This window comes from Ctenocephalides felis, unplaced genomic scaffold (assembly GCF_003426905.1).
Source record: "Ctenocephalides felis isolate EL2017-DRISC unplaced genomic scaffold, ASM342690v1 CF-g0.4_SCAFFOLD_03571, whole genome shotgun sequence".
Lineage (NCBI taxonomy): Eukaryota > Metazoa > Arthropoda > Insecta > Siphonaptera > Pulicidae > Ctenocephalides > Ctenocephalides felis.
The window spans coordinates 1,986,330-2,058,418 of NW_020539725.1; the positions used below are offsets into that span (position 1 = coordinate 1,986,330).

Genomic DNA, 72,089 nt, shown 5'->3' on the forward strand with positions numbered 1-72,089 from the left:
ATGGATTTTTCTCGACTCCATCCAGAAGTTCTTTACAGCACCTAACTTTACTATCTTTGATAGCTTTATTTAGTTGCCGACGTGCCTGTTTGTATTCCACTACTAGTTGTGCAGAATTTGTGAGGCTATATCTTCGCTGAGAGATCCTTCTTTTCTTGTGGCACTCTTTACGAAGAGAGGTGATTTCTTCAGTCCACCAGTGCACAGATTGTCTTTGATTTATGCCATGCTTACGAATCATACTGATATCACAGGCTTCGGTTATTCTCTCCATCAACTCTCTAGTATGCTCATCTGCGTATTCTGAAATTATAGGTTTGCAATTTAAGACGACGCTCGGGAAAAGTGTTGATTTGTCTTTGGCAAAGGTCCAGCCGTTTCGGAGATATCGAGTTAAATGTGCAAAAAATGGCAGTTTTTGTAAGAAATAATCATCCGATTTGAATTATTCAAAAAACTCTCTATTTGTGTTCACGAAACGATTGCTTCTAGGAAAACAAACATTTTATTTTTTTTTTTTTAATTTCCAAAAAAAAATTTTTTTGAATATCGAAAATAATTCGGATTTTAATCTTATTTCTGGCTAAAGTTCTAAAGCTCGCTAATATACTTAAAATAAATAATTTTAACTTTGCAATTCAGTTTATTTAATTCTTATAAATATTAGACAAATTTTCATTTTAAATTCGATTGGTTAAGATATGTTTAATTAGTTTTCTGTAAACATATATAAGTTACACTATTTGAAAATATAATAAAATATTTCATTGCGGTGCGGAAAGTTTCAGCAATTTGCCTTAAGGCACGATGCCATTCACTACTAGCGCGTAATCGCTGCGTCGCCGTCTAACGGATAAACGATGTTACGGAACCCATAGAAATGTAAACAAAATTGATACACATTAGTAAAGCCTCCATAAAATCTGATAATTTGAAGTGCATATGTCTAATATGGAAGGCAACGAAGAGATTAAAAAGGCACCTCCAGTGCGTCAACTTGATGGTTCCTGGGCAAGAAGTTCAGAAGAAAAATCGGAAGAATTTTTAGAACACTTGAAAAATACATTTCAGCCTCATCGCCGCAGTTGCAACGGAAATGATGAAAGATCCTCATTTATTGTCTTCCTATAGACCAATAAGCCTACTTCCTTGTATTTCGGAGGTATTTGAAAAATTATTACTCCAACGCATTAAGTCAGAATTGTTGAATCAAAACCTAATTCCAAATCACCAATTTGGCTTTAGAGAACAACACTCAACCATAGAACAGGTTCATCGCCTAGTAAATATAATTAACGAATCGTTCCATGCAAAAAAATATTGTTTGGCTGTATTTTTAGACGTTGCGCAAGCATTTGACAAAGTATGGCACACTGGTTTGTTGTACAAACTAAAACTCTGTTTATCAGAACCGATATTTTTAATAATAAAATCGTTCCTTGAAAATAGGGAGTTTTTCGTCAGCATTAACGACGAAGAGTCGACCAAAAGAAAGATCCTCTCTGGGGTGCCTCAGGGAAGCGTCCTTTCTCCAACTCTATTTCTTATATTCACAGCGGATTTTTCTTTATACTCCGGAACAAGCGTGTCGACATTTGCTGACGATACAAGTATCATTGCCTCCAATAAAGATCCCGCAATAGCTTCGCAACTATTACAAGAACATCTAGATATTGCTACAAAATGGCTTTTTTTATGGAGAATTATGACAAACGGCTCAAAATCTACGCATATCACTTTCACGCTGCGTACTGGTATATGCCCTACAATTAAGTTAAATGGACAGGAAATTCCAGTAAAAGATAGCGTAAAATATCTCGGAATACACCTAGACAAAAAATTGAAGTGGAGAGTTCACATTAACAAGAAAAAAAAGCAGATTGATGAACTATTTAAAAAACATTACTGGCTACTGAATAAACGTTCCGAACTGTCGACAAACAACAAACTAATTATTTACAAATGTATTTTTAAACCAGTGTGGTTTGAACTTGGGATTCAACTATGAGGCACCGCCAAAAAAAAAACAATCTACAGATTATTCAGCAGAATGCAGTGCAGAACAAGATCATACGGCAGGCACTGAACGCACCTAGGTACGTTCCCAACTGGTTGATTCACCAGGACAGCAACATGATGACAGTAAATGAAGAAATTTAACAAAAAACAAACAACTACAAAAGAAGAATAGAAAAATACCCAAATTACTTGGCACACAAAGTATTCTCAGAAGCGCGCCCAACAAGACTAAAACGAAAATTTTCCAATGATCTCATAAATTTGTGAACGCTAACATTATTATTATTATTATTATTATTGTTATTATTATCTTACTATTTCTATTATTATTATTTTGTTATTTTTCTAGTATTATTTTATTATTCAGAAATTTTATTTATATTATTTATTAATTTTATTTTTATTATTATTTGCTTATATTTTATATCAAATCATATTACGGATATTATTTTCATGTAAATTTTATCCTTTGCACTTTTATTTATTTAAATTTATGTTATTATTTAACAATATTACTAGATGTTAATAATTTAACAGTTGTAATACTTATTGAAATTAAAAAAAAAAAATGACCGCCAAATGGAATTTTTTTACTTTTATTACTAGATCCCCGAAACTGCTAGACCTGCTTTCCCTAAAAATTAATCAGTTCTCCATCTTCTCAATACAAGTAGTTTTTTTTTATTTATTAAAATCGAACGCTCCGTTCTCTCAAAAACTGAGTAACCGTTTTTGGCACTTTTTGTCCCGTATCTTCGGAACGACTAGATTTGCCTTTGCCAAAAACTAATCAGCACGTCTCCTTACCAATACGAATCGAATGTTTTTCAATTATTCAAATATTCCCGAAATTGTCGACGAAAATCTATATCGGCACACACATACACACACACACATACAGAACGGCCGTGTTACCGAAGGGTTTACTGTATATATGTACAGTCAACCCTTCGTTAACACGGCACTCTGGGTGCACGGTTCCCATACTACGCAGAGCTAAAAATCTTTCTATTAAACGGTTTTTGTTCAACAGCCCATAAGTTCATTGCGCAACCTATGAGTGATTCTATGAACGTGATATCATAAGGATATTAATGTAAGTTTTGTTATCGACTTTCATCTTTTAGATATGCCTGATTATATAATAGTTTTCTAAGAACACGTTTGAACTGATTACTGCCTCGCGCCAATTTTTAAATAAGGTATCTATATCATTTTGTCCGTACTACTTCCACTTCAAGTTGTATTTCTTGGTCTCCATACAGCGCTATAAAAATGGTGCGATTTGTACTAACTCTGAGTCTCTCATAGCACGGTTCCTATCATAGATAAATAAGCATAAATAAAGGTTCCCATACTGCGCTGCAGTGGCGTCGGAACCAAATTTTTGATGGGTGGGCCCGTTTTTTGAGAGATATTAGCCCATATAATTTTTTGAAATTGATGAGTGGGCTGAGCCCCCCCCCCCATCAAAATTCATGGGTGGGCTCAAGCCCACACAGCCCACACGGTTCCGACGCCACTGCTGCGCTATATAAGTATCCATAGAACGCACCATGAACGCACGAACGCACTGCGAATTAGTTTGAATTGTATGTTATTATGTTAAATACAAGTTTTTTTATAGCACAGTCCCCATACTGCACGGTACGCACTTGCCGCGTTAAACGAGGTTTGACTGTATATAAATTACGTGCGGCCCGCCATAAAATTTCAAAATTAAAATTGACCCGTGGGTTAAAAAGGTTGATCGCCCTTGATTTATGTCAATTATGTTGCTAACTTCACGTCAGGAATCTGTCACGTTTGACCTTGAATCATTTTTGCACTACGTGTATTAAAATTTATGCATTATTCATAAGGTTATAATTTTACAGCCTGAAACATGTTTTCAAAATTATTAATACTGACACGTGTAATATTATGTATTAGTGGACAACAGTTTGGTTTCCCTGAAAGTGTTGAAGACAATACCAATAGAGATGTAAATAATATAGAAATTAAAAATGGGGTGGTGATCTGAAACATTGGTGAATTTGCATGAAAATTTAAAGTTTATAGCATGCTGTGAAGATAACATAAAAGTAATTTGTTTATATATTATTAACTCATATTATTAATACTCTATAACATTGTTAATATTTAAATTATTAAAGAAGACTATTTTGAATTAATTTACACACTCCTGAATTATTTATTTCAAGAAACAATAGCATGAATAATAAATTAATTGTTACTTCTAATATTCATTTACATCAACATTTTAATTTATTACACAATCTCACATTTTATTAATCATGTAAGACATGCATATATATTGGTATGTAATTTATATTAGTTTAACCCTGAAAAATAGTGAATTATCATGTACTTTTTTCCTATGATATTTCAAAAATATCTAGTTGTAAACTTGTAATTTGTCCAAGATAGAAGTTTAGGATTAATAGAAAACCATCATGAATCATTTTAGAATCGATCTGCTCTTTATATTCCTGGTCGATGCAAAGAAAATGAACTCTTGTATCCAGGAGACCAAAAAGATGATTGGATTTGTGATTGTGGAGCAGGTAAACTTTTATTTTATCAAAATTTACATCAGTTTAACTTGTTATAAAATGAAATTATTATGTCATTACATAATGGTGTTCTCTGTTTAGAATACAGTTTGCGTTGATATACATGTGTGCAAATAATGTTTGTTTTTAATTAAGATTTATGAAATTTGAAATATAAAAAACGTGTATGCTCTTTGGGCCAATATTGCCTTGATGGCATAATAACAACATTGAGGTTATTCTGAATTTATCTGAAGAAAATTGATTATATTTAGCTCTGATGGAAATATGTTATAAACTAGTTTATAAGTAAACCATGTAGATTTGATACAAAATATTAGTGCACTAAGTTATCTATTATAGTTCAATTAATAGCATTTTCCAGACAATTAATAATAGTATTTCTCACAGTACTTACTTAACAATTTAATTACAGGCACAATTTACCACCCGCAGACTGACAAGTGCTACCCTATATACCGCCGTGGACCTTGCAGAGAGGGACAACATTTAATTCTTCCTAAGGGCAAAGCTATACCTCAATGCGAGACAAATCCATGCAATGAAAACTCTGCTTTATACCGAGGAATATGCCAGTCATTTGGTACAATTGGTACATGCAGGGTACCCGAACTTGGTAGAGTTATAGGGGTAAATACACTGACATTAGAGGTTGATTGTGTAGGTCCCAAATTAGCAAACAGATTAGGCGAAACTGATATAGAAGTTGAAGAAGGCATTTGCAAAGGATCAAAGAGGTTTTATAGGGGAACATGTGTTGCTTATTAGAATTTTTAAGAGAAATATAATTTTCCAACTCTTTATCGAGAATTTTAAAAAGAGCACAAACCTAATCTTAATCCAATTGTTCACACCAAAGTTGGGTTTAGTTATATCACAATCAAATTGAATTTTCCTTCATTGAATAATTTTTTCTCTGTTCCACATGCTTTATAGAATGTAATGATCTAAATAAAATATTGACTGAAATAGTTAAAATTATGTAACTATTATATGCTCTTCTAAATTTACTATTCAAACTTTTTATTTTAATCACGTGACATTTATGTTTTGAAGCATATTTATTAATATACTAATATAATACATAATACAATATAATAAAACATTAATCACTTTAGCTGATTGTATTTTTATGCATTATTTTATTTATGGTCGTTAAGTCATTCTGGCTTAGATTGTTTTTCTCCACATATTAGTATTCTGTATAAGCAAATTCACTTAATTCATAATTAATACTGTTTTAAAGTAATACTCATCAATTCAAAATATTTTGTATAGCAATTTTTGCGAGTGATAGACTTATAAAAATGGTGAATTAATGACATCGTTATCTATAATATATGATTTCTAGTAAATTGTATGAAATTCTGCTTCTGTGTAAAATTATATAGTTGAATTGAGTTGTGCTTTTGAATAAATTTTTCGGGTATTTTAGCTTTATGTATGGTTGTTGTGTACATTTTTTAGAAAAATAAATATAAGAATTGTTTAATGATTTTGAATCATTTATACTAGGATTACTAAATACGAAATTATATTTAAAAAAAAGTTGCAAGTATCAACACTACTACTTATTCATAGACTTATGAATTACTTACTTAAACTGCACAGGTAAACAAAATAAAAAAATGTTGTTTGTATAGTAAACCCTCGCTTTACGCGGCAAGTGCGTACCGTGCAGTATAGGAACTGTGCTATAAGAAACTCGTATTTAACATACAATTCAGGCTAATTCGTAGTGCGTTCTATGGAACCTTACATAGTGCAGTATGGGAACCGTGTTATGAGAGACTCAGAGTTGGTACAAATCGCACCATTTTTATCGCGTTGTATGGAGACCAAGAAATACAACTTGAAGTAGGAGAAATACGGACGAAATGACGTGTAGGACATTGACACCTTATTCAAAAATTGGCGCGACGCAGTAATCAGCTCGAACGTGTTCTTAGGCAGCTATTATACAATCAGGCATGTCTAAAAGATAAAAGTCGATAACAAAATTTACAACAATACCCATTTGCACAACGAACTTATGGGCTGTTGACCAAATACCGTGTAATAAGAAGTCCGTGTAGTCGGAGGGATGTCGGATTTTTAGCTCCGTGTAGTATGGGAACCGTGTACCAAGAGTGCCGTGTAAAGCGAGGGCCTACTGTATTGGGTGTGCAACATGTTTTCCAATGTACTCAAAACAAATCTAATGTAAAAAATTGTGGATCAAACAGCACAAACATATATACATAAATATTATATATATATATATATATATATATATATATATATACTGCACTCTGGGTACACGGTTCCCATACTACACGGAGCTAAAAATCCGACATCCCTCCGACTACACGGACTTCTTATTACGCGGTATTTGGTCAACAGCCCATAAGTTCGTTGTGCAAAAGGGTATTGTTGTAAATTTTGTTATCGACTTTTATCTTTTAGACATGCCTGATTGTATAATAGCCGCCTAAGAACACGTTTGAGCTGATTACTGCGTCGCGCCAATTTTTGAATAAGGTGTCAATTTCGTCACGTCATTTACGTCATTTCGTCCGTATTTCTCCTACTTCAAGTTGTATTTCTTGGTCTCCATACAACGCGATAAAAATGGTGCGATTTGTACCAACTCTGAGTCTCTCATAACACGGTTCCCATACTGCACTATGTAAGGTTCCATAGAACGCACTACGAATTAGCCTGAATTGTATGTTAAATACGAGTTTCTTATAGCACGGTTCCTATACTGCACGGTACGCACTTGCCGCGTAAAGCGAGGGTTTACTGTATATATATATATATACAGGGCCGGTCCTGCCTTGCATGCGATGCAAAAAATGCAGGCGCACGCCAAAACGAGTTCCGGAAATTAAATTTATATTATTTATATTTTTTATTATTTATATAAAATCTAGAATACTTGATAAATTATAATGAGCACTCTAACTGAACTATAGATACGGAGACTGCAATGTGATATTAGTAGAAACAATTAACCTATTAATTACTCTGCAAATGAGTAAATAACAACTCTGTTTATTGCTTAATCTACTTATTGAATTTTTTCTTTGTTTGAAGTTACCGTGGAATCGAAAAAGAAATTAACTAGTGTTCAATTCCATAAGCGCAAACCTGCGAAAGATTAAATTAACTATTGGGCATTATTGACGAAAAATTATGAGCTGATTTTGTTGAAACAGAACTTGTTAAAAAATATAAATAAATTATAATCGGAAAAATGAAAAATGGGGAGTCATTTCTTAAAAAATGGCATGTTTATTCCGAAAATTGAATTGTAACTTTTGTTTTTGTTGCAAATGTTTCGCATCTGATGAACTTTGAATGTTAAAGACATGCGTGGTTAGAGTTATGGAAATGAAACAAATATGAAAAATGAAAGCAAAATTTACTTTGGAACGAATATCTTAAGGCTTTTTTTATACCTTGTGGTGTCCATACTCTAAACTTAATAATTATTAACTCTGCAGAAATAATACATATCAAATATAATTAGTTTTTTGTCAAGATAGTTCAAGAAATGAGTAATTTCTTTGAATTTTTTACTCATTTTTGGACAATACTTCTAAAATAAAAAAAATAATAATAAAATTTAACTTTAAAACAACAATCTGATAATCTGAATATAACGAGAAAGCAAGGATGAACACAATTCGGCTCCTACGATATCAATAAGGAGAAGTTTACGACGCAATTTTGGATATTGTGAAAAATAAAAAGAAAAAAAGTTGCATGCAGGCGCAAAGGATCCCAGGACCGGCCCTGTATATATATATATATATATATATATATATATATATATATGTTTTGTAGAGCTTTGAACAAAAAATCCAAAAAGTAATAAAAAACTAGCTGTAAGTGGAATTCTGTCTTAAGGCAATTAAGGCGTCGTGCCTTAAGGCAAATTGCAGGAACTTCCCGTACCAAAAATTATTATTTTTTTAAAAACGATTAACATTTTTGAAAAAAATTTACTTCGAAAAAATTAGATTTTTGAGAAACTATAAATTTGACAAAAATTTACTTTTTTTTTGAAAAAAGAATTTTTTTTTGAAAACAAAATTTTTTTGAAAAGAACAATGTTTTCTTCATTTTGACATATTTTGGAAATTCTAAACTTTTTTTCAAAGCAATCGTACTGCTTGAACTGCATAGAGACGAAATGTCAAAGCGCGCGCAAGTGCCGCGCCGCCGTCTGACGCATAAGCATTGGTACGGAATGTTAAAAAAATTATACTTATTGTTAAAATCTCTATAAAATATCGGATAATTTGATGTGCATATGTCTAATGATCATTTTTAACCGCCGAATAGCATTTTTTTTTACTTTTTTCATCAGATCTCCGAAACCACTAGACCTTGATCAATTTGTCATCTTGTCAATACAAGTGAAATGTTTTTTGAATTATTCAAATCGGACGCTCCGTGCTCTTAAAAACTGAGTTACCGTTTTCGGCACTTTTTGCCCCGTATCTTCGGAACGGCTAGACTAGCCTTCGCCAAAAACTAATCAGCACGTCTCCTTATCAATACGAATCGAATGTTTTTTGAATTATTCAAATCGGTTGATCCGTGTTCCCGAAATCGTCGACGAAAATTTGTATCCGCACACACATACATACACGCACACACACACACACACACATGCATCCATTTTTTCTAAGGTATGCCAAAATATTCAGAAACCTCTGAAACGTAAAGACATATAAAAATTTTCATTTTCGATTTTTTTGCGATTACTATAACTTGCCCTACGGGAAGTTAATAAAAAAGTTTTTTAAAAAAACATTTATTTATTTACTGTCGAAATTTCGGAACTGGATTCGTTCCATCTTCAGGACATCTGTCAAGAAACATGATCTTGATTTTGCTTACTTGCAGCCAAATGGTCGAAATAAAACACAACTAATGGTGCCTGCCAGGGCCGGTCCTGGGGTCCTCAGCGCCCGCATGCCATTGTTTTTCTAGCGCCCCCCCCCCATTTATTTTAACTGTTTTAAAAGTTCATCATTAAAATTATACAAAAATTTAAGCAATCATCATTAATTTTTTAAAACACTTTTTAATAATTCTGTATTTAGTACACAAAACATTAGATATATGTAAACTAAAAGCGCAAAAATACATTGATTTTGAAATTATTCAGAAGGTCGAGGCAATTCGCGGGTCTTAAAAGTTCAATTATTTCCAAAGCATGCGTATTATTAATATTTGGGTTTTAAAACATTTTATTTATTTATTTTGAGGATTTTATGCAATTTATTCTATTGAGATTAAAAAAATTGTAGCCTTTCATTATTAAATATAGTACTGGTACTTCATATTGGATTATTTTAATTTAATTTTTCATTATTTAAAATATCCAAAATTGCATCGTAAACTTCTAATTGATATCGTAAGGGACGAATTGTATGTATTCATCTTTACTTTCCCATTTGCTGTTTTAAAGTGAAATTTTTAACGTATTTTAAAAAATATTATCCATAGATTAGCAAAATGCAAGGAAAGTATATATTTCTTAAATAATATTGAAAAAACTATATTATAAATTTCATATCCAAATCTCGTTTTGGCGCCCCCTAAGGCGTGCGCCCGCATTTTTTGCATGCATTGCATTCAAGGTAGGACTAGTGTTAGAAGTATCGAGGCAAAAGATCGATATTGAGTACTTTGAAAAGTATCTAATCAAAATGTCGATGCCAAAAAAAATATCGTGGCGAAAGTATCGATAGTACTCATTATCGAATTTTGAGTACTTTTCATAAAAATCAAACATAAGTGCAACAAAGATCTGAAACTAATTAAATATCATTTCACAATATTAGAATGAATTCTATTGCTTGTATCTGATGTGTTAAATCAGAATCATTTTCAATATTGTAAAATTTTAACAGTAATTTTTCAATTCTAATTCCAAATTCTATAATATTTCAAAAAAAAAGACAAGTTATAATAGTTGAGTATTTTTTATTAAGACAATATAATAGCCTGATACTTTATTAAAAAAGCAATACTTATTAATTATTTTTAAGTACAATAATATTTTTAGTATTTTTAAGTAAAATAATATTTTATAATTGTTGAAAATTTTTATATGAATAATTTTAGCGAGCATGCAACTTTAAAAAGCCGTTACATTTTTTATTCAACAATATATTTACAACTGTCCTACATAGACATTAAGTAAATCTTTTGGCAATTATATGTAAAAATGACATCGATATATAAATAGTGAAAAATACACAGTTGCATTTTTCCTTTATAAGAAGTAATATAGTGTGACACGAGTAATTACAATCTAATTAAATCACTAAATATTTTTCTTTTAAGTCTTCGTGTTGTGTTTGTGGATAGCAGTGCGTTGGCCAACTCATTTGGGTGTTCTTCCAGTCTGTCTTTGTGGTTAACAGCAAATCTTTTAACTTCCTCGGCTACAGTGCGCATATGTGTGTCATCATGGATCAGCCAGGTGGGAGTATATTTTGGGGCGCCTAAAACGATCCTAAAAACTTTGTTCTGAAACCTTTGAATGATGTTAGCATTACTTTTAGATGTGGTACCCCAAAGTGCTATGCCATATGTCCAAATCGGCTTAAGTACAACTTTGTATACCAGTATTTTGTTGTGTACAGAAAGATGGGATCTCCTACTCATTAACCAGTATAGTTCTCGTAACTTTTCCTCAAGCTGTTATCTTTTCTTTTTTATGTGAATTTTCCAATTCAGTTTGCGGTCTAGATGCATGCCCAGATACTTTACGTGTTCGACCTGAGGGACTTCTATTTCATTCACAGTTACAGGTGGACATGTCTCGTGTTTGAGTGTAAAAGTGATGTGGGATGATTTCTGGCTGTTGATCTCTAGCCTCCACAGTACCATTTGTACCATTTTTCTATTGATGTTAAGTGACTTTGAAGTTGCTCTGAAGCAGTTGTGGGAATTTCATGTTTTGAAAGAATGCAAATATCGTCAGCAAATGAGGTTATGTCTGTGTCAAGTGAGGTGGGAATGTCAGCTGTAAAAATTAAGAACAAAATTGGGCCGAGAACACTGCCTTGAGGAACGCCTGATTTTATTATTTTAATAGGTGAGTTCATGTTGATAATGTTAACGTAGAAACTTCGGTTTGATAAGTATGATTTAATTAATAGAAATAGGTCATTGGGTAAAGTATTTTTAATTTTATAAAGAAGTCCTGTATGCCAAACTTTGTCAAATGCTTGTGTGGTATCTAAGAACAGAGCTGAGCAATATTTCTTTTCTTGTAGAGTTTCGTTAATCTTACGCACCAATCTATGGGTTTGTTCAATCGTTGAATGCATCTTTCTAAAACCGAACTGATGACAAGGAATTGTATTATTATTGTTCAATGTGACAAGAATTCTTTTAAGCAGCAATCTTTCGAGTATTTTGGAAAGGAGGGGTAAAAGACTTATTGGTCGATATGATGTTGTATAGGATGGATCCTTGCCAGGTTTTGGAATCAAGATAATCCTAGCTCTTTTCCAAGCTTGAGGAAAAATTTGAAGTCTACATATCGAATTGTATAGAATTGTCAGAAATCTTATAGACTTTAGTGAAAGGTGTTTCAGCATTTGCATCGAGATCTTGTCGTATCCTGGTGATTTACCTGATTTGGATTTTGTTATTTCTTTCTTGACTTCTGATAGGAAGAAGCGAATTGTCGGAACTTGTGGTCCTGAAGACATGTTACGAAGCCCATAGTAAATAAACTCTTCTTCTTGAGAACTGCATTTTTGAGGCGGACATTGAAAAACTTCTTCAAAATAGTCGGCAAAGTAATTGACCTTATCCTCATGGCTTATAGCCCAGGAGTTGTCGGCTTTTTTAATTGGTACCGTTTGAGCGACTGGTTGTTTAAATTTCTTTGCGGCTTTCCAAAGTGAATAGTTAGTTTCTTTGGTAGAAGTTAAGTGTTTTAATTTCTCTTCAAAAACTTGGTTGTTAAAGTTCCGGAGCATGAGTTTTAAATCTTTGCAGGCTCTGTTAAGATTGGATTTATCTACCGGTGATCGTGTGGTTTGCCAGATTTTCCTTAGTCTTATTTTTATTGCGATTCGCCGTTTGATTGAAGTTGGACAATTAAAAGAGAAGTTGTTTTCGATTGATGGAGTGGCGTTTTGTGCGGCGATATAGAGTGAGTCATTAAAAAAGTTCACAGCAAAATCAATATCTTTTTCAGATTTTAGTGGTAAGTTGCATTCCAGATTATTGTCCAGAATATCTCCAAATTTACTCCAATTGGTATACTTATTTGTAAGGTGAAGGTTGAGGTTACAAATTGGTTCAGTATTGCTAAAAGATACAATTACCGGAGAGTGATCTGAAGACAAGTCCAAGCTTGAGTAGGCTTTCAAGTTTCTTTCTGGAATACCTTTGCAAATGAAGAAATCTAGTAAATCTGGTTTTTTATGCATGTCGCTTGGCCAGTAGGTAGGTTCTCCTGTCGATATTGGTGTTGAGTTGTTGGAGTTAATTAAGTTGAAGAGTTCTCGTCCTCTGGGATTGCATAGTCTTGAACCCCAGTGAGTATGCTTGGCATTATAGTCCCCTGCTACTATGTATTTATTTCCAAGACCGTTGAAAAACGTTTCAAAGTCTCGTTTTAGTATCTTATGTTTAGGCGGGCAGTAGACTGATGCAATTGTAGTATTACTTTGAGGAAATTCTACAGAAATGATGGTAGCTTGCAGGAAATCATTACAGACAGGTTCAATTAGATAATGTTTGATTTTAGATTTTATTAAAATGGCTGATCCTCCGTGTGCTCTATCGTCAGGATGCCTGGTGCTGTAAGTGGTATAGAATGGAATATTAAAATAACTTCTGCTCGTAAAATGAGTTTCTGAAATTAGCATTATATCAATGTCATTGCTTAAAAGATATTGTTTGAGCTCTTGGTGATGTTGAGCTAGACCGTTGGCGTTCCATGTGCACAATTTATATTCGAATGCCATTATTTTTATTCACTAAAAGACTTGTGATTATATTGAGCACAGTGCCCATTTGGTTCATTAACGTTTTCATCATATTTTTTTATTCATGTATGTCACTTTGTTGATTGGCTTGTTGATGGTTTGAAGGTTGTTCTGAATTGTCTTGTTGGCATGTAACATTATTATTTATTTTCTGTGAGTTTCTTGTTATTTCTGAGAAGGAGACGTTTGCACGTACGAAGGAGTGGCTCGTATTAACGGGATTTTTGAGGGGAGTCTGACTTCTTCTTAATGGTGGAAATTTACGAAGTTTTTCTTGTTGATAAATAGCACATCCTTTATAGCTTGCGGGATGGTTTCCTCCACAAAGTGCGCATTTTACGTTTTGGTTGACAGGATCTCTCCACGAACAATCTTTAGTAAAGTGTTTTCCGGCGCATTTTACACAACGCGCTGTGCGTGTACAGTAATTTTTTGTGTGCCCTAAACTCTGGCATCTTGTACATTGTGGCACTTCTTGAGTAGGTCTGTTTGCTTCTATAGAAACCTTGGTTCTGTAAAGAAAGTCAATGGAATAAATATCTTTGTTATTTTTCTGTTGTTCCAATTCCACCACAAAGATATTTATTGGGTATCCTGTGTATCTATGTTTTAAGTTGTAAATTCTTAAAACATTGTAACCCTTTTCACTTATTTCTTGTTTTAGCATTGCCACATCAGTGCTATGATGTAAATTTTTTATTACAACTTTGAAAGATCGCTGTGACTTTGTTTGATATGAATGTAGTTCAGTTCCTTTTTCTTTCAAATGTTTTAGTACGGTGTTATACGTCTGTGAATCCTTTGTGTTTACTTTAACTTGCTGCAGTCCAGTTATTTTGTAAGAATATTTGTCCTTGGCGTGTAATTCTAATAATTCGATGAGAGGCTTGATGTCGTCAACACCGTAGACAAAGATTGGTGGTGGATTAATTGTCTTTTCTACTGGTTCAACACTAGAAGGCGCGTATTGCAGAGTGTCATAATAATTCTTTGTGGGCACTGAGTTTAACCAGTAGTCTTTCAAGGTAACCTTTTTCGTTGTTGCTTCGTTGCAGTAATTTTCCTGTCTTCTTTTATTTGTAACGGTTGTCCATCCCTGGCCTTGATCAACATCATTCATATTTCTATTGATTGGTTCAGGAGTTGTATGTACTTCGGTGTTCTGATTGACGTTATTGTTAATGTGTTGATACGCCGTGTAATCTTTACCGGCGGTATTTATATGCACTGGGTCACTGACATTTTTAATTGTTTTTGTGTTAATTCTTTCACTTGAGTAGTCACTTAGGTCCATTTCACTATCAATATTGTCATATTCCTTGTGATTCACAGTGTTCATTGCTTGCGCAATTGATTCGCCAACAGTTGAACTGCTAACCAAACTTACGTCTGGTGGTCGGCCGTTGGGTTGAGCAAACTCTCTTGATTGCATGACTCACCTTAACATATAACGCACTTATTTTAACACGACTATAAAAAGAATAAATAAAAATGTATATGGATCTCTACACATGTATAACCGTGGATTATGGATGACTTCCCAATAAATTATTTGCTCGAGAGCTCGCGTGACACGTCCGTTCGGGTCGAGGGCTCGACGGGAACTGAAGAAAAAGCCGTTACATGCTTACATAAAAGTGCAATATGAAGCTCTTTGGAAAGCAATACATTCAGTTTAATGACGGTCAAGATAATATTTCGACACTTATAGAGAAACATCCCTTCGGAGCGATAGGATTTAAAGTTTAAATGGTTCCGAGCAACTCAAACCCATATGTTTGCATGTTGATATTTAAAAATTTCAATACATGAGTATTTTGCGTAAAAAAAGAATCAAAATATAATTATTTCAAATAATAATACTCATACTCATTTCAATATATTAGTATTTTGCGTAAAAAAGAATCGAAATATATTATTTCGAATAATAATACTCATCCATTTCAATATATTAGTATTTTGCGCAAAAAAGAATCGAAATATATTATTTCGAATAGTAATACTCATCCATTTCAATATATTAGTATTCTGCGTAAAAAAGAATCGAAATATATTATTTCGAATAATAATACTCATCCATTTCAATATATTAGTAATTTGCGTAAAAAAGAATCGAAATATAATAAACGCAAAATACTAATATGTTGAAATTGATAAATATTATTATTCGAAATAATTATATTTCGATTCTTTTGTGCGTAAAATACTAATATATTGAAATTGGTGAGTAGTATTTGAAATAATCATACTTCGATTGTTGAATATGTTTGTATAAAACATTTAAGGTACTTTAAAGAGCCATTTCATTTTACATAAGAGTAATAAATAAACATCTTTATTTATTAGGGTGATCATATTCATTTTGGGTTTTTGAGCAATAAATTCTGAGACTAATGACCCTTCGGGATCGTTTTTTGACACTTCTTTGAACAGTTACGACCTCCTAGAGAGACTATTGTATTGCATTTGCAATGAGTGGTGTTCATAGTTGGTCGATGAGTGGTGTTCATAGATTACGCTGTCGATTCTTTTTGAGTACTATCGACGAAAAGAATCGATATTGGAAAATAGATCGAGCTAAAAAATCGATAGCAAAAGTACTCGCTCAGTTATTTACTCAGATATTTACTCAGTACTCGATATTTTGTTCTAACACTAGGTAGGACCGGCCTTGGTGCCTGCCATTGTGCCTTAAGGGAAATTGCTTGAACATCCCGCACCGCTTTATTTTTAAATGTTTTTAAATAGATTATTATAAATAATCTGTACCTTTCCTTATTCGTATTTTGTAAACAATTAAATGTTTACATTCAAAGTAAACAAACAGAACTTAATCAAATCAAAAATCATATAAACTGAATTGCAAAGTTAAAACTATTTATTTCAACTCTGTAAATGAGTTTTAAAATATTAGCTGAAACTAAATCCGAATAATTTTCAATAAAAAACAATTTTTTTTTGTAATTTTGAAATTATTTAATTTTGCTTGCCCGAAAACTAATCATATTTTAACATTGTCAACACAAGCAAAATGTTCAAATATGTGGATCATTCAAATCGGATGCTTCTTTCTCTCAAAAACTGTCATTTTTTGCACTTTTAGCTCCGTATCTTCGAAACGGCTCGACCTATCTTTGCCAAGAACTAATCAGCTCGTCTCCTTATCAATAGGAATCGAATGCTTTTCGAATAATTCAAATCGGTTTATCCGTGTTCCAGAAAACGTGGGCGCCAAATTGTATTCACACAGATCCATTTTTCCAACAATAAGGTATGCCAAAATGTTCAGTTTTCATTTTAGATTTTTTGATGATTACTATAACCTACTATGAACCTACCCTATGGGAAAAAGTTTTGAAAAAAAAATGACAAAATTTACTAGAAGATATAATAAATAACAATAAATATAAATACCGATCAAGAATAAATTGTAATGAATAAATTTAATAATAAATAACAATAAATATAAATACCAATCAAGAATAAATTGTAATAAATAAATTTAAAAATAAAAAACAAAAATTTTCAAATGACATTGTTTCGAAAAAACAAATTAATAAAATAAAATAATAAACTAAAAGTTAAACAATAAAATTATATAGTAGCCATATTCTAGATATGATGGCTTATATGTGACTGACGCTTTGCAGCAAATGCGTAAAAACCACATAGAAATACTATAACTTGCTCTACGTTAACAAAGTGTTTCACATAAACTCGATTCAAGATCGATTAAGTCGGAAGAAATGTGTAAACAAACCGTTTTTTTTTTTATTTCACTTTATTTTAGCAATCAGAAACACAAAAATAATTTCTATGAGCTAAACTGTACATTTAAATAAGTATGATATTGTATAAGATAATCCAGTGATATATCTTACTTATAATTAGTTTACATAAAATCGAATGGCCATACCTTTTCATTCTTCTATTGTCATGCGGTAGTAAGATGTCTGCAACTATTGGGTTTGGGTGGTCTTTAATTTATTTATATGGATTAAGGCATTTAGTGAAAATATTTACTGACTTTATTGAACGAGCAAATATACCGAAATGTCTAAAAGAGAGCATAATTGACGCAAGAATAGTAAGCACGCATATAGCTCATATATGTTTAGAATCCAATATATTAAAACTGTTTGAAAAAAATATAAAAAATAGTCTAGATTAGTACATCAAAAAAATAATATGATACTTAATTTACAATCCGAATTTAGGAAAGGAAAAGGAATAAGGGATTATCGTTGTGTCCCACTAAGCCAAAATCCGTAAAATTTATGTAATTTTTACGCAAAAAAGTCACATACTTATGTCATTTTTATACGTAATAATGTAAGAAATGTGTAATAATTTCGCCTATTTTAAGTAATGTGGATTACGTAATATGGATTACGAAAATATTTCATAAATAATTACGTAATTTTTTTTAAAAAAAATTACGTAGGAGGGCTTTTTTTACACACATAAATAAATACATACAGGCATATTCGTATATATGAACACACACACACACATACACACATATGCGTATATATGAACACACACACACACATACACACATATGCGTATATGTGAACACATGCATTCATGAACTTAGGAATGCGTATACACATAGTATGTTATGTTGTACATACATATATAATGTATATGTATGTACACACACACACACATATATATATATATATATATATATACTAGCTGACCCGGCAAACGTTGTTTTGCTAAATAAGGTATATTCTAAACCATTTCTAGAGAATCAAAAATATTAATACTTTAAGTGCATAAGGATGTGTTGTTTGTATGCTGTATACAATTAGGTATTATAAAAACAATAAACCCCATTAGTTTGTCTATATTTTGTCAATACAATCAAACTGCAAGTTTTATACACTTTCTATGGAAAACATCGTATAATCCAATCCGAGTCTTTTTTGGTCTTTTGGCTTATTAATTACGTTTCAAGTTTTTCAGATTCTTTTTGGATTCTGGATTTTGTGTATAATTGTAAATAATACTACTGAGCTTATACAAAATTTTCAAATTTTTGCGAGGAGAGATAAAAAATGAATATATATTTCTTCTTTGGCCTGCTTTTTGAAAAGTTTCAAGTTACATTCGATGAATTAAAGTAAATTTAATAAAAAGTATATATGTAGAGCAGGGCGAGGCACAAAGGTCCAATTTGACTTTGAGCAAATATAAACTATATTGTGAAAACCATAACAATTATATCACAACAAATAAGACATATCAAACGAACAATTATCTGACTACGTTCAGTAAACTGACTTTTACTTCATCATTGTAGAAATGTGCTTTTTTGATGTCTTCCAAAAATTTGTTATCTAGACCTTTTTATCCTATATGCGGGGTAACTTGTAACGGGCAGGTGGCAAAAGGTTTAAAGCCTTATTATAATTTTAAAGGTATTTTACAAAATAATTACATTTTTAACTAATGCTAAAACTACCAACGGAAGAAAATACTTTTATTATGGATTTTCAAAGATTACTGTTTATCTCCCCCATTTCAAAGATTATCGTTTTCAAATCAAGTTTGTAGCTGGCTAATTTTTTCCTCTACTTTCATATATTGTTGTTAAACAATGCTTAACTTTACTGATTTTTGGCACATCGGTGGTGGACCTTTTTAATCCCGGACCTTCATATATTAATATCTATTCTGCGATAAATTCTGGGAAATTATAATTGGAAAAATGTTATTCGACAAAATGTCCATTTGATCGATACCAAATTTAGATTCTGAATTTAAATAAGATAAATAAAAAATAATATAACCTAGAAAATGTTTTATAAATACCAATGAGTATATAATTATTCAAATTAGATCTTTCAGAGCACCGTGTTTGAGAAAAATATGCCAAAAAGTGCATTTTCATATTAACCTATCAAAAAAGTTTATATTTTGAGTCTCTAGTAACACTTGCGGCCCGTTTACTAACGTTTTTGTATATAAATAAAACTACAAACAAAACTACTTACTACAAATTTATTATAAATAAATAATATTCGCGTAAAACATCCTATTAAACGTAATTGAACATCATCTGTCAAAAGCGTTTGACATTTCACGAAATTGCCACCGTCCATTGTTTTATTTAAATTACGCTTCTACAAAAATTTTCAAATTATAAATGTAAAGTTTCTACGCGGATTTGAAATAATTTCTCACATTTTGGACTTTCTCTGGATTGGCACGAATTTTTCAAGACTAAGACTGGCCAAATCGATTCAGCCGTTTTCGAGTTTTATTCGGACATTTGAAAGAGAGCTCCATTTTTATATATAAGATATATATTGAATGGTAGAGTCTTGGATTTGTGTATATTTTGTAGAGTTTCGAACAAGAATCCAAAAATAATACAAAATAAAAAACAAGAAAAGTTTTTAAAAAAAACAATTTCTTTATTTAATTATTTGTTTATTGTCGACGTTTCGGAACTAGGTACGTTCCATCTTCAGGACATCTGTCAAGAAACATGATCTTGATGAGATTTTAGCAAACAATATGTTTAGGAAAAGAAAATAGATTTTTCTTAAATAATGAATTAATTGCAAAAAAAATATAATAATGTACAGAAATATGATAATATGTTCAAAATGAAAATGATAAAAATGATAAAAATAAATGAGTGGATTATCAGAACAGGATATTAAACATAATAGAAAATTTTTTGAAAGTTATGGAAATTTTTTAAGAAAAGGTTAATGACAAAGTTGAATTAATTACCTGTATGTTTGAATATTTGTTAGCACTTTTTCACTAAACAAGCTTTTTTAACAAAAATGAATTTGTGAGTTAATTTTCCGCCGAATAATTAGATTTTGTAAATCAAAATTACTAAAAGATTTGTCTTTTTTTAAATTATTATTTGAAAACACAAATAATATTGTTCTCTGGATATTGTTCGATTGGCTTTCGAAAATTAACTAATTGAAACTGGTGTGTCCTTTGTAACACGTGTAAACACTTGAACGAGACATGTGAGATTGTATGTGTGTGTTTTTATATGTTAGGGTGTGAATACTTAAATTGTTGATTATATATATATATATATATATATATATATATGTATATATATATACTAGATGACCCGACAGACGTTGTCCTGTACCCAACTCTGCATTTTTTCAATATCCTGTACTAATATTCACCGTTCAGTTAAAATTAATAATTATTGTTTTTCGAATTACTATTTACATCAATAAATGAGTGAATGTAGAACTGCTTCAAATGAAATGATGATTCTCAATTCCCACAGTTAACACTTTAATTATCCATTTTACAAATATTAAAATACGTTCAATAAAATTATATAATAAAAATTAAACACTGCAATTTATAGTACAAATTTATTTCCAATAGCTCAATTCATTTTAATGTCAAGGGTTATACAATTTTTTAGTCATACCTGTAGGTGTGGATGTGAAAATGAATGATTTTTTGTTTATTCACGACTAAAACATTGACTTTCCAAATGTATCACACAAAAAATCATCGCCTGCCTTTGAGATTTATAGCATAATTTACACGTGTTGAAAATTGAAGTTTTCTAAAGGGTATAACAAATTCAGAAAGAATTAATAAATAGCATTCCCGGTAAAGGTACAATATCACATTGGTTTTTTCTACCCAAAAGGCTTCAATAATGTTGCCTATAATTTTTATATATTTGTACAATATTTTAACTGGCTTTTAATAATTTTTATATTCAAATTACATTTTTCTCACTAATAAATTTATATACAATATTACTTAAGTTTATATTTGAAGTGAATTAATTTGTCAAATCCTGTTCACATGTGCTCTATTCAACCTACGATCAACAAAATTGCAGTAAATGGAGAGGAAAAAACCGTGTGTCGGAAATTGGCTAATCTTAATCCTAAATTCAGAAGTGAAAACAATTTGCACTCCGTCACCACCCGCCGGATTAATTGAATTATAACTCTTTTAATTCTGATTTTATCAATACTTGCAATACACTATTTTGAAGGTAATTAAATGAGCTACAACTTTCTCTATCATAAATTTTACCGTAACTTCTCTTATTTTGAAATGGCAAAGGATTGAAGGACTCGAAAGACATTCTGGTTGTACACTATCAATATTTGTGTAACAGAAAAATAATAAAAAACAATAATTGGTCAGTAAAAGACCTTGAATTTTCATTTATATACCATTATGCGTATCTTTTATTTTTTTAAATAGATTTTTTTTCATGAAATCATGAGCTTTTTGGAAATACTTTGCACTAAAGTTTTGGTATTTTCTAGAATCCGTCAAGATCTCTTAAAACAAGTTGATTCCAGAGGAAATACGATTATTTTTATTTTTGGTGGAAATGGCACTCAAAAACTATTTGCTTTAAACGAAAAAAATATTGTATGCGTCTTTTATCTGCATGATAGCTCACTCATCTTACACGCAGAAGTACTAATTTTAAAGCTCATTTTGAGTACTATAAAGCCCCATTTTCATATCTAGCCTAATATTGTTCTTAGAACAATTTATAGAACCCCGATTTATTAGGATTTTGATTGATATAATTTTGTTCATTACATGATTTCTGTTTAAATGTATATTTTTAGAAATAATTGTCAAAAACGATGAAAAACGCAAAAAACAACAAATTTTCAGTAGCCAGTAACTTGAAAAGTAATTTTTTTTTTGAAAAACATTATTAAACATTTTTCTATTCTAATTAGTTCTTTTATCGATATCCGACGTTAGTTTGAAAGAGATACAATTGAACCACTGAAAAGAGATGTCATCCCCCCGGAAAGTGGCAAATGATTCTAAATTATTTTTACTTTTAAACTTGAGAGTAAAATGAACCTGTTTCCAAGGTGACCCAAAATGCTCCATTGTCTTGAGTAAATATTTCGTATCCAATGCCAAACATATGAAGTTTTGACACAATGAAACTTCTAAATAATTGTTTGAATAAATAAATTATTTTTGTATCGTGGTTTAGTAAAGTAAGGCAAAACACGACTGCATTTAAAAGTTAAAAAATAATAATTAGTCAAAGTGAATTGTAGGCTAAGTTTTATGCATATGTGCGATCACTGACAGACGCATGCGCAGACTGCATGACCTGTCAGATGTTGACTGTATCTTATACTAAATCTTATATTATTTTAATTTTTAGCACATCTCAGCTTCTCAGCTTCATTTTTGGCAATAATAATGTAGTCCTTACATTTTTCTTATTCATAATCATATATATAATATTATATTTTATTATTGTCTTAGCCTATATGTGAATGGAAATGTTTGGCAAATGACAGTCGTCTTTTGTTTTTAATGTCAAACTATGCCTTAAATATTTTCAAGGACAAACAATGATAAGCGTTTTTTTGTAATTTTTTCCATTTATTTCTACAATCTAACTATATTTCTATGAATCAAAACATTCTAAAAAATTTCCCGAACAAACTTCAGGAAGATTCATGAAAATCCGAATTATAGTTTAGGAGGATTAATGAAACTTACATTGTTACAGAAGAATTTTATATATAAGACTAGATGACCCGACAGACGTTGTCCTGTACCCACCTCTACGTTTTTTTAATATCCTATACTAATATTTATACAGTTCAGTTAAAAATAATCATTATTGTTTTTCGAGTTACTATTTACACCAATATATGAGTGATGTTAAATGTAGTACTGTTTCAAATAAAATGATTATTCTCAATTCCCATAGTCAACACTTTAATTATCCCTTTAACAAATATTAAAACATGTTCAATAAAATTATATATTAAAAATTATACACTGCGATTTATAGAACAAATTTATTTCCAATAGCTCAATTTATTTTATTGAATTTAAGGGTTATACAATATTTTTAGACATACCTGTAGATGTGGATGTTTAAATGAATGATTTTTTGTTTATTCACGGCTAAAACATTGATTTTCCAAATTTATCACCATGTATTTATTGTCATAGCATAGATACACGTGTTGAAAATTGAAATCTTTTAAAAAGTATAACAAATTCAGAAAGAATGAATATATAACATGCGGTCAAGGTACAATATCACCTTGGATTTTTCTACCCAAAATAATTGCTTCAATAATGTTGCCTACAACTTTTATAATTTCGTACCATATTTTAACTGGCTTTTAGTATTTTAATATCTAAATTGCATTTTTCACACTAATAATTCAATATACATTATTACTTAAGTTCATATTCTAAGTGAATTAATTTGTCAAATTTTGTACACATGTGCTCTATTCAACCTACTATCAACAAAATTATTGCAGTAAATGGATAGGAAAAAAGCGTATGGCCAGCTAATCTTAATCTAAAGTTCAGAAGTGAAAACAATTTGCATTTCGTTACCACCACCCCCCCCCCCCATTAATTGGATTATAACTCTTTTAATTCTGATTTTATCATAACTTGTACTATATACTATTTTAAAGGTGATTAAATGAGCTACAACTTTCTCTATCATAAATTTTACAGTAACTTCTCTTATTTTGAAACGGCGAAGGGTTAAAGGGCTCGAAAGACACTCCGGTTGGACAGCCGCGCACTCTTTAAACAATTAGAACTCTATCAATATTTGTGTAACAAAAAAATAATAAAAAGCAATAACCAGTCTGAAAAATACCTTGAATTTTCATATTTATATACTTTAATACGCATTCTTTATTCAGAGATATTATAATGAGAAATAGTTTTTTTTATATGGATTTTTTTATGAAATCATGAGTTTTTTGAAAATCGTTTGTACTAATGTTATGGTATTTTCTAGAATCTATCAAGATCTCTCAAACCAAGTTAATTCTAGGTGGAAAACGATTATTTTTAATTTTGGTGGAAATGGCACTCATAAAGTATTTGATTTAAATGAAAAAAAACATTGTATGCGTCTTTTAATTGCATGATAGCTCACTCATTTTACACGCAGAAGTACTTCTTTTAAAGCTTATTTGGAGAACTATAAAAACCCATTTTCATAATTAACTTAATATTGTTCCTAGAACACTGTAAAATAGCGGTTTATTAGGATTTTTATTGATATAATTTTGTTCATTACATAATTTTCGTTAAAATGTATATTTTTGAAGATATTAGCAAAAAACGATGAAAAACGCAAAATAAAAACAAATTTTCAGTAGCTAGTAACTGAAAAAGTATATGCTTTTTTGAAAAACATTTAAACATTTTTCTCTTATAATTAGTTCTTTTATCCACACCCAACGTTATTACACTACTGAAAAGAAATGGCATCTCCCCGGGTAGTGCAAAGGAGTCTAAATTGTTTTCACTTTTGCACTTGAGAGTAAGATGAGCCTAATTCCAAAATTCCAAACGAATTGAAAAACAGTAAAAAAAAGTTCAGACCCAAAGCGCTCCATTGAGTAAATATTCCGTACAAAATGCCAACCATATGAATTTTTGACACTATGAAACTTCTAAATAATTTTTTGTATAAGTAATTTTTTTTGTATTGTTACTTAGTATAGTAAGGCAAAACGACCGCAAATTGAATACTTTTGAGCGCAATCACTTATGGCTCGTCTCCTTTGCACGAATTCGTACGGCGAATCTATTCGAAGTGCGCAAACAAAATTATTGCAAGCAAAAGCACCACGTGTACGTTGAGAACACGATTCGCCGTGCGCGTCAGTTGCATGCGCAGACTGTCAGACGCATTTTATATTATTTGCATCTTATATTATTTTAATTATGGCACATCTCAGATGTTTTTCGGCAATAATAATGTAGACATTACATTTTCTTTATTTTTAATCGTGAATTTATTATATTTTAATATTGCCTTAGCCTATAAGTGAATAGAAATGTTTGGCAAATGACAGTTGTCATTTGTTTTTAATGTCAAACCATGCCTTAAATATTTTAAAGGTCAAATAATGATAAGCGGTTTTTGTAATTTTTTCCATTTATTTCTACAATCTAACTATATTTCTATGAATCAAAACATTCTAGAAAATTTCCCGAACAAACTTCAGGAAGATTAATGAAAATCCGAATTATAGTTTAGGAGGATTAATGAAACTTACATTGTTACAAAAGAATTTTATATATAAGATATATTATATTGAGACAATATTGTAAAAAAAAGCATTACCCGCAAATGAATTTAAAGCCAGCGAAAAATTTAAAACATTTTTTAATTTAAAGGAAAAATTGAAAAATCTCATGAAAAATATATTATGGCATATATCGAGTTATACATCATTTTATTCATAATTTTATTCTGCATCTTTCGTACGAACAAAGTTTTTTCGTATCTTTTACGGTTTAGATGTTATAGAGCAATATGTGTAGTTGTTAACATGTTGAAATGCAAAGTGCGGATAGGTTAGAGCAACACTCCTCACGATTCGATATTTCTGTAAAGAAAACATATAAAGTATTATATATCGTTAGAAAGGTCTCAAAATTCTTAGTTTTTTTTCCATATATCGCAACTTCGAATTCCAAACGGTGTGGCCTACAGGCAAGTTTTTGTCGTAAAATTTCAGGAAAATCGGAAAATCTCGAGAAAATTATATGAACACACTGTTAACGCTTCATTCCCAACCCTGGTATAATTATTATATTTTACTAGCCGGCCCGACAGACTTCGTCCTGTCAAAAAAAATTGTAATGTGGCGGTGTTTTGTGCCTACCTTTTTTCTATTCTTTGCAAAAAATTATCCTGAACAGAACCGTTACCCTGGCAATAATTCGGTGTGAATTAAAAATAATTAAATAAAACACTATAAGCATTTAAAAGTAAGTAATTTTAATAATGTAAATCATAGTTCAAAAATCAGTTCAATTTTCATTGTAGTGCTTTGTAATAAACGATGTTTTTTGTTTGATTACTTGGCGCATAGACAAACAAATCTGATGGTTTTCCAATACGGGAACAAACAACATACAATTTTCCATGTGAGAAACATGGGTTTTCTAAATTAATACCACAAACACTTAATGATATCATAAACGCATTGCAAACGCATTGGGATGCATGGTGCGAGTACATCTTCTGCTTTATACTATCTTTTGAATATAGTTGATCAACATTTCGCAACATTATAATTGCCGATCCAACCTTTAATTGAAGATTGTGAGGTGACAATCTTAGCAAATCCAGCGAGTTTAAAAACTCCGGTGGATCGTCTTGGTTAGTTGCCGAATCAACTGATTCGCCTATAATTTGTTCTTGAATTTTGAAATTTAATTAATTTACATCAATGTTTTTGGCTGCCAATATAGCTTGATTAATAGAAAGATATTTCTATGTTTATACAAATATATTCAAAATTAGATTATCAAAAACTACACAAAATGTCATGACATAGCATAGATCATTGTTTTTTTACAAATTGCGTTGCCTACTTGATTGAAGAAGAAAAGAGCTGTTTTTAGGGTTTTCCCGGCAATTATTCGTTTTTTTTCTCGACGTAACAACCATCCTTGGACTTCAACGAACATTTTAAAAAAAGAATTGGCCAAATTGGTCCAGGCGTTGTTGAGTTATGCGCTTACCAACACATTTTGTGATCCATTTTTATATATAAGATTATCTCCAAGCAGGATAGCGACAATAAACCCTCATCCCTTATTATATAATTTAAAACGATAAAATAATCCCTTTCATTGTTACGCATCCTGTCCCAAAATCGGTCATCATATCAGTAATCCATTTTTCCTAGAATTTTTATCACCTGTCTCTAACTATATCATCCTATCATCCTTATATTTCCAAGAAATTCGCACTACCTGTACCCAGTTTAAATTCTCCGTATTATGCAATCACCAACCAATACCTGATCGGTTGATAAATTTATTAACCACTGATTGGTTCCAAAATTGTAATGGGGTGTCCTTAATTCCTCAAAATGGGCCAATCAGAAAAATATATAAAATTATAAAATCTATATAATTTAGTATCAACTTAAATTTCACATAGCTAAGATCAGTCGTAAATTAACACTCAAATCTATAACATCTAATTCAAACCTCAACTATCTAATCATCTATAAGTCTTAATATTCTTTAAATATACAATAATTAAACACTTATTTATCATCTTTTAGTTTTATTATTCAATCGGTCTGATATAGCCAACAACTAAATATATCTGGTCCTTCGACAAAGTGCAAGTGTCAATAGAGTTCGGTAGCATCTCGTCGATCACGGATTTCTTAAACACTTTGAACCTATCTCAACAAATACTTTTTTGGCCATTCAAACCGAATGGTCAATTTAATAAACACACACTTAACCATTCATATACCATTTTATTCGTTATTTTATTCTGCATCTTTTGTACGAACAAAGTTTTTTCGTATCTTTTACGGTTTAGATGTTATAGAGCAATATGTGTAGTTGTTAACTTGTCAAAATGCAAAGTGCGGCTAGGTTGGAGCAACATTCCTCACGATTCGATATTTCTGTAAAGAAAACATATAAAGTATTATACATCGTTAGAAAGGTCTCAAAATTCTTAGTTTTTTTTTTCCATATATCGCAACTTCGAATTCCGAACGGTGTGGCCTACAGGCGAGTTGCTGTCGTAAAATTTCAGGAAAATCGGAAAATCTCGAGAAAATTATATGAACACACTTAACCATTCATATACCATTTTATTCGTTATCTTATTCTGCATCTTTCGTACGAACAAAGTTTTTTCGTATCTTTTACTGTTTAAGAGAAAATCGAGGAAAACTGATGTAAACATTTATTGTAAAATTAGAAAATTTAAACAAATAATTATGCTATTATATATATAGCACCCTGGTTGATCCTGCCAGTAGTATATGCTTGTCTCAAAGATTAAGCCATGCATGTCTCAGTGCAAGCCACATTAAGTTGAAACCGCGAATGGCTCATTACATCAGTTATGGTTCCTTAGATCGTACCCACATTACTTGGATAACTGTGGTAATTCTAGAGCTAATACATGCAAATAGAGTTCCGACCAGAGGTGGAAGGAATGCTTTTATTAGATCAAAACCAATCGGTGGCGGGCTTGCCTTGCTCACCGTTTGACTTGGTGACTCTGAATAACTTTGTGCTGATCGCACGGTCTAGTACCGGCGACGCATCTTTCAAATGTCTGCCTTATCAACTGTCGATGGTAGTTTCTGCGACTACCATGGTTGTTACGGGCAACGGGGAATCAGGGTTCGATTCCGGAGAGGGAGCCTGAGAAACGGCTACCACATCCAAGGAAGGCAGCAGGCGCGCAAATTACCCACTCCCGGCACGGGGAGGTAGTGACAAAAAATAACGATACGGGACTCATCCGAGGCCCCGTAATCGGAATGAGTACACTTTAAATCCTTTAACGAGGATCTATTAGAGGGCCAGTCTGGTGCCAGCAGCCGCGATAATTCCAGCTCTAATAGTTGAATCTGTGTCCCACACTGTCGGTTCACCGCTCGCGGTGTTCAACTGGCATGCCTGTGGGACGTCCTCCCAGTGGGCTTAGCCCGTCAAAAGGCGGCCCAACTCAAAATCCTACCACGGTGCTCTTCACCGAGTGTCGAGGTGGGCCGGTACGTTTACTTTGAACAAATTAGAGTGCTTAGAGCAGGTTCATTCGCCTGAATATTGTGTGCATGGAATAATGGAATAGGACCTCGGTTCTATTTTGTTGGTTTTCGGAATTCCGAGGTAATGATTAATAGGGACAACTGGGGGCATTCGTATCGCGACGTTAGAGGTGAAATTCTTGGATCGTCGCAAGACGGACAAAAGCGAAAGCATTTGTCAAATGTGTTTTCATCAATCAAGAACGAAAGTTAGAGGTTCGAAGGCGATCAGATACCGCCCTAGTTCTAACCAGCTAGCGATCCGCCGAAGTTCCTCCGATGACTCGGCGGGCAGCTTCCGGGAAACCAAAGCTTTTGGGTTCCGGGAGAAGTATAGTTGCAAAGCTAAAACTTAAAGGAATTGACGGAAGGGCACTACAAGGAGTGGAGCCTGCGGTTTAATTTGACTCAACACGGGAAACCTCACCAGGTCCAGACACCGGAAGGATTGACAGTTTGAGAGCTCTTTCTTGATTCGGTGGGTAGTGGTGCATGGCCGTTCTTAGTTGGTGGAGTGATTTGTCTGGTTAATTCTGATAACGAACGAGACTCTAGCCTGCTAAATAGACGTACTTTCTGGTATCGCAAAGACCCCCCGCTTCGTTGGTTGTGGTTCTCACTACCGGCGTACAAATATATCTTCTTAGAGGGCAGGTTTTCCTTGGCCGAAAGGTCCGGGTAATCCGTTGAAGCCTCTTCGTGCTAGGGATTGGGGCTTGCAATTCTTCCCCATGAACGAGGAATTCCTAATAAGCGCGAGTCATAAGCTTGCGTTGATTATGTCCCTGCCCTTTGTACACACCGCCCGTCGCTACTACCGATTGAATTATTTAGTGAGGTCTTCGGACCGGTGCGCGGCAGCGTTTCGACATTGCCGATGTTGCTGGGAAGATAACCAAACTTGATTATTTAGAGGAAGTAAAAGTCGTAACAAGGTTTCCGTAAATGAACCTGCGGAAGGATCATTAACTTACATTTACTATTAAGTGCCCAGTAAACACTACATGTTGCCGTAATGAAACTTGTTAGTTACAAAGTTATATAACAAATGTTAACTAAATGTAATATAACCGCAATGTAACTTTTAGTTGCAAAGTTATATAACAAATGTTAACTAAGTGTAATGTACGCGCAATGTAACTTTTAGTTGCAAAGTTATATAACAAATGTTAACTAAGTGTAATGTACGTGCAATGTATATCGATAGTTGCAAAGTTATATAACAAATGTTAACTAAGTGTAATGTACGCGCAATGTTTATCGATAGTTGCAAAGTTACATAACGAATGTTAACTATGTGCAATATACGCGCAATGTATATCGGGAGTTACAAAGTTATATACATTTGTTACCTAATGTAATAAATGTGCAATGTTTTGTTAGAAAATATTTTTCACAACTTTTTTAATGAAAAATCGATTGATCTAATTTTTAAATTCTGTAGTGTCAGTTATAGAGCACGGATATATATATATATATATATATATATATATATATATATATTATATCAATATTCATCAAAACTTTTGAAGAAAAATGTTTTTGATGAGATGAAATATCGAAGCGCGTAAGCGCCGCGTCGCTGTGTAACAAACAAACGATGTTACGGAACCCATAGAAACGTTACGCAAACGTAAACAAAATTGATACATATTATTAAAATCTCCATGGCCGATTGGCGTATAATAAATAAATAAATAAATAAATGAATAAAATATCTGATAATAATCATGCACGACCGCCTAATGGATTTTTTTTTTTTTATTTTTTTTACTAGATCTCTGTAACCGCTAGTGCTGCCTTCCCAAAAATTTAATAATGGTTTTTGAATTATTAAATTCGGACGCTCCGTTCTCTTAAAAACTGGGTTACCGATTTTGGAACTTTTTGCCCCGTATCTTCGGAACGGCTAGACCTGCCTCTGCCAAACACTAATCAGCACGCCTCTTTATCAATACGAATCGAATGTTGTTCCCGAAATCGTCGATAAAATTTTCATTCTCGATTTTTTTGCGACTACTATAACTTACTACGGGAAGTTACAGTAAAAATTTTAAAATTTCAAATGAAATAAATTGCATTTCTTTAACAAAAACAGAATTTTAACTTCTTCAATTACTTAAAACAAACTAATTTTTTCAAAAAATTTAAAAACTTAGAAGTTTTTACAAAAATTTCAAAAAGTATATTAAAATTTTTGAATTCGATTAAACGTTTTGAACGTTTAACGGTTGTCTTCCTTTTTCGGCAGAGGGACTCAGACTCAGGCGTCAGGTTTCCCAGAGTGCATTGCAGCCTGTCGCCTGAACGCCATTTTATACTGTGTCATATGCGGGGTTGTTTTGTTGAGTTGTTTTGTCTTGTTTTATTTTAAATATTTTGTAATATTGAGTTCTACGTGTAAAAATAAAAATGCAAAAATATATAGTATACATATGGCGTAAACTTTACATATCTGCTTATGTGTTATTTGTTCAGCAACGTCGAAATCGAAAGAGTATAAGAAATAACCTCAAAATAAATTCTAAGAAGTACTGTTTGATATAATATTATGAAGGGTAAGTATAATTTATTTGTTGGTTACTGTGCAAAAGCCTAATTATTTTTATAAGGCCCGCGTTTGGAGATGTCTCAAAAAAACTAGAGCTTATTATTTGGATATGAAAATTTAGTTTTGGACAATGCTACAAGATACTAAAGGTAAATAGCTGTTTAAATTTCTAATGGCTTTTGAGGTTTATATTTTATTATTGTAATAATTTATTTTTAGGATTGGATTCTAAGTCTCGGTTTGAATCCTAAATTGCCTCGAATGACATATGTGTATAATATGAAAGAATATCGAGAGGCTTTTAACAGCAAAACAAGGAATAAATGAAAGGTATATATCATAGTTCTTGTTAACTAATTACTATTATAAATTCTGTTTTAACCTTTCTCATTTGTTTTTAAGGTGGAATAGTACATACTGAATGGGCTACAATGGAATTAAGACAAATTGTGAATATTGAGAATGAAGATGTTGGAAGTATCTCGATAAAAAAAATTATCAAAGCTTAATAATGCTCAACTATAATTCTAATAGTTGTATTGTTTGTCTGCAAAAAAATATAATTGTATTTGAAAATTGTCATCCTAATTTGGAATTATGTAATAAAGTTTCTGTATATTAGTGTGCCGAGATAGCTTGATTAGCTTTAATAGTTGGACCAAAACTAGATATTTTTATTTCCATCTTTTATTAATTAATATCATTTAAAAATATTTGAAAAAGTTGAGTTTCATTTGAAAATATGAAATTAATAATTGTAATGAATATAAATTTTATATTTTTGTTATTGTTTTCGAAAAATATTTGTTACTGTTTATTATAACATATTTAATACTGTTATTTTTAACATTTAAAATATTCTAGTTTATTATGTTATTTTTTTCGTTTAATAGGTTACTAGTTTGTTTTTCATTGTGTATATAACGAAAAATAAATGTAATTGATATAAATTTTATGTATCGTCTAAAATATTTGTTGCTGTATTGTTTATTATATTGTTTTTTTTATTACTGCCTTGTTATGAGGTTTGTTATTGCTTTATAAATTTTGTTACTGTTCTATATAGTATAAAATATTTGTTGCTATTTTCTTTATTATAATGTTATTCTTTTTATAAAATATTTGTTACTGTTCTGTTTAGTATGAAATATTTGTTGCTATTTTGTTTAGTATAAAATACTTATTACTGTTCTGTTTAGTGTAAAATATTTGTTGCTATTTGTTTGTTATAAAATACTTATTACTGTTTTGTTTAGTTCAAAATATTTGTTGCTATTTGTTTGTTATAAAAACTGTTTTGTTTAGTACAAAATATTTTATAACAAACAATAGCAACAGATATTTGTTGCTATTTGTTTGTTATAAAATACTTATTACTGTTTTGTTTAGTTCAAAATATTTGTTGCTATTTGTTTTTTATAAAATATTTGTTACTGTTTTGTTTAGTACAAAATATTTGTTGCTATTTGTTATAAAATATTTGTTGCTATTTTGTTTACTATGAAATATTTGTTACTGTTCTATTTAGTATAAAATATTTGTTGCTACTTTGTTTATTGTAAAATATTAATTTTAAATAATAAATACAATGAAATATGAGTAAATCTTTTTTTTTTTATAGAAAATCACTTATTTTCGCATAAATTAAAAGCATTGCAAAAAGTGCTGATTCATATCGCATAGGTACATTACCGTAAGTTACCGCAACTTCACAATGTAACGCATATCTATATTGCATATGTATGTTACCGTAAGTTACCGCAACTTCACAATGTAACGCACATGATGCAGAAATAGTTACCTTCAGGCAATGCATTTGATAAGGTTGCCGCAATGTAACAGGTAACAGATGTTATATAACTGCAATCTAACGGCAATGTAAAATTGTTTAGGGGGTGAATGAAACGTGTGCTATATGTCGCAATATACTGTTGCAGACTAAATGTTGTGCGCTCCCATAGTATGATATACTGTGGGCAAAAGCCTCTGGCAATGATCATTCGTTTTATTAACGTTTGACCGGAGCTAGTCGCAAAATATTGCGCAGTGTGCAAAAGCAGCATGACGCGGTTTACAATTGCTTAGCGCTCTTGTGCATTTTGTGAGAGCACTGCCATGTATATCTGCTCGGTATCGTCAGATGCCTGAGCGAATGACGAAGTTCGTTGTGAAAACGGCGTTATTTTTGAATATTATACTCTAAACGCATAGCTCAATCAATTCTTTGGGCGCTAGACGAACGTCTAGTGTTTCAAAATCGATTGTAGTAAACGCTTGCGTTAGTATTCTATATACGCTGCACATTTTACTCAAATTGTGCGAATTTGAACATTCGCTTCATTGCGTTGTTTTAAGAAAATGAAAGATCAGCGAAAGCAGATTTTTCAATCTCACACACAGTGAAATATTCATATTTCAATTTTGAAACGAGATCTTGTATCTCGGAACGAAAAGCGAAAGCTTTACGGTGTACTAATTGTAACCATAGTAAACATACTAGTTTCAGAATCGCACGAGTTATCTTAAACGATTTCGAGGGAATCACGATCGAAACATGTATAAATATATATAAAATCACCCTGAACGGTGGATCACTTGGCTCGTGGGTCGATGAAGAACGCAGCTAATTGCGCGTCGACATGTGAACTGCAGGATACATGAACATTGACATTTCGAACGCACATTGCGGTCCTCGGATACTGTTCCCGGACCACCTCTGGCTGAGAGTCGTATAACATTACCAGACTACCGCTTGCTCTTAAATAATTCACTCAACGTGTGAGCCAGTCTACTTTGCAACATCGGACATTACCGTTCGTTGACGTTCTGTAGGATTACGGCGGGTTGTGTGTCCTAGAAATTTTATATTCTTGCGACCCTCCCGATAACCGGAAACCCGAACTCTTCGAAATTCGTTTTCGTTCCGGCAAAGGTGGATGATTCAAAGGTTTCTCGTCGATTTTGTGTGCTCTTGCTTACTAACGTTTGCAAGCACATCATAATCATAATACGACCTCAATGCGGTGGAAAAGAAACTAACTAGGATTCCCTTAGTAGCGGCGAGCGAACAGGGAAGAGCCCAGCACTAAATCCCGCGGCCGGAGACGGACGCTGGGAAATGTAGTGTTAGGGAGGATCCGAATATCTCGGTGCGTTGCGGCGAGTTCAAGTCCATCTTGAATGGGGCCATTTACCCATAGAGGGTGCCAGGCCCGTAGCGACCGTTGCGCTTATCGAGAGGATCACTCCTCAGAGTCGAGTTGCTTGAGAGTGCAGCTCTAAGTGGGTGGTAAACTCCATCTAAGGCTAAATATGACCACGAGACCGATAGAGAACAAGTACCGTGAGGGAAAGTTGAAAAGAACTTTGAAGAGAGAGTTCAAGAGTACGTGAAACCGTTCAGGGGTAAACCTGAGAAACCCGAAAGATCGAAAGGAGAGATTCAATGTTATCGTTGTCTTCCATTTATTGGCGTGCGATTGACCGGGATTCGTCCTGCGATACGTCGTCGGTTTATGCGTTAGGCGGCGATGGCATGCAGTTCTCTCTCAGTAGGATGTCGCGACCCGTTTGGTGTCGATCTACGACCGCGGCGGTAGCCTGTCACGAATTTATTCGCGTCAGACCCCGCGTGCTCCGGTCGACTGCCAGACGGTATAAATGATATGGTATAGGGTCGCTTCTAAGCGTTCGGCCGGTTGCAAGCACGGACGGTTATTGGTCGTCGGACCTGGTCCGGCATCGATGTCGCCTCGAGCTGTTAGCTGCCGTGTCCTCGGACGGACTCTATTACCGGTAAGCGATGCTATTGCTTTGGATACTTTCAGGACCCGTCTTGAAACACGGATCAAGGAGTCTAGCATGTGCGCGAGTCATTGGGAAATACAAAACCTAAAGGCGCAATGAACGTAAAGGTTTGCTTAAGTAAACTGAGGGATGACGGACCGCATCTACGGATGCGTGCTTGCAATCCCAAGGCGTCTCACTCTCATTGCTAGAAGATACGCACTCAGAGCGTACACGCTAGAACCCGAAAGATGGTGAACTATGCCCGGTCAGGTCGAAGTCAGGGGAAACCCTAATGGAGGACCGTAGCGATTCTGACGTGCAAATCTATCGTCGGAACTGGGTATAGGTGCAAAAGACTAATCTAACCATCTAGTAGCTGGTTCCCTCCGAAGTTTCCCTCAGGATAGCTGGCATTCGATGAGCGAGTCTCATCTGGTAAAGCGAATGATTAGAGACCTTGGGGCCGAAACGACCTCAACCTATTCTCAAATTTTAAATGGGTGAGATCTCTGGCTTGCTTGAATAGTGAAGCCAGAGATTTGGATCGGAGTACCTAGTGGGCCACTTTTGGTAAGCAGAACTGGCGCTGTGGGATGAACCAAACGCCGAGTTAAGGCACCTAAACGACGCTAATGGGATACCATGAAAGGCGTTGGTTGCTTAAGACAGCAGGACGGTGGCCATGGAAGTTGGAATCCGCTAAGGAGTGTGTAACAACTCACCTGCCAAAGCAACTAACCCTGAAAATGGATGGCGCTGAAGCGTCGTGCCTATACTCGGCCGCCAGGGCATGAGAAACGTTCATAATAGTTTGTTTTGACGCCCTGGTGAGTAGGAGGGTCGCGGTGGTGTGCGTAGAAGGGTTTGGACGTAAGCCTGCCTGGAGCCGCCATCGGTTCAGATCTTGGTGGTAGTAGCAAATACTCCAGTGAGGCCCTGGAGGACTGACGTGGAGAAGGGTTTCGTGTGAACAGCCGTTGCACACGAGTCAGTCGATCCTAAGCCCCAGGAGAAATCCTATGTTGATGTTGGTGTATTTTATTTTGAATAAAATTGCCGGGCCTGGGCGAGGTGAAATTGTCCGCGGATCTTTCTTGCTGCGAGGTTTCTGTGCCGGATTCGGTCGGTCAGTCGTACTCTTCGGCCGCCATTCAGCGATCAGCTCAGAACTGGCACGGACTAGGAAAATCGGACTGTCTAATTAAAACAAAGCATTGCGATGGTCCTAGCGGGTGTTGACGCAATGTGATTTCTGCCCAGTGCTCTGAATGTCAACGTGAAGAAATTCAAGCAAACGCGGGTAAACGGCGGAAGTAACTATGACTCTCTTAACTGACTTTTAAAGGTCAGAGACGCTCCCCAAAATACAAGAGCCAAGTTGCCAAATTCCTCCAGGAGCTAAGCGAGGATAACAGTAATGGTGAAAGCTCTGAAACAGTGCCCGATAATATAAAATACGATTTAAAAGCTGTCTTGATAAAGGCAGTTGTAACATATGATTCATTTAATGGCGTGCAGTTAGCTGATATCTGCCACTCAGCCGGAGAACTTTCACCTGGCGAATTGGTCAATAGAGTTACAAAATATCTACATGATACCTTTACCAGCAACAACAAAACAGTAAACACAAAAAGTAATAATAATAATAAAAATAAAATTAAACACATAGAAAGCAGAAATATGAGACAAATGAGGAGATTTCAATATACACAAACACAAAAACATTGGGTCAAAAACTCCTCCAAATGTATACATTATATCCTAGACAATAAAACTGTCTCTAACGCTCCGCCACCAGATATCATGGCGCAATACTAGACTAATGTTTTTACAAAAGATTCTGGTAAGACACCTGGCTGTCAAAAGGCGGAAATAATATAGAGATCTTTCACAAATTTGGAAGCCAGTGACACCGCAAGAAATTAGTAACTCGTACCCAGCAAAATGCTCGGCCCCTGGACCGGACGGGATATCTGCTAGAGTAATAAGGTCCATGCCAATTAACACGATGACAAATCTATTAAATTTATTCTTATATATGTAAAGAAAAATACCTAATTTTCTTTAGTTTCAATTTTGCGCGTTATAACTGTCATAGATACAGCTCCTATGATACTAGGATAGGAAAACAAGTGAAAACCTAAAATACGTCAGGGCGTATTTTAGGTTTTCACTTGTTGTCCTTAATAAAACGACATTTATTGTCAAAAAAAATGGAAAAGTTGAAATTTACGTTTCAAGTAAAACCAACAATAGACGGAAAATCAAACTATATCGCTATAACCTCAATTGCAACAGAAGATGATAAAAAATTCCTTATCCCTGAAGATTATCAATCAGTAACACTCCACAAACATATTCAAAATTTAAAACAGTATGCTACAGTAAAAAATACTCTGAAAAAGAGATATCAAGCTAGAAATGTGTGGATTAAAGCAACGGAGGAATTATTACAAACTTATGTTGATGAGGATGGAAATATGATTTTTCAGGACCAATTTCTAGAAGAAACTACTAATGAACAATTGGCTAGTTATGAAAAAAAAAGGTCAGATGATCCTATGATAAAAATATTGAAAAAAATAGTTGAAGATCATCAGAACAAAGAAAAACAAAGTATAAAAAATTTATCGAACAGATTTATAATAGAAAAGTTCGATGGACAAAAATCAGATGCATCTCAATGGATGGAAGTATTTGAAAGAGAGTGTACAAGATTTGATATACAAAAGGATGAAGAAAAAATTGAAATTTTAAGATTATTTCTAGAAAAATCATGTACTGATTGGTATTCTTCCATGATGATCAAGCTGAGTCTAGATTCGGAGTGGTCAGAATGGAAATCATTTTTTTTGCAAACTTATGCCAAAAAAGGTTGGAATACTAGCAAGTATGCTATATTTTTCAAATATCAATCAAGATCTTTATTAGAGTATGCAGTAAAAAACGACATTCAATGTTAATAATCACAATGTCAGTTCCTAAACACTTTTGCACCAATATCTACTATTTAAAGATAATTTCACTTTTAGGAAATTTTATTAATTACGCCCTGACGTATTTTAGGTTTTCACTTGTTTTCCTATCCTAGTATCATAGGAGCTGTATCTATGACAATTATAACGCGCAAAATTCAAACTAAAGAAAATTATGTATTTTTCTTTACATATATGGGCCAGGTTCCAAAACACTTATTGGAATTTTATACAACTTTGATACCCAAGAAAGACAATGCAACAGAACCGGGTGACTATAGGCCAATAACTGTCTCACCAGTTATAGCAAGACTCCTAAATAAAATTCTGGCCAGACGGTTGTTAAGTTGCATTAAAATAGACAAGAGACAAAAAGCGTTCCAACCAGTAGATAACTGCGTTGCTGGACCACATACTTAGATTTCACAGACACAACTACAAACCCGTATACATAGCATCCATTGATTTAGCTAAAGCGTTTGATTCAGTGTCACACTTGGCACTAATCGACACGCTCAGACATTACAATCTACCTACACAATTTATTGAATACATTCAGGATACCTATAAGAATGTCTGGACAAGGCTCTGGTCAAGGCAGTGGGCCTCGGATCCCATTAGTCCGAGGTGCGGTGTCAGACAGGGAGACCCTCTATCGCCAATTCTATTTAATTTAATCCTCAACAGAATGATTGAATATACTCCACCAGAGATTGGAGCTAAAATAGATGGGCAGGTTGTTAACATACTGGCTTTTGCTGACGACCTCATATTAGTGGCGTCCTCAGAGAAAGGGTTGCAATCTTCATTGAACTACACTAATGACTACCTGTCAAACTGTGGCCTCCTTATCAATATCAATAAATCATTTACAATAGCCGTAAGGAATATTCCACATGTTAAAAAATCCATAGTAGACAAAAATATGAAATTTAAATGTAGTGACCAAGAGCTACCCGCAATATCTAAAACAACCGAATGGAAGTATTTAGGGATCTCATTTACACCCGAAGGTGCTAACCTGCGGGATCTTAAACCAAAGCTGCATTCAATCATCGAGAAACTTACTAAAGCACCTCTCAAGCCGCAACAAAGACTTTTTGCCTTAACAACGGTTGGAATCCCGAAGTTGCTCCATGAGTTAACATTGGGGAATACCACATTGAGTCTGCTCAAGTCCCTCGACAACATTGTGAGGAAGGCAGTAAGAACGTGGCTGAGGCTGCCCCATGACTGTGTCTCTGCGTACTTCCACGCTAACTATAAAGATGGAGGTCTGTCCCTTCCGTCCTTGCGATGGACTGTACCACTTAGAAGGAAAATGAGACTGGCAAAGCTAGAAATGTCAGAAAGCAACTTTCTCCAACTCGAGGTTGCTCAATGTGAGAAAAGACTAAATGACACAAACTCGACCATAGCATCATTGAAACAATTAGATGAAAGGTGGGCCCGCTTACTCCATTCTTCAGTAGACGGAAACCCACTAAGTAAGTCTAGAAAAGTTCCCCAACAATATCGATGGGTCGTAGAGGTTAACAGACTCTTAACAGGCAAGGATTTCATCAATTGCATGAAAATAAGAATCAACGCCCTACCTACTAGAAGCAGAACAACGAGGGGAAGGATTGAAGACAGGCTATGTCGAGCTGGTTGCAACACTCCGGAATCGCTCGATCATGTTTTACAGACCTGTCACCGTAGTCATAAATCTAGGATTGATAGACATAACGCGGTCATCAACTATCTCAAAAGAGCGCTTGAGAAAAACTATGCTCAAGTTTACGCCGAACCAACATTTAAAACGGCCAAAGGTAACAGAAAACCAGACCTAATAGCAATTCAGGACAACCGGGCACTTCTCTTGGACGCTCAAGTTGTCGGGGGCTCCACCGATTTGGGAGCAGCGCACAATAGGAAAATGAGATATTACCAGATCTGGTTGAGAAAATTAAAACGAGATACAATACGACTGACGTTAAGATTAACACAATAACATTGAACAACAGGGGTGTCTGGAGCAAAGCATTGGCTAACTTTTTAGTAGAAGAAAAAATTCTCAAGAAAGACGAACTGAAAATAATATCCGCCAGAGTCCTTATTGGCGGGCTAATGGGGTTTGGGAGGTGGACAAAGAGTACGAGTCATCGTCGTATAAGAGAAGGAATCGGATAGATCCCAAGACTCAAGCCAGATATTAAGCGTGCTGCATAGCGCTAACATCCTTCAGGCACAATACTAGAAGCTAGGTTTAGTGGGTATTGCCTTCGGGTCGAGTCCCACACTACCTGGTCAACCTGGCGACCGGTGTGCGTAAATGCATTCCCCTCAAAAAAAAAAGCCAAATGCCTCGTCTTGTAACTAGTGACGCGCATGAACGAGATTCCCACTGTCCCTATCTACATTCTAGCGAACTGCCAAGGGAACGGGATTGGAAAAATTAGCGGGGAAAGAAGACCCTGTTGAGCTTGACTCTAGTCTGGCATTGTAAGGAGACATGAAAGGTGTAGCATAAGTGGGAGATAGTAATATCGTCGGTGAAATACCACTACTTTTATCGTTTCTTTACTTACTCGATTGGGCAGAAAGCGTGCGTCGAAAACTTGCGTTCCAACTGTCACGGTTTTCTAGAGCCAAGCGCATAAGAGTGGTGTGAGGCATTGCGCCGATCGCCAACAATACTCTAGCGTGATCCGATTCGAGGAAACTGCTAGGCGGGGAGTTCGACTGGGGCGGTACATCTGTCAAACAATAACGCAGGTGTCCTAAGGCCAGCTCAGCGAGGACAGAAACCTCGCGTAGAGCAAAAGGGCAAATGCTGGCTTGATCCCGTTGTTCAGTGTGCACAGGGACTGCGAAAGCATGGCCTATCGATCTTTTTGGCTTGAAGAGTTTCAGGTGTCAGAAAAGTTACCACAGGGATAACTGGCTTGTGGCAGCCAAGCGTTCATAGCGACGTTGCTTTTTGATCTTTCGATGTCGGCTCTTCCTATCATTGCGAAGCAGAATTCGCCAAGCGTTGGATTGTTCACCCACAAATAGGGAACGTGAGCTGGGTTTAGACCGTCGTGAGACAGGTTAGTTTTACCCTACTGATGAATCGTCGTTGCGATAGTAATCCTGCTCAGTACGAGAGGAACCCAGGTCCGGACATTTGGTTCACGCACTTGGTCGAGCGGCCGGTGGTGCAAAGCTACCATCCGCGGGATTATGCCTGAACGCCTCTAAGGCCGTATCCTTTCTAGACAAAGTAAGCAACGATATCTCTAGAAGTCTCGTGAGTCAAAAGGCTCAATACAATGTGATTTATTAGGTATTCGGCACACGCCGTTTATCGCACGAGCCATTTTTAGCCGAATGAGGCGCTGGACAGTGGCGATATCCGTCCGTTATATCTGTCTTGCCTATAGCGGTCGATCATGGGTCACTAGTTCGGAAGACTCGGAATCATTTGTAAACGACTTAGGTACCTGGCGGGGTGTTGTACTCTGCAGAGCAGTTACCACGCTGCGATCCGTTGAGACTCAGCCCTTGGCTTGGGGATTCTTCATGTTGGCTTGACGTCACCGCACGCTATTAGAGCATATGCCTTAAGCCGTCACATTGCAGCATGCCACAATCAGTAGGCTTGACAGTCGAAAACTTGTACATGTTGTACATGTGACACTTCTTCGGTATCTACCTAGCTATTTTGTACAACGTGCGTGAGTCAGCACGTAAATCAAAACTTATCGACAAATTCCAATTTGTAAGTTTACGAAATATATGTTTTTAAGAGAAACTTTTCATATTTTTTATTTTAAATATATGATATAATTCATTAAATTCTAAATAGGGAGAATGTTTTTTGCTAAATTTCTTGGAAATGCGTACAAGTTGCTAATAAGCAAAGTACGTATAAGTTATCTATAATGCAAAATACGTGCCAGTTGTCAATGCGTAAAATACGTGCAAGTTGTCAATTTGCAGAATGCGTGCAAGTTGTCAATTTGCAGAATGCGTGCAAGTTGTCAATTTGCAGAATACGTGTAAGTTGCCAATGTGCAAAATACGTGCAAGTTGCTATTTTTATTTAATTTTTGTAATATAATCTAAATAATTAGTTACTTCCAACCTATAAATATTTCGATTCTTTTATAATAAAATATTCAGTATATTTATTTCTTTTTTAACAAAATATTCAGTACTTATATATAATTTCAAACTACATCAAGTAAACTTTTAGAAGACATTAGCGAGTAAGCCTAACCTAGAATCTTGCATCGAAACAGGTTAAAAACATTTTCCGGCTTTTTGAAATCAGTAACTTACGGGTACCTCAGACTACATCAAGTAATCTTTTAGGGGACATTAGCGAGTGAGCCTAACCTAGAATCTTGCATCAAAACAGGTTAAAAACATTTTTCGGCTTTTTGAAATCAGTAACTTACGGGTACCTCAGACTACATCAAGTAAACTTTTAGGGGACATTAGCGGGTGAGCCTAACCTAGAATCTTGCATCGAAACAGGTTAAAAACATTTTCCGGCTTTTTGAAATCAGTAACTTACGGGTACCCCAGACTACATCAAGTAAACTTTTAGGGGACATTAGCAAGTAAGTCTAACCTAGAATCTTGCATCGAAACAGGTTAAAAACATTTTCCGGCTTTTTGAAATAAATAACTTACGGGTACCTCAGATTACATCAAGTAAACTTTTAGAGGACATTAGCGAGTAAACCTAGAATCTTGCATCGAAACAGGTCAAACTACTTTTGTAGAAAAATATTGTTTTTGGATTTTTAGGAATGACGTATATTTATTCTATTATTTATTTACATGACATGGTTTAAATACAACATTTTTATTTCTTTAAGTTATATTTTTATTTGAAATAAAATTTCCTACATTTAGCTAATACAATTTAAATAAATTAATATCTGAAATCTTGCTTCCTTTCCAGTCAAGGATGCTTTTCGCGAGATAGTAGTGTCGCTGTCATAACACCTTCGCGATTTTGCTCTAATACGCGTTCTGATACATTAGCCAGTAATTGAACATGTCTCTCAGTTCCCTGAATGTGACACGGAATTTTAGGGTCACTCCATGGACACTCATCGCTTTGTAGATATTGTACTAGATGTTCATGAGAAATATTTAGCGTAAAGACTGGTTTGGATATTCGTTAATAGGGAACACCCGGGTTTGAACCGGGGACCTCTCGATCTGCGGTCGAATGCTCTACCACTGAGCTATGTTCCCACATCTGTCTTACTCAGCTAATAGCAAATACCGTCACCATAGCACATTTTCTCAGCAAAAAGTTAGAGATTTTGTAATAATTTTAAGCGCAAATATCAAAGGGTACCGGCATACCACATTTTATCCAAAACCAATATTTTCAATAAATATAAAGTTGCATTTACTCTCCAAGCATCGTTAATAGGGAACACCCAGGTTTAAACCGGCGACCTCTCGATCTGGAGTTGAATGCTCTACCACTGAGCTACGCCCCCACGATCTATGTTTTTCAGCAAATAGCTAATACCGACACTATACCACATTTTCTTAGCAAAGAGTTGAAAACTTTGTAATAATCTTAAAGCAAATAGCAAACAGTAGCGGTATATGGCACTCAAACAATATTTTTAATAAATTCGAAGTTTCATTTACTCTCCAAACATCGATAATAGAGAACACCCGGGTTTGAACCGGGGACCTATCGATCTGCAGTCGAATGCTCTACCACTGAGCTATGTCCCCACATCTGTTTTATTCAGCAAATAGCAAATACCGTCACAATAGCACATTTTCTCAGCAAAAAGTTAGAAATTTTGTAATAATTTTAAGCGCAAATATCAAAAGGTATCACAAACAATATTTTCAATAAATTTAAAGTTGCATTTACTCTTCAAGCATTGTTAACAGGGAACACCCAGATTTGAACCGGCGACCTCTCGATCTGGAGTTGAATGCTCTACCACTGAGCTATGCCCCCACGATCTATGTTCTTCAGCAAATAGCTAATACCGACACTATACCACATTTTCTTAGCAAAAAGTTGGAAATTTTGTAATAATCTTGAAGCAATTAGCAAACGGTAGCGGTACATCGTACTCAACCAATATTTTTAATAAATTCAAAGTTTCACTTACTCTCCGAACATCGTTAACAGGGAACACCCGGGTTTGAACCGGGGACCTCTCAATCTGCAGTTGAATGCTCTACCACTGAGCTATGTCCCCACATCTGTATTATTCAGCAAATAGCAAATACCGTCACCATAGCACATTTACTCAGCAACAAGTTAGAAACTTTGTAATAATTTGAAGCGCAAATATCAAAGGGCACCGGTATACCACATTATATCCACAAACAATAATTTCAATAAATTTAAAGTCGCATCTACTCTCCGAGCATCGTTAATAGGGTACACCCAGGTTTGAACCGGGGATCACTAGATCTGCAGTCGAATATTCTACCATTAAATTATGTCCCCTTGATCGGTGACACTCGGCAAATAGCAAATACTGACACCACATCACATTTACTCAGCAAATAGTTAAAAAATTTGTAATACTCTTAAAGCAAATAGCAAACGGTAGCGGTAAATCAAATTATATCAGCTACCAATGTTTTTAATAAATTCAAAGTCTCATTTACTCTACAAACATCGTTAATAGCGAACCCCTGGGTTTGAACCGGGTTAATAGTACACACGCGGGATTGAACCGAGGACCTCTCGATCTGCAGTTGAATGCTCTAACACTGAGCTATGTCCTCAACAATGTGTTCTACTCAGCACATAGCAAATACCTACGCCACACCATATTTTCTCAGCAAGTAGCTAAAATTATAGCAATAGTCTTAAAGCAAATAGCATTATATCAGCAACCAACATTTTTAATAAATTCAAAGTTTCATTTACTCCCCAAACATCGTGAATAGGTAACACCCGGGTTTGAACCGGGGACCTCTCGATCTGCAGTCGAATGCTCTACCACTGAGCTATGCCCTCACAATGTGTGTTACTCAGCACATAGCAAATACTCACGCCACACCACATTTTCTCAGCAAGTAGCTAAAATTATAGCAATAATCTTAAAGCAAATAGAATACGGTAGCGGTATATCACATTATACCAGCAACCAACATCTTCAATAAATTCAAAATTTCATTTACTCCCCAAACATTGTGAATAGGGAACACCCGGGTTTGAACCGGGGACCTCTCGATCTGCAGTCGAATGCTCTACCACTGAGCTATGTCCCCACATCTGTCTTATTCAGCAAATAGCAAATACCGCCACCATAGCACATTTTCTCAGCAAAAAAAATGTAATATTTTAAGCGCAAATATCAAAGGGTACCGGTATACCACATTTTATCCAAAACCAATATTTTCAATAAATATAAAGTTGCATTTACTCTCCAAGCATCGTTAATAGGGAACACCCAGGTTTAAACCGGCGACCTCTCGATCTGGAGTTGAATGCTCTACCACTGAGCTATGCCCCCACGATCTATGTTCTTCAGCAAATAGCTAATACCGACACTATACCACATTTTCTTAGCAAAGAGTTGAAAACTTTGTAATAATCTTAAAGCAAATAGCAAACAGTAGCGGTATATCGCGCTCAAACAATATTTTTAATAAATTCAAAGTTTAATTTACTCTCCAAACATCGTCAATAGGGAATATCCGGGTTTGAACCGGGGACCTCTCGATCTGCAGTCCAATGCTCTACCACTCAGCTATGTCCCCACATCTGCCTTATTCAGTAAATAGCAAATACCGTCACCATAGCACATTTTATCAGCAAAAAGTTAGAAATTTTGTAATAATTTTAAGCGCAAATGTCAAAGGGTATCGGTATACCACATTTTATCCACAAACAATATTTTCAATAAATTTAAAGTTGCATTTACTCTCCAAGCATCGTTAATAGGGAAGACCCAGGTTTGAACCGGCGACTTCCCGGTCTGGAGTTGAATGCTCTACCACTGAGCTATGCCCCCACGATCTATGTTCTTCAGCAAATAGCTAATACCGACAATTTACCACCTTATCTTAGCAAAGAGCTGGAAATTTTTGTAATAATGTTAAAGCAAATAACAAACGGAAGCGGTATATCACACTCAACCAATATTTTTAATAGATTCAAAGCTTCATTTACTCTCCAAACATCGTTAACAGGGAACACCCGGGTTTGAACCGGGGATCGCTCGATCTGCAGTCGAATGCTCTACCACTGAGCTATGTCCCCACATCTGTCTTATTCAGCAAATAGCAAATACCGTCACCATAGCACATTTTCTCAGCAAAAAGAAACTTTGTAATAATTTGAAGCGCGAATATCAAAGGGAAACGGTATACCACATTATATCCGCAAACAATATTTTTAATAAATTTAAAGTCGCATCGACTCTCCAAGCATCGTTAATAGGGAACGCCCAGGTTTTAATGGGGGATCACTAGATCTGCAGTCGAATATTCTACCATTAAATTATATCCCCTTGATCGGCGATACTCGGCAAATAGCAAATACTGACACCACATCACATTTACTCAGCAAATAGTTAAAAAATTTGTAATACTCTTAAAGCAAATAGCAAACGGTAGCGGTAAATCAAACTATATCAGATACCAATGTTTTTAAAAACTTCAAAGTATCATTTACTCTCCAAACATCGTTAATAGGGAACCCCCGGGTTTGAACCGGGTTAATAGTGCACACGCGGGATTGAACCGGGGACCTCTCGATCTGCACTCGAATGCTCTAACACTGAGCTATGTCCTCACAATGTGTGCTACTCAGCACATAGCAAATACCTACGCCACACCACATTTTCTCAGCAAGTAGCTAAAATTATAGCAATAATCTTAAAGCAAATAGAATACGGTGGCGGTATATCACATTATATCAGCAACCAACATTTTTAATAAATTCAAAGTTTCATTTACTCTCCAAACATCCATAATAGGGAACACCCGGGTTTGAACCGTGGACATCTCGATCTGCAGTCGAATGCTCTACCACTGAGCTACGTCCCCACATCTGTTTTATTCAGCAAATAGCAAATACCGTCACAATAGCACATTTTCTCAGCAAAAAGTTAGAAATTTTGTAATAATTTTAAGCGCAAATATCAAAGGGTATCGGTATACCACATTTTATCCACAAACAATATTTTCAATAAATTTAAAGTTGCATTTACTCTTCAAGCATTGTTAATAGGGAACACCCAGGTTTGAACCGGCGACCTCTCGATCTGGAGTTGAATGCTCTACCACTGAGCTATGCCCCCACGATCTATGTTTTTCAGCAAATAGCGAATACCGACACTATACCTCATTTTAATCATCCTTATCTATCATATTAGTATAGTCGGTGCATTCAAAATTTATTTCGGGTGTTTTGTAATTTCTCAATTGCGTCAGGTCTTCCACATTATTACGGTAATATAAGATTTTTCTTATAGCTGAATCTCTTATTTTTTTATTTTACTTTTTATTTTCAAACAAAATTGCTAATAAAATATTTTCCGAGTGAGCATAGTATGCGTTTTCTTTAGCAACATTGTTCACAATTTGTCTTAAATTTGAGTCTAGATATTGCGTCCAGCTAATAAATTTATAAAATAATATACTACCATACACCACAGAGTTGCAATATTTAATGTTAAAGTACATTGGAATATATACTTTCATTACGTAGTTTGCCAGAATTTTCAAATTTTTGGATGGCTTATTAGTAGTTACATATAACCGAAGTAACCTACTAGCCTTCGTGAGCCAACGGGAATGTGCTATTGGCCCTGGTTTCATGTTAGCTAAGTCTGTCGATACTTCTCCAGAAGCAACTGCGTTAGCTATTTTTATTAAATAACTTGAGTCAGTTGTCGATTCAGCAGGACTTATATCAGCCAAATTTTCAAGTGGAATTGTTTCAAAGTCTTTTACCGGCTGGAAGTATATAAGAAAAAATAAATTATATTAAATTTGAACATAGGGTATTAAAAATAGTAAATATGTTATAACTCACCGGTATATTTTCGCATGTTTCAATTTGTTTGCTTAATATTCCAGTTTCTGTTCGTGGTCCAGTGGTCAATGATTTTTCCAAATAGTTAAATAAATGGCGAAGTGGAAGTTCATTAAAGTGGAGAAGACACACAAACCAATGCAGTGGCCTGTTTAACTAAATTTCAAATCGACGTAAAATCCCATTTTTTACGCCTGTATTTGCTGGTTCACTATCGCAACATATGCCTATCAAAGAATCGAGAGCTATTCCTTTATCGGCGAAAAACTCGTTCAATTTAATTACTTTACTTTCCGAATCTTTATTTTCCAATTGTGTGTAACCCAACAATTGGCAATTCGGTTCCTTTAAAATAACTAAATGCGCTTTTTTAATCATTCGTGGGTGAAACTTCTTATCGATTTTTTCCATGGTAATAGAATCATTTTTTCGGCCGTCGAATGAAAATGCTATTAATTCAGAAGAATCATATTGTTTGTGTAGAGCTTGCCTATTTTTCTGCCTCTCACGAACGCTTTTATTTTTATCCATAATGACAGGATTGCCCCAATCATCCGTTACGCCCAGGTCATGCAGGATTGCTGTCACCACGCCAGAACCAACTCTATCAGAAATTGCATATCTGTCGCACATTAAAGCATAGCTTGGAGCCTTATATCTTCGACTATATGATCCACGTTTTATATGACAAGTATTTTGTGAACTATCCGAACTGCTTTTAAAATCAGAACGAACATCTGGAGTATATGTCTCACCTGGAGTTATATTGCTAGTTATTGTAGATGCTGATACTTCATCTTCAATTTTTATAATATATTCTGGTATCGTAGATTTCCTCTCATTATGTTGATCCATCATAAACGCTTGTAAATGTTCTGCAATCAGTCCGCAAGAACACAGTATTCTTCGCAAATCGCATTTGCATTTTCCAATATAAAATAATTCTTTCGTGGATTCTACAAACTCCTGAAATGATGCTTGGGTAGATTTGCTTTTATTTGTACTTTTATATTTATCAATCAATCGGTTCAATTTTCTAGCGATACTTTGTTTCTCCATAATTGGAATATTAATTTTTTCCCATGTCTGAATCAATTTCCCCAGACAACACAAGACATCCTGGAAAATGTCCACAGGATATTCCATATGTATATATATATATATATATATATATATATATATGAGTAAGTTCTTTAAGAGCGATACATCAATCAGAATAGACAGAGATTTATAAAATAATCTCTAATTTCAAATATATCGACACAATTTGATGTCATTACGAGTGAATATTAAACTTGTTTTTTTACATCTAAAAATGAGTACAAAGCACAAATTTTGCACTAACATTGATACAACTAACCAGTCAATAATCATGATTTTTTTGTAAATAGAGAAAACACATAGTACACATCTCACAAAAATACCTTGTATAATATTTATTGGCTCGTCGCAGCCAGCTTTTTGCAGCCTCTGAAACAGCAAACTATGTCTCATGCGGCAAATTTTTCAAAGCAATTCCTGGAATTAATTATATATTAGTTTTATTCATAATTTACAACACATCATAAGTATAAGATATATAAATTACCTGTGACGACATCGCAAGGCACTAGATCACAAAATTTATTTTTGCCCTTTCCTCGTCCCTAGCAAAATTCTTTGGCCAAACCATCATCAAAAATGGATTTTCATAGCTGGACTCTGATAGCTAAATACAGAATCTAAAGAAAAAGTTTGTTTAGTATATGATAAAGTTAACAAATAAAAATAAATCTATATAAACTTTTGATTACCAATTGTATTTTGATATCTTTGCTGAGAAGAATAGCCTCCATAAGTTGAAGCTCCTCCAACAAACATAGTGGAGAGCATTTCTTCTTTGTTAATTCTCTTTCAAACACAGCATTTGATACAAAATTAGGCATGGTTGCTGGATAAGCTGGCAGGGTAGAAATGTCAGCATTAAATTAAAAATTCTATTTGTACTAGTAACATAGTATTGCAAATAACAGTATACAGAAAGCTTTAATTACCATCGTTTATACCTGCCCCCTTTTCAATATGTTGGCTGCAATATTTATAACACACACGCACATATAATTATATAGAACACATAAAATTTCCACTATTATTACTCAATTTTAGAGTATTTTGATAAATGATATTAATTATTTATAACACACGCTCATATAATTATATGAAACAAATAAAATTTTCACTATTATTACTCAATTACTCAAAAACTATGATAATTCGACATATAGCGTCTATTGATAACGCTTAAACCTTAAAGGACGCTCCATGCCTACAGCCTACAGCCGACGCGACGAAAGAGAAAGGGACAAACATATACGTTTAGAGGTCTGAAACCGTGCGCGTATGAGACCGACATGTTCCTGAACCGTGCGTTATACCTGCTCGAGTCCTTTGGTTTTGAGTAGAGCTGTCAAGAACCGTCATTTTCAAGAACCGGTTCCAAAGTCCAAAAAGGAACCGGTTCCGGGAGAACCGTGTTCGGTTCCAACCCGGAAAAGTCCGGATCGATCCCGGAAAATTCCGGACCGCTCCGAAAAAAATCCGGCTACTTTTTTCTTATTGTTTTATTCAGTCACAAACATCCGTTTCAAGCTACGTGTTTCGCTTTTTGTTCTTGAAATTTTTTTGTAACCCTTTGAATTTTTTAACATAATTATAACTAATACTTTTTTAACTTCCCGCAGGGCAAGTTATAGTAATCGCAAAAAAATCGAAAATGAAAATGTTTATATATCTTTACGTTTCAAAATCTTTTGAACATTTTGGCATACCTTAGAAAAAATGGATGTATGTGTGTATGTGTGTGTATGTGTATGTGTGTGTGTATGTTTGTGTGTGTTTGTGTGTGTGTATGTGTGTGTGTGCGGATACAAATTTTCGTCGACGATTTCGGGAACACGGATGAAGTTTCAATAATTCAAAAAACATTCGAATCGTATTGATAAGGAGACGTTCTGGTCAGTTTTTAGCGAAGGCAGGTCTGGCCGTTCCGAAGATATGGGGCAAAAAGTGCCAAAAACAATAACTCAGTTTTTAAGAGAACAGAGCGTCCGGTTTGAATAATTTAAAAAACATTATACTTGTATTAACGAGATGAAAAACTGATCAAATTTTCATGAAGGCAGGTCTAGCGGTTTCGGAGATCTAGTAAAAAAAGTAAAAAAAAATGCCATTTGACGGTCAAAAATGATCATTAGACATATGCACATCAAATTATCAGATATTTTATAGAGATTTTAACAATAAATATAAATTTTGTTTACATTCCCATGGGTTCCGTAGCAATATTTACGCGTTAGTCGGTGACGCGGCGCTTACACGCTTCGATATTTCGTCTTTATGTAGTTTTTTTTTTTTTTTTTTTATTATTTTATTGGCTTTATAAACTGGTACATTAGCCATATACTAAATTACATAATATCTACGCTATCTCTTACATATATATCATTGTTTTATGTATATTGCATTTATAATTTTATATTATTACATTTGATGTAAATATAAAGAGCTCCATATAATCTTGTATCTGTCATCACTGTTATAAAATTAATTGGAAGGGAGATTTTTTGTTTAATTATTTCCTCCCATAGTTTTTGTCTGCCCTTTTCCCAACGTTTACACTCCATGATGATGTGCTCTGCATCCGCCCTAGTCGCTTCGCCCAAGCAGTAGCAACTAGGATCGATATCGATCCCAATTCTGCTTAGGCAGAACGGAGCGTAAGAATGATTTAGTCTTAATCTACACAATGTTGTGTAAAACGGCCGACACTCCTTAAATCCGTCATACCATGGTTTGACTGGAATTTTTCCTTGTATCATACCATAAAATTTACCTTTAATTCTAATAGATAACTGAAAATCCAAATGCCAAATGTTCCGTATGTTTGCTCTGTTAAATCTTTTTATGTCTCTATAAGATATTCCATCCGCAGCAACAGTCCCTGTATTTATTGCATCTTTGGCGCCGTTATCCGCCGCTTCGTTGCCAGCTATCCCAATATGACTTCTTACCCATACAATGCGTAACTCCCAATTTTTTGATAATATCGCATGTATGTCATTTAGAGTATCTATCGTTAATAATGACGGGTCCTTTCCCAACGACAACATGCCCTCAAGAGCAGACCTGCTATCGCTGATTATTACCGATTTCTTCACATTATGTTCATCAATATACTTTACGCACCTATTAATAGCATACATTTCCGCTGTATATATCGACGCATCTTTATCTAGTTTATATTTTGTGAAGGAATTTGTCCCCTGATGGTAAAAACACGCACCAACACCATCTGAATTCTTCGAACCATCTGTATAAAATCTATCATAGTCTTCAAATGTTTCATGTATACTTCCTTCGACCTCCATCCTACATTTATTGGTATCTCCGCTATAGTGCGCATTGGCGAAATCGATTTGAATTATATTTTTCAAATTAGAAGAAGTAACATCGTATTTGAAATGAAATCTTGAGGTTGCAGTCCAAGTTTGTAAGAGATTACATTTTTCTACCACTTCACGATACGCAGTTATTAGTATAGGCCTCTTCCTATTTCTCCAGTATGGGCTGTTCAGTTCATTATTGATCTGATTCACATTCTTTAATACTACGTTGTTAAATTTCATTCTATCTATGATAAAGTTTGAAGCCAATAACCTCCTTCTCAAGTGTAAAGGATATATGTTAGCTTCAACATGTAACGCATTGATAGGCGTGGAACGCATGACCCCCAAACAAGACCTCAAAGCTTTGTTTTGAATTATGTCTAGTTTGCTAAGTACACTTTTGGATGCGTCGCCATATATGAAACTACCATAATCCAACTTAGATAGTATTAATTGCTTATATATTCTAAGAGAAATCTTGATATCAGCACCATAATTTATGTGATTAAGAAACCTGAGAATATTCAGTGCTTCTTCACATTTAGAGACTAGATAATCAATGTGTGGTTTCCACTTTAATTTGTCATCAATAAGTAGCGCGAGGCATCTAATTGTAGGTTCAACCTTCAGAACATAATTGCTTATGCTGATATAGTCTGGAATTATAGACTTCCTATGTCTTGTAAAGAGGCTTATTGTACTTTTATTTTCTGACAAAACAAACCCTAACGATGTGCACCAGTTATGGAAGAGTTGCATTGTTATATTCATTTTATCAATAGCCTCATTCAAAGTATGAGCCTTATGTAGAAGTATAATATCGTCTGCATACTGCATAATTTTGACTTCCAGATCTAGCTCGGTTTGTAACTTGCAGGTATATAGATTGAATAATAGCGGACTAAGAACGGATCCTTGAGGTAGTCCTTCTTTCATTTTACGTGGTCCAAATTGTAAATTGTTACACCTAAGATTGATTCTGCGGTCTGATATTAGATGGTGTATATGAAGAATAAATCTTCTTGGCATCTTGATATCAGACAGAATCTTCATTAATATAGGTATTTGAACGCAGTTATATGCATTAACTAAGTCCACGTTTGCAGTCATCAGGAGATTATTTTTTGCTAAATTAATTTTAATTTCATACACTAAGGATGTGATAACGTCAATTGTACCCCGATTATTACGAAATCCTAGCATGTAACTCGGGAATATCTTGTTGCTTTCCGCCCACCATTCCAATCTTCTTTTGATCAGTCGTTCGAATGTTTTTGCTATACATGAAGACAATGATATAGGACGATATGATTCTGCTCTTGAAGGATCTTTACCTGGTTTAAGAATTGGAATTGTAATTATATTTTTCCACTCGTGAATAGCTGTTTCGGTGGTCCAAACTTGGTTAAGAACCCGTAGTAACATATTCTTGCCAAAACTGGATAATTTATTCAACATTGGATAATGAATATTGTCCGCACCCGGTGTAGTGTTCGAATTTGTTTTTAGTGCCAAAAGAAGCTCCTGCATTGCGAAAGGACCTTCCAGTACATCCATTTCTTGTACGCTTGGTATAATTACCTCATTCGTTGCTGAGGCCGGGGTAATATTGTTAAGGAACTTATTTGATTCATCTATCGGAAAAGGATTTTTATGCACGACTCTATTTTTCAAAGCTTTCACCTTGTCCCAAATGTATTTAGATGAAGTTGATCTTGTAAAAGAATTACAAAATTCAATCCATTTGTCCCGTTTTTTCTGTTTGAACGTTATACGACATTTCGCTAAAATTCTTTTATATTCGATGTAATTAGCCAAAACTGGAGATCTCTTGTATTTTCTAATAGCTTCTAACTTCTTCTTATTAAATTTCTCACACTCTTCATCCCACCAAGGCGTTGACAAATATCTATCTTTTTTGCCTAAGTAAGGTCTTGACATGGGAATTGCTAACAAAGCCGCCTGATTTATGCATTGAACAAACTTACCGTACATAGCCGATGGATCTTTATCAAATATCAATTCTGACAATAACTTATCTGTCACTTGCTCATATTTCTTCCAGTCAGCTTCTTTGATCTTCCAAATATGTCTGTTTCTAATATTACTGTTATTCATATTTACTTCACTCACTCCAATCCGAATTGATATACCAAGGTGGTCCGATCCCAAAGTTTCATCTGTGACGTGCCATTCCGCACTGAGCATCACAGATGGATTGCATATAGATAAATCTACCGCAGAAGGATTTCTGTCATGTCTCCTCAATAACGTAGGCGATCCGTCATTCAGAACACATAAACCCTCTGAGTTAATGGCTTCGCTTAAAATTATTCCATCATGATTATTATGAATGCTACCAAAACTCGTATGATGCACATTAAAGTCACCCGCAATTAGAAAAGGCGGCGAAATGTTTCCGAATAATGAAGTCCAATAAGTAAGATTTGTTCTGTGTCCTGGAGCACAGTAAATTGCAAAAATATTAAACACAGTACCATTATTGATTATGATTTTGGCCCCACAAACTTGAATTTTTGTGTTGCTATATATCTCGGTGTTTACAGTTTCGGAACATAGTCTACGGCAAATATATAAAGCTACACCTCCGAATCCATCGTCTCTATTGGTATGTATTAATGAGTATCCGGATATATCATACTTAAATTCCTCTTTCATCCATGTTTCAGATAAAATTACAATATCAATTTGATTGGCTTTCATATAGGCTTCCAATTGCAGCTTCTTTGAATATAGTGATCTAATGTTAATTTGAAAAATTTTGATCATAAGGATATGTATGAATATAAATATTATATTTTTTTTATTTTTTAAACACTATGCTATGTAACATGCCAATCAAAGGATACTACAAGTAGAATACTCAAATTGTATAAGGTAATGACATTCCTATTTACATTTTACCAGCTTTATAAATCACTATCATCTTTTTCAAGTCTAAGTTGTGACCTCTCCAACCTTTTTAGTATCTCAACTAATATTTTATAGTGTTCATTATTGTTCGGCATATAAACTCGTTTAATGTTGTCTATAAAGTCTTCGAGTAAATCAATGGAACTATCTTGATTGCCAATGATATTACTACTATCTTGATTACCAGTGATATTACTACTATCATCATCCTGTTCATGTACTCTGTTTATTTTCAAGCGTTTACTTGGATTATATTTGGGTTCGGTGCTCTGTTTTTGAATTGTTATTCGTTCATTTTCATTATAATTTCTCGATGTAAATTTTGGAATCGACCTAATTTTGGTTGAAGATTTATGGACAAATCTTTTTGGTTTACTGAACTGTATAGTATTAGCATATTCAGCTTCCCCTACTTCCTCTAAATCTGATAATATTTCGAATCTATTTTTGTCCAAATTACCTGATTTGCCCGCATAACAACTGTGTTTTGTGTGAAAAACTGGAAAATCTCTATTCCAGTCATTACTAGCATACCCTGTTCTCACCACTCTAGCGTATTTATTTTGGTTTAAAGCGTTTTTTGCTTCATGGAAGGCTATATTTTGCCATGCCATCATTTCTTTTATTTGCTTATTTTTTATAAATACCGGACACTCTTTGTTATTTGCAGGGTGGTTTCCTCTACATAATGCACATTCTACTTTTTGTTCATTACAATCAATTACATTATGTTGGCCGGAACATTTCATGCATCTTTGATCTCCTTTACACTGTTCCTTTATATGATTAAATCTACAGCATCTATAGCATTGCACAATTTTTTGAATGAATGGTCTGACCACACATTTAACTGAATGGATTGCCACTTTGCTAGGTAACACTGTACCTCTAAACGTTATTTTAACACATTGTGATTTAACCTTCGTTACATCAGTATTTTTTGCTTTCATACGTAAGACTTCAAGGACAGGTATGTCAGATTCAATCGCGTCCAAAATATCTTCTTCTGATAATTCAGAATCCACATCAAATATTATACCTTGTCTGGTAAGCAAATATTTCGGGATATATGCTTTGAGATTTTTCTTTTCCAAAATTTTTTCGTCAAGTATATTATTTGCAGTATTAGCATTTTTAAATTGCAATTTCACTTTGTTTTTTCCCACAACTGAAACTTCTAACAAATCTGTTTTAAAGTGTGAACCTGAATTATGTATTATTTTCCCTAACGCCATAGGGTGTAGACGTCCTATACTTTTATCTATTGATTCGACATAAATTATGTATGGTCCCATGTCAAAATCTTCAAATCTATTTATATTATTCAGAATACTATATTTAGTTAATTTATTCACCTCATTATCTGCGACTGTGACTTCATTTTCATTAATATCATTAGCTGCTTTACTGTCATTTTTATTCGATTCAATATTTGTTTCCATTATTTCTTCATTTACACTCACTGCCTTTTTGTTTGTTTCAATGTTGGTTTGTTTTGATAACCCTTTTTCTTTTTTACTTGCTTTAGTTATACTGCCATTAGCTTTCTTGACGCCTTTAACAATCTTTCTAATTTTAAATCCACTTTTACAATTTAAACTTTCTTTCATTGATTTATTCTCATTAGCGATCTTTTTACTCAAATTCTCACTCACTATATCACAAACTTCCATATCTGCGTTTAATTTGTTTACATAAGTGTTCGTCGCTTCTAGTATCGTTGCACCGATATCAGAAACGCAGGTATCAGAATTCGGATCGGGCGGCCGGCCGCCCGAACCGTTAGTCACTGGGAACATCACAATAATATTAGTTATTTAATCGATGTAGTTAAAGCAGTACGATTGCTTTGAAAAGAAGTTCAGAATTTCCAAAATATTTCAAAATAAATTATTTAAGATAGAATGATTTAATATGGTTCAAAATTCTATTAAAAGTTTCAAATCATTGATAAACTTTTATTGATTATTATTGATTATTTTTAATTACTCGAATTTTGAATTGCGGTACGGGAAGTTCCAGCAATTTCCTATAAGGCACGATGCCTTAATTGTCTTAAGACAGAATTCCACTTACAGCTAGTTGTGCGTTTCTATTTAGGTATATATTTGTTTGCCATGAATGCAATTCTCAAATTGGAAATTGTACATTTGAATAATATTTAGTTTGCTTTCATTATTAGCTTATATGTAATTTTCATAAACTTCTAAATAAATAATTATAAACTTTTTCATAAACCAATAAACTTCTTTAATTACTTTGAAGCATATTTTTAGTTTCTTTAGTTTTTAGTTTCTCAAAGTTTTCTATATCCATAGCAAGAGGCGGTTTCTTTTGATCAGGAGAATTTACAAAACTGGCTGCATAAGTATTAAAAAAATAACATTGTATTAAAAGTAGTACACAAAAAGCCTTAGTTTATTTCAAGCCTTAGTTTATAAATAGCTTATTTCATAAAAAGTAAGTTAATTTCTAAATTGTTAACTTCATAGAAATATAAAAATTTCATACTTTATACATAAGTAACAGATGCTTATATTTATTTTTTTACCTAAGCTCTTCCCATTATGTAATTCGACCCTTGCAGTCGAACGACCCTTGCAGAAGATCGTGAAAGTGGACTTATGATCATATTAGTAAATGTACTAACACATATATATATATATATATAGATTTCAAAGCAGAAGCGTATTTTTAGAGTCTGGCGATTGTACATTGACTCATAAATCGTAAAACAACAAATTTCAAAAATTCCTTTGAGTTTGCTAATTAATTTTGAAATATTGCATATTTTAAAATAGTGTTTCATATATAAATAACAAATATATAGAATAATATATACTTGAAACAAACTTATATATGTTACATAAACTGATTTTATTTTTTAAAAAAAAGTGACAATTTTAAAAGTAGAATAGAAGTGTTTTTATTAACTTCTATATTGTTTGAAATGTTGTTGAAATAGATAAATATTTAGTTTCAGAAATAATAATTTAGACGGATTAACAAAATGCGGCTCTTGTATTCGGATGTTGTCTATTAAAAATAGTTGGCGGTCTTTCTGAAAACAAGTGTCAAAGTATGATTTGGAGAAGTCATTAAAATCAATATTTATGGGCTAAAGACTGATGGCTCGCAATGAAAAGATTCAGACTCATACATATAACAATGTTTAATTTTTTATATTGTGTCGCAAAACGTCTCCTTTGCCTATCTATAAACAAAAAAATTCTTCGCATGTGGTCTGTTTATCTGTGTTGCGAATGCTTTAAAGGGACAGAATAAGCGGCAGTTCACCCCTTATTCTGTCCCTTTCTAGCATTCGCAGAAGTTCCGATCTCTCTTTCTGCCCAAATAGAAACCGTTGTGTACAATTGTACATAAGTTAAGTGTAACATAAGTTAAGGGTAACGATTTATTAACCAAAATTAATAAATTTATAAATGCTTAAAGCTGAATGTTGAACTGAAATGTACTTAATTTATAATTTATTATTATTATTGGTAAAAAATTGTTGTAAATTTAATTAAAATCGTAAATAAAAATATTTTAACGGTTGATTACTAAGAAAATATCCGTTCGATGTACTAATCAACACATTCCCAAATTTTTCGAATAGTAATATTCAAAATCGATTTAGATTTTTTTTAAGAAAATGTTTTGAATGAACAACCGCTCAGTTTGTGAGAAAGTGAAAGGTAAACTAGTAGTGCATGGCATCGTGCCTTAAGGCAAATTGCTGGAACTTCCTGTACCTAAAATTATTTTTTTAAAAAAAGATTATTTTCTTTTTAACTTTGATAAACAGGCAATTGTGGGTCTCTATTATACAGAACGACTTATTAGCATAGTATGATCCAGTCAGATTTTCTGGCTAAAACAAAGTATTCCTTCGCAAAAGTTATAATAAGTTTAACTTCTTAATTTGAATAAGTTAATTAATTTTTAATCAAAATTAGGCTTTGAAATGGTAATAAATAATATCTTGAGTTATTATATTTGAATATTTGAAATGTTGAGTTAAAATTAGTTAGAATTAGAAATAATAATATAGGATATAAAAATAAAACGTTATAGGTGACTAAATGATACAAAAAAAAAAACGGAACCGTCGCCGGTTCCCAAAATTTGGGAACCGGTTCCAGAACCGGAACCGCGCTGGACTCGGATCCGGTTCACAGCTCTAGTTTTGAGACGTCCCGTTGCATATTCATAGGATATTCATAGGATATCGTGATATTAGGAGATTTTGAGGACAAGAGGGACATTCCCTGGCATGTCTTGTGCTGTCTGGGTCGTTACCACATTTGGAGTAAATGTTTTATATGAAAACATTTTATTTTGTTTTTTTGATTTTTCCGTCATATAAAAATAATACCTGATAATTTCCAGAATTGTCGGAAAATTTACTCCTGTAAATTCTTCTGCTGGTCCAAATGTAATTTGATCATGTGAGCGCATATGATTCAAATTACTGGCACTTGCGCCTGAATTTAAATAAGAATTTGCCATTGATACTTGAGGCCCTAGTAAATAACTGAATGAAGATTTATGCGGATTTGTCACATTAATATATTATTTTCGAAATTTCTAGAATTATAATAAAAAAATACTAAGCACTCTGATGGAAATAAATAACAACAAACTAAACCCGATTTAAAAACCCCCGCATAAACTATTAATAAAAATATAACTCACAATTTGAATTACTCACATGCCTAAATTAATACATTTACTTATTAAAAACAGTATTTTATTGAAAATTTTGCTGGCTAAAGAGTTATTTGCGATATATGGTTTTGCAGTCAAAATTCATTTAAATAACACATATATTTCATATCAAAAGGTGCCCATATCGCTTAATTTTACTCCAATAATGATTTGGCCCGACCTAATATATATATACTATCTGAAAAATAAAAGAAAAAGCACATTTATATGGCAATGTTTATTTTTTCGGCATATGTACACAATTTTAGCATTAGCAAATCCACAAAGTAATTTTTTTTTATTTCTGCTAATTTTAACAATCAGATTACAATACAATCTATAAGTTAAAATATATGGTATTGAAAATCAAAATCAAGAAGAAAAAAAAATAGAATAAAAGAAATTAAAGAAAAGAAACATAATAAATAAATGAATAAATAATAATTAAAATAATAGTATTAATAATAAAAACGATAATCAATAATAAATAATAATTAAAAATAACTTGTTTGAAAATTTTCCTGTGCAAAACAGAGAAAATTATGTTGTTGGCGGTAGATCGCTGGGCCATTTTCTTTTCAGGCGTTTTAATTTTTCGGCTGTTTGTACTATTTGCATTTCCGGATTGACGTGTGCATCCAATTTGTTTTGAAAGATCAAACTTCTGTTTTTAATAACTTCCGCCACTGTTGGAATTTTTAAGTCTTTATGGATCATGTGATTGGTCATAAACCACGGAGCCTTACAGATCATTCTCAGAATTTTTTTTGTACTTTCTGGATTATTTGAATGTTACTCTTGCTGGCGCAGCCCCATAGCTCTATCCCATAAGTCCATATTGGGTTTATTATTGATTTGTATAATAGGAGTTTATTTTCTAGAGACAGTTTAGATGATCTTCTTATTAGCCAGTTCATTTCCTTCAGTTTCAAATCTATTTGTTTTTTTTTTCTTTAAAATATGCGTTTTCCAATTTAGTTTACTGTCTAAATGTATTCCTAGGTATTTTACGGAATCCTGGTTTGGTATAATTGTCTTATTCAAATACAAGTCAGGACTTGTGTAACTTCTCAGTGAAATGATGAGGTGTTTAGATTTCTTAGCGTTAGTTTTCATGTTCCATTTATCTAGCCATAGTTCTATTTTCGCCAGGTAATTTTAAAGTGAAAAAGTAGCTGTTGTCACATCTTTATGACTTGAGGTTATAGCAATGTCATCAGCATAGGTGCTTATCGTTAATGTCGGATCGAGTGGCATATCACTGGTGTATAGCAAATATAGTATTGGACTGAGAGCACTACCTTGCGGAACACCGGAATGAATTCGTTTTGGAGAGGAGAGTTCTTCCTTTTCTTTAATTTGAAAGGTTCTATTTGATAAGTAAGATTCCAAAATTGTGTAATATTTTGGAAATGTTTTCTTTAATTTATATAATAATCCCATGTGCCAAACTTTGTCGAAGGCCTGGCTGATGCCTAGAAAAACTGCTACAGAAAATTCTTTTTTATTCAGGGCTGTGAGGATTGAGTTGGTTATTCTGTTGCATTGCTGTATTGTTGAGTGATGTCTTCTAAAACCAAATTGGTGGTTAGGTATCCAGGATTCTTCGAGATGATCTTCTAATAGTCTTTATAAAATTAGTCTTTCGAATACTTTTGATAGGGATGGAAGCAGGCTTATAGGTCTATAAGATTTTACGTCAGATGAATCTTTGTTTGGTTTTGGGATCATTATGATTCTTCCAAACAGATGGTCAGTAGTTAAATTGAAGAATGGAGTTGAAAATGGTTGTGATAAATAAGAAACATTTTGGTGGAAGTTCTTTTAATATTTTAGGAGAGACTTGATCGTTTCCGGGGGCTGATTTTGATTTGATAACTTTGATTTTATTTTTGATTTCACTTGGTTTAAAAGGTTTTATGGTAGACGTTTAGCGATTTCCTTGAAGGGTATTCAATATTTCAATTTCAGGTGACAAGTTTTGTTTTTTGAAAACATCATTCAAGTATTCTGCGAATGCTTTACACTTTTTAGCGTCACTTTTAGCCCAAGTTATGTGGTTCTGAGAGCAAACTTTGAGAGGCGATTTTGACATTACAGGTTTATATTTGTTCTTTATAGGTTTCCAAATAGAGGCATCATATCTATTTAGCTGCGAAACATATGAATTAAAGGAATCAAGGCAAATGGAAAAATATACAATATGATATATGATAAAAGAAATGCAAATTTAAAATTAAACTCGAAATAAAAATCATCGAAGTATCTTTTACAAAGTCTTCATAAGTTCTTTCACTAAATATTTCATGGAATATATTATGTAATTAGGAATTGTATCTTCAGTTAAAACTAAATGTGGTGTAAGTCTATGATGTCTTCTCTACAAAAGCATTCTCGATACCTATTTCATGGCCCATTTGTGATGAAGAAATGCATCTCGGATATAAATTATTAGCTCTCGATTTTCACCTGAAATAAAAATAATTTAATTAATTAAGGTAATAATTTCTATTTAACTTTTAATACATATGTTTTTTATATACTTACACAAAGCAAATGGTTTTCAAAAGGCCAAGTGATTATGTTATAAATAATTTGTCACTGATTTTTTATTAACAATAAAATAATATTTAGAATATGAAGAATAGAATAGAAGTTATTTATATATCTAATTATTATTAGAAAAAAAATTAATAACACACACGATCAATTTTTAGGTTAATGGAGCGTTTTAGTGTAAAGATTTAAGTAATTCATGTAATTTAAGAGCCTTTAAAATACATTTATTATAAACATATATTTTCACATATTTAATATCACTTTCACATTTAATTAACAAATTAAAAATATTGATTAGACACTACAAAACACAACACTTAATTTAAAACACATGGCAAATCGTACGCATAGTCCCATCCTCATCTCCCATAATGCATTAAAGGATAACTTGGCATCGTTGCCTACATAAACAAATAAACTGCCGGCAGCCGCCTCGCAGGATTAACGGTACTTATGTCGCTTACGTTCATTGGTTGACAGTTTCGCTCATGAAACGATATATTCCGAAAAATCACGAGCTGTCGATCTTTATGTAATATATATGAAATAAAATCCTCATTTTTCTTACGTAATATTTTTTGCAGGCGAATTACGTAATATTTTTGTAATTATTTCGTAATATCTAATTACGTAATGTAGATTACATATTTCTTACACTAAAATTACGTAATATTACGTATCTGGTTTAGTGAGGTACTATTCAGCAAAATACAAATACTTAGCACACTCTCAAAACGGATATATAATGTTATTATCAGGAGACGTATACCATGACATAATGGAAAAAAAGGGAAATGAACTTCAATCCAAAATTCCTGTCAGATCTAACGGACGCCTATACGGGCCCAGATTAGCCAACATAGGGTTTCCGCAAGGATCAGGATTGAGCCCAATACTTTTCAACATATATTCAAATGACCTTAAGGACGTGGTGAAAGAACCTGTGCGCACTGCAATATGCGGACGACATAGCTCTCTACGTAATAGATAAGGATTGGAAGAAATGTTAAGAATACCTGAGCAACGTTGTATTACAGTTGAAAGAATGGCTGAAAGTTATTAAACACGTGTAGAAAATTTGAGGGTATTAATATATTAAAGACAATTTCTAATATAAAATGGGGAGCACACCCGGCAATTTAACATACACAAAGCATCGATAAGGTGTCATCTAGATACCATCATCTTTATGAGTAATTTCACTTGGAAATATAGATAGTAATATGTTTCCTAGTGAAAATAACCCTCACCCGGCATTGCTGCACCAATAATAATATTCACCCTATTACAGAAATTGTAATAATAATATATATCATACAGAGATGGGACAACTGATTGGGTTGCCATCTGTCAAACAGAATAGTATTAAGTCAAATCAGCACAACAGCTTATAGGACTATTGGGTTCTGATTGCTGTTCAAAAATAATTAACAAAAAAAAACTTTATGAGTAAAAATCTCATAAAACGAGATATAGATAAATTAAACAAAATTCAATAAGTACTCAGCCATTCATTAGGTGCGCTGAAATCCTCTCTAATAAATGCACTCTTAGCAGAGTCCAGAGAATTACCTATAAAATCAAGATGGGAAATAATCTCAAAAGGACGTTTAACATCCCAGGTAAGCAGAAACGAAGAAATAGTAATACAAACATTGAATAATCTAAATGATTTATGTGTGACAAATACATATTGGTGTAGAAAACAAAACCCGATTTTAGTCAGTAGCTACCAATGGATTAATAAATATAAACATTTAATAGCGCAAGATCTAGATTGCCAATCCGCTATTCTTGGGATTATAAGTAGATAAACCAAAATAACCTAATATTAGATAAAATTACTGATAATCCTTTGATACAAAGAGACATAACATAAATTTTATATACAATCAAGAAATAAATAAAAAAATCCAAATTATACACTTATTTTTACGGATGGACCAAAGAAAGAAGGTGTCGTGTATGTACCTCGATTCAATATAGAACAGAAATATAAATTGCCCGAAAGTGCTTCCAGTTTCAATGCCAAGATGACGGCCATGAAAATAGCAATAACTAGTTGGTTTGGTATTTAGCCTTGAGGCAAGTTACATGAACTTCCCGATATGTGTAAATAATCGACTTAATCCAAAAAAATGTGTAAACTTTGACGAATTTTTAAAGTTAAACTACTTGTCGTAAGGCCGTAATATTACAGTAAGTTCTATAAGACCATGATGTCTATCGCCAAAAAAAGTTCCATGAAAATCGGCTTAAATTTTTTTTTCAACAGTTAATTACAAGAAAACTACGATTTTCACCTAAAATTAATCAGTATCATTCCCAACTAATATCTTTCGAACAGTTTTTGATTTTTTAAAATCGGTTCGGTAGGATGAGCTTAAATTAGCACGAAAAGATTAACACTTTTTTTCAAATTGCAAAGAAACGGCTTGGCAGATCTAATTTTGACAAATGTCAAAAAAACTATACCAATTTTTGCAAACTTTGACGAATTTTTAAAGCTAAACGAGTTGTCGTAGGGCCGTAATATTTTAGTATGACCTAGAAAACTATGGTATCTACCGTCAAAAAAAAAATCACAAAAATCGTCAAAAATTTTTTTTTTAGAACGTTATTACAAGAAAACGGCTCGGCTGATCTTTACCAAAAACTAATCAGCACGATTCCCAACCAATATCTATCGAATGGTTTTTGAATTTTCAGAATCGATTCAGAATTGCGGGCTAAAACGTGGGCGAAAAATTTTTCATTTTTCTGCAATTTACAAAGAAACGGCCCGGCCGATCGCCGCACAAAACTTAGAGACGATAGTCCTCATCGAGATACATCAAATGGCTTTTAAATTTTTGAAATCGGTCCAGCCATTTTGGAGAAAACGTCGATTTACGGCAAAAAATCTGTTCACATACACACACACACACACACACATACACACACACACATACTTTTTCCAAATTTGGTCTCATTCGATTCAGAATGGCTCGAAACGTCGAGAAAACATAAAATTAGCGAATCGGATTTTTTGATGAAAACATAAACTTCTCCTTCGGGAAGTTAAATATAATAGAAGAAGAACAAATTACAAAGAGTGTTATTTGATTTGACTGTAAATCAGCTCTAGAAGCTATAAAAAAAACTAACGAAAAAGCAAATAAAATTGTATATGAAATAACAGATAAAACTATGAGACTACAAATGTAAGGATTTGACCTAAAATTTATGTGGATAAAAGGGCCATGCAGGAATAATCAAAAATGAAAAAGCGGACGAACTGGCCAAAGAGGGATGTTATTTGGGAACTGAATTAAGCATCATTTTATTAGCAGATATTAATAAAATAGTCGAAAGTATTATAGTATATAAAATAGTAGAAAGAAGAAAAAGACAAATGGCAAAGTATATTCGACAATATTAGTCAAAGAAAAAGGAAAGTATATTATGAAATAATTCCAGATATTTATTCAAAAACAAAAAAGGCACGCTCTTGTATTGTTTGCCGAACTGTAAAAATTTTTTGGTCATTGTATATTGTAAAGTTTATCACGTATTACATATTTGAATGTATAACTTTTTCCGAAGGTAGACGTCGGTGTATTGACTCTCCAGCTCAGTCATGGGTGCACAGAGTCAGAGCCCTTATTTTTAGGGTACAGGGATACAATCCGAGTACCTCTTACTTGTAAGAGGCATGTTGCTACTACAGCTATTGCCCCCTCTTCATATACGCATGCTGCAGCAATTCCCACAAAAGGCCATTTTCACTTGAGATGATATTTGAAATCTATGATTTCAAGTGAAAATTTGGTATCAAGCTGCTTCGATACCGAACCGACCGAGGTTAAATTCGAACCCGGGACTAGGAGTTGCTAGCCCAAGTTCTTACCACGGCACCACGGCCTGCCCTAAACTGGGGCAGTCCTAAACTGGGGCATTGATCTTAGAATTTTATTTTGCATTCTTTCTATTATTGCAATATTTAATTTTGAAGCAGTACCCCATAACTCTACGCCATACATTCAAATTGGTTTCATTACACACTTATACAATAGTAATTTGTTCTCTACAGACAATTTAGAGATTTCGTTTGTTAGCCAATATAATTCTTTCAATTTTTGTGAAATTTGTTTTTTTTTATTAACATGAATTTATTATCTCCATGTTAATTTCTTGTCCAGATGCATACCCAGGTACTTTACCACATCTGATTTTGGGACTGGTTTGTTGTTTAGGTAGACTGTGGGGTATGTATTATGACGTAAAGTAAACGTTACATGTACACATTTATCTTCATTAATAATTATTTTCCATTTTTCCAACCATTTTTGTAGTATATTTAAATATCTTTGAGTTTGTTCTGATGCGCTAGAAGCATTTTGATTCCTGATGAATATTGAAGTGTCGTCGGCAAAAGTGGCTAATGTTAAATTTCCTAAAATTGCTATGTCTCTAGTAAAATGAATATATAGAAAGGGACGAGAATACTTCCTTGAAGTACCGCATTGAATCTTGAAAAATTGTGAAATATCAGTATTCACTTTTGTTTGAAATATTCGGTTTTATAAATACGACTTTAATATTGGATAGAAAATTTCTGGTAAGTATTGTTTAATCTTGAAAAGTAAACCACGATGCCATACTTTGTCAAAAGATTGTCTTATATCTAGAAAGACTCCGCTGCAATATTCTCTATTTTCAAATGTTTTATTGATAATTTGAATTAACCTATGAACCTGCTGAATAGTAAAGTGCCTGTTTGGAAATCCAAATTGATGTGTTGGAATCCAATGATCAGATGGTACTACAGTACTTATTCAGTTAAGTATAATTTTTTCTAAGAGTTTGAAAAGTATTGGAAATAAAGAAATTGGTCTGTAGGAGGACACAATGCAAAAGTCTTTCCTTGGTTTTGGTATCTAGAGCAAATTTGCTCTAAGTTAGATTTCAGTGGACCATGATATTTGCAATATAAAGACAAAATAATGTATCAAAATATTATTATAGTCTAATAAATGTCGTAAAATTACCTAATATTGATTTTTAATTAAAAATACTTTAGTTATTTATGGAAAGCGCTCCATAAAATGGTCCTTCGAGCCGGATAAAAAACTACGTGAAGAAATACAGTAAAATACACACAGTATAAAAGCAGGAGAATTTTTATAATTAGAATTTACAAAAAGCTTTCGCATTTAAAATGGAAATTACAATGAATTTATAAACAATACTAAAACCGCTAACGCGTATTGAGTATTACATATTAAAATATGGCCCCGACATGAGTGTCCTACAATTAAATGCGCATAACCAAATTTTAGAAGACAAATTTATGAAATATAACGTAGCGCAAGATGAATTAGAATATATTAATTTCGATGAATTCCAAAACGATGATGAGCGCGACGCGATTGAAACTAAATATTGTAAGATTTTGGCTGCAATAATTAATTTAATTGACAGCAGACAAAATAATGCAGAAAAATATAAGAAACAGGAAAATTCTGTTGTTTTGCTATAAGAAACAAAGTTGGAAATGGTCCGCATGCAGCAGAATTTTGCACAAATTGAGGCGAATTTACAAAAAGAAGTGAATAGTTTAAAATTAGATTTAGGTGAAAAAAGTATACAAGTTGCAGATTTATTAATGCGTAATGAACAACTAGAGAAAGAAACTGATTTGCTACAAAACTTAAATAATCATAATGAAGGTAAATCAAATATGGACAAAAGTGTAATCGACGAACTTAAATTTGAAATTAAAGTTAGAGCTAAAAATATAGATAATCTTTTTGAAAAACATATATGTCTTAAAGAACGATTCAGTATTTTAGAAAAAAAATTACACGATAAAAATAAGTGAACAAATGAAAACATAAGTGAAAAAATTAATAAGTAATTGAATTAGAAAAAGAACTCAAATTGAAAAATAGACAAATTGAAAATCTTTTGGACAGGAACGATAGACTTGATCATGATTACAAAAATCTCCAGGAAAAGTTTGATGTATATACAGACAAAATCACTCAACTTAAAGATGAAAATAATAAATTAAGAAAAGAAATTAAGGAAATAAAGTCTCACTTGGAAAGTAAATTATTATTACAAAGAACTATTACAAAATTGTAGGAGGAGATAAAAGATTCGCATAATGAGAATACAGATATATTGAAACTACAACAGTTATTATATGAAACTACAGCTGACACTAGAAAACAAATAACGTATCTAAAGAAACAGGTGTGTTCATTTAGAAAGCGTTTGGATGCCCATCAAACTGTAGGTAAGCTAAACCAGAAAGTATTTGAACTCAACATCAGGGTTGCAAAATTAGAAGAAGAAAAAGTTCCTAACACAGAAAGAAACAGCAAACCAGTGGAATTAGAATTCTTATGCCAGGCATAAATAAATTCAATAGCATTACTAGAATCTTAAAAATTCGATTTAATACAAAATTTACATATAGCTCGCCAACAAATCTTCATTGGAAAATAAACTAGCATTAGAGCACAGTAAGAAATATCCAGCGCTATCTAACCTTTCGCAATATAATTGTTATGTAGATGACATACTTTCAGATGTAGATACTTCATCAGAAGTCAAATTACTAATCAAAAAAGCTAATGATCTTTTAGCGGAAGGTTGTTTTATATTACACAAATGTTCAAGCAATAAGATGAAACTACAAAAGGATAGACAAGCTAAACAAGAAGCAAGAAAGGCTGCATATAGCGCTCGGTATAATCGCAAAGAGGAAGAACGCAAAAGCAGAGCTGAAAAACAGAAAAAAATTAAATCAGAATTGAGTTGAAAATAGAGGAGTTATTCCAACGCAAAATTATTCAAGAAGTTAATTACAAATGTAGGTTAGCTGGTAAGAAAAATAATAAGAAAAAGGTCCGCTTAAAAAATCACAACTATGAGTCACGATATCTGATCATACGGCAAGAACAAAGAAAGGTTTACAATAAAGAGTTAAATAAAGTGACAAATAATAACAATTATTCTATAGTGTTCAGAAAATTATTGAGAGCGGGCGGAAGGCTGCTAAACGCAAATATCTCACATAATCAGATGCACACCATAATTTTACCAGCCATGCAAACAATAGGACTTGACGACACAGAATCCAACGATGGAATCAGGGTACCAATAATAAAAACTACGAGTTTATATACTATACCAAATATGAAAATGTCCCCATTACTATTCAATGAGTAAATACATCATAGAATTTAGGCTAATGTTCGGGGCCGCAGTATGGAGCAAATTTGCTCTAAGTTAGATTTCAGTGGCTCATTATATTTGCAATATAGAAACAAAACTAGCTGTAAGTGGAATTCTGTCTTAAGGCAATTAGGGCATCGTGCCTTAAGGCAAATTGCTGGAACTTCCCGTACCAAAAATATTTTTTTTTTTTTTTTAAACGATTAAAATTGAAAAATTGAAAAAAATTTACTTCGAAAAAATAAGATTTTTGAGAAACTATAAATTGGACAAAAAATTACTTTTTTTTGAAAAAAAAATTTTTTTTTTAAAAATTTTTAAAAAAAAAAAATTTTTTTTAATTTTTTTTTTAAAAAATTTTTTTTTTTTTATTTTGACATATTTTGGAAGATCTGATCTTGTTTTTCAGAGCAATCGTACTGCTTTAACTGCATAGAGACGAAATATAAAGCGCGTAAGCGCGGCGTCGCTGTCTAACGGGTAAACATTGATACGGAACCCATTTCATTGATACGGAACAAAATTTATACTTATTGTTAAAATCTCTATAAAATATCTGAAAATTTGATGTGCATATCTCTAATGATCATTTTAGACCGCCAAATGGCATTTTTTTTTACTTCTATCGTTATATCTCCGAAACCGCTAGACCTGCCTTTATAAAAATTTGACCAATTCTTTATCTTGTCAATACAAGTAAAATGTTTTTTGAATTATTAAAATCGGACGCTCCGTTCTCTTAAAACTGAGTTACCGTTTTCGGCACTTTTTGCCCCGTATCTCCGAACGGAATCAAAGATCCGTGCCGAAATCGTCGACGAAAATTTGTATCCGCACATACATACACACACGCACACACACACACACACACACACACACACACACACACACACACACGCACATACATCCATTTTTTCTAAGGTATGACAAAATGTTCAGAAACCTCTGAAACGTAAAGATATATAAAAATTTTCATTTTCGATTTTTTTGCGATTACTATAACTTACCCTACGGGAAGTTAAAAAGAATGTATCAAAATATTATTATAGATCGATGTCTAATAAATTATCGTAAAATTACCTAGTATTGATTTTTAATTAAAAATACTTTAGTTATTTGTGGAATGCACTCCAATATCATTATAATTTGTGCTGCTTTGAAGCCAGTATTCTGTTCTGATGATGGCGTTGAATATGAATGTTATAAGCGATGTTATTCTACCTGTTAATTCTTTCATAATTCTACCTGTTATTAAAGACTGCTGATGATTTTGCTGACTTTTTAAAGTTGAGGATTTAGATTTGACGATAAACTTCTTTTGGTTTGATACGTTTTATTGGTTGAAAAGATCCTATTTGTCTTAATGTATTTTCAATGTTTTGATTAGGAGTATTATCAAATAGCGGGAATACAAGGATGAAAACAAGGATAAACAAAAAACAGACGAAAACAAAATCAAAATATTAAAAATAAAAAATAAAAATATGCATAAAAAATTAAAATCATGTTTTTAATTTCCCGTAGGGTAAGTTATAGTAATCGCAAAAAAATCAATTTTTTTTCCATATCTTTACGTTTCTGAACATATTGGCATACCCTTTGTTAGAAAAAATGGATGTATGTGCGTGTGTGTGTTTGTATACAAATTTTTGTCGACGATTTCGCTAACGCGGTTCATCCCATTTAAA

General features: G+C 33.4%; 1 protein-coding gene, 1 long non-coding RNA gene, 5 other non-coding genes and 1 pseudogene across 7 annotated transcripts; 4 read left to right on the forward strand and 4 right to left on the reverse strand.

Moving 5' to 3' along the window:
* Nucleotides 1-3,843: 3,843 nt before the first annotated feature.
* LOC113385350 lies at nucleotides 3,844-5,514 on the forward strand. The gene is made up of 3 exons (XM_026623190.1): nucleotides 3,844-4,003; nucleotides 4,490-4,586; nucleotides 5,011-5,514. Exons 1-3 carry the CDS (start codon nucleotides 3,905-3,907, stop codon nucleotides 5,361-5,363), a joined length of 549 nt encoding a protein of 182 aa, XP_026478975.1. The 5' UTR covers nucleotides 3,844-3,904; the 3' UTR covers nucleotides 5,364-5,514.
* Nucleotides 5,515-31,508: 25,994 nt separating this feature from the next.
* LOC113386837 lies at nucleotides 31,509-32,415 on the forward strand. The gene is made up of 4 exons (XR_003368020.1): nucleotides 31,509-31,769; nucleotides 31,824-31,911; nucleotides 31,982-32,092; nucleotides 32,165-32,415. It is a non-coding gene; the product is annotated as an uncharacterized LOC113386837 (long non-coding RNA).
* A 1,922-nt stretch (nucleotides 32,416-34,337) lies between these two features.
* LOC113387166 lies at nucleotides 34,338-34,492 on the forward strand. Its single transcript, XR_003368119.1, has one exon. It is a non-coding gene; the product is annotated as a 5.8S ribosomal RNA (ribosomal RNA).
* Nucleotides 34,493-34,727: 235 nt separating this feature from the next.
* Nucleotides 34,728-42,071, forward strand: LOC113387147 (annotated as a pseudogene).
* A 1,621-nt stretch (nucleotides 42,072-43,692) lies between these two features.
* Trnac-gca lies at nucleotides 43,693-43,764 on the reverse strand. Its single transcript has one exon. It is a non-coding gene; the product is annotated as a tRNA-Cys (tRNA).
* A 664-nt stretch (nucleotides 43,765-44,428) lies between these two features.
* Trnaw-cca lies at nucleotides 44,429-44,500 on the reverse strand. The gene has a single exon. It is a non-coding gene; the product is annotated as a tRNA-Trp (tRNA).
* A 1,202-nt stretch (nucleotides 44,501-45,702) lies between these two features.
* Trnac-gca lies at nucleotides 45,703-45,774 on the reverse strand. The gene has a single exon. It is a non-coding gene; the product is annotated as a tRNA-Cys (tRNA).
* Nucleotides 45,775-47,738: 1,964 nt separating this feature from the next.
* Trnaw-cca lies at nucleotides 47,739-47,810 on the reverse strand. Its single transcript has one exon. It is a non-coding gene; the product is annotated as a tRNA-Trp (tRNA).
* Nucleotides 47,811-72,089: the final 24,279 nt, after the last annotated feature.

Excerpts from the sequence above, each read along its gene's own strand:
- LOC113385350 (XM_026623190.1), top strand. The coding sequence starts at position 3,905 with ATGTTTTCAAAATTATTAATACTGACACGTGTAATATTATGTATTAGT. Across the intron at positions 4,004-4,489 it reads AAGACAATACCAATAGAGAT|AATCGATCTGCTCTTTATAT; the intron begins GTAAATAATATA and ends GAATCATTTTAG. Across the intron at positions 4,587-5,010 it reads GATTTGTGATTGTGGAGCAG|GCACAATTTACCACCCGCAG; the intron begins GTAAACTTTTAT and ends ATTTAATTACAG.